This window comes from Perca fluviatilis, chromosome 11 (assembly GCF_010015445.1).
Source record: "Perca fluviatilis chromosome 11, GENO_Pfluv_1.0, whole genome shotgun sequence".
NCBI classification, from domain to species: domain Eukaryota; kingdom Metazoa; phylum Chordata; class Actinopteri; order Perciformes; family Percidae; genus Perca; species Perca fluviatilis.
Window position 1 is genome coordinate 15,615,596 of NC_053122.1, and position 60,741 is coordinate 15,676,336.

At 38.9% G+C, this 60,741-nt stretch overlaps 3 protein-coding genes across 7 annotated transcripts; 2 read left to right on the top strand and 1 right to left on the bottom strand.

Annotated features, from left to right (window-relative positions):
• Positions 1-801: 801 nt before the first annotated feature.
• On the bottom strand, positions 802-5,064 carry cldn1 (claudin 1). The gene is made up of 4 exons (XM_039816257.1): positions 4,701-5,064; positions 2,735-2,899; positions 2,413-2,497; positions 802-1,245 (listed from the first exon to the last, which is right to left on the bottom strand). Exons 1-4 carry the CDS (start codon positions 4,921-4,923, stop codon positions 1,083-1,085), a joined length of 636 nt encoding a protein of 211 aa, XP_039672191.1. The 5' UTR covers positions 4,924-5,064; the 3' UTR covers positions 802-1,082.
• Positions 5,065-6,458: 1,394 nt separating this feature from the next.
• zgc:153913 (carboxypeptidase N subunit 2) lies at positions 6,459-8,867 on the top strand. 2 transcript variants are annotated; one of them, XM_039816260.1, is made up of 2 exons: positions 6,459-6,738; positions 6,836-8,867. In XM_039816260.1, exon 2 carries the CDS (start codon positions 6,866-6,868, stop codon positions 8,429-8,431), a length of 1,566 nt encoding a protein of 521 aa, XP_039672194.1. In that variant the 5' UTR covers positions 6,459-6,738; positions 6,836-6,865; the 3' UTR covers positions 8,432-8,867. The 2 variants fall into 2 exon arrangements, with proteins under 2 accessions (XP_039672194.1, XP_039672192.1); XM_039816258.1 differs by having other exon boundaries at positions 6,462-6,738; positions 6,860-8,867.
• A 5,468-nt stretch (positions 8,868-14,335) lies between these two features.
• LOC120568632 (zinc finger protein GLIS1) lies at positions 14,336-59,099 on the top strand. 4 transcript variants are annotated; one of them, XM_039816261.1, is made up of 9 exons: positions 14,336-14,446; positions 35,965-37,112; positions 42,665-42,826; positions 48,020-48,133; positions 50,140-50,257; positions 51,870-52,020; positions 56,291-56,421; positions 56,529-56,627; positions 57,692-59,099. In XM_039816261.1, the coding sequence occupies exons 2-9, from the start codon at positions 36,210-36,212 to the stop codon at positions 57,832-57,834; spliced, it is 1,821 nt and encodes a 606-aa protein (XP_039672195.1). In that variant the 5' UTR covers positions 14,336-14,446; positions 35,965-36,209; the 3' UTR covers positions 57,835-59,099. The 4 variants fall into 4 exon arrangements, with proteins under 4 accessions (XP_039672195.1, XP_039672198.1, XP_039672196.1 ...); XM_039816264.1 differs by having other exon boundaries at positions 50,140-50,248; XM_039816262.1 differs by having other exon boundaries at positions 14,341-14,446; positions 35,970-37,112.
• Positions 59,100-60,741: the final 1,642 nt, after the last annotated feature.

A 60,741-nucleotide genomic window follows, 5' to 3' on the forward strand; every position in this document is an offset into this window, starting at 1 on the left:
AGGATTACCAGATGGTGGCGCTCTCTGCTGCAGAATCACCGCGCAGTGTGTGTTGTAAGTGGCACAATGGAGACAACTGTGTGTTCATAAAGTGGATAAAACAAAAGATAAAATCATGTTGTGTGCGTGTACTGGTGGGATGGGAATGTTAAAAATGCTCTATCATTCTTCCATATGGAGAATCACACAGTTTGAGGTGTTAGGTGTGTATACATGATTTGAAAACTGGATGCATAAACTCTCATGACAACACTGCGAAGAGGCATGTTGGGACAGGAGCCGGCTGTTTGAGGTATGCCTGTCAGGAGCCACTCCCTGGCCTTTGATTTAGTTTTGTCTTCCCTGAGGCAACACATTTCTGCAGCCATCACTGCTACATGTTGGGGGGGATGTGCTGTCTTGCATCACTTGCCTAGACACAGGACTACCTTAACTCAGGAACAGTAGCACATAAGCCATGATACCTCTTGTTTTTGTGTCCCTATTTACAGTAGAGCATAGTATTTCTGTTGTATGTCCTCTTATTGTCCAGCTTTTCATGTGAATGTAGGAATGACTGAGCCCTTTTTTTTCTTTTTCTTTTTTAAATAAGTCTATGTATTTTTGATCTGTTTTAAAAACATAACCTAGTAGGGATGAGTGGGCTTGTGTATGAGTCACACAGACAGTGTTGGGAATTTAGGTACCGAGAGATACTAACATATAATTGCTTTTGGGCTTTTATGGTATTGGAACACCAGCCTTGTGTTACACATTAAACAAAACAAAACCTGAATACTATTCAATAACATACAATGTTAGTAAAGTAATGAGGATTTTATTGTAAAAGATATGCAAGAATAAAGGCAAGATTTCAAACAGCAAATAACAAAAATAAAACTGTCACACCCTCAGCAGAGTTATACTCAATGGGTAAAAACTGTTGTCATGGAGTGTATTTACCAACAAATATAAACATATACCAAATATAACACCTGCAAATATACCGTACATGTTGCAATAAAATCCAAATGACATACAGAAGTAAATTCCCTGTAAAGACAGCAATTTTCCTTGAGTGGAGGCTGGATGGAGTGATTGTTCTAGACAAAGTTCTTGTCCGGCTGGCCAGCAGAGCGGGGCGCTGGGTACCGTGGAGATTTCCCTGAGCCCTTGCTGGAGCAGTTGCAGCAGAGGAAGCTTCCTCCTATAATGATGAGAGCGGCAGCTCCCCATCCGACAAACAGGGCACTCCCAAATTCATACCTGTGAATAATTCACACATCACATTGAAACTTATGTGGACAAATTTACAAGCATTGCAAGTCCTCAAGTCCAAATACAAGCTGATTATATTATAATCTGTCTGATTCACAGCAGAAACATTCAAACATCAAAATATGTGTCCAGTTAATTACATTAACATGAAAGAGTATGCTTACAAATGAAAGAAATAGTTAACATTTTGGAAAATCTGCTTACTGGCTTTTATTGCTGAGAGTTAGATATGAAGATTGATACCACTCTCAAGTCTGTACGGTAAATATGAAATTACCACCAGGAGACAGTTATCTTATCTTAGCATACAGACTAGGAACAGAGCCTTAGCCTTGAAGTGTAAAACAACAGTTATGTGCCAGACTTTTTCTTGGCAGACTTCTCTGCTGGTTGCCTGCCATCCTCACGGTAATGTCTCCAGGCTAGCCGTTTTCCCCTGTTTTCTAGTTGTTATGCTAAGTTAAGCTAATCGGCTGCAGGCTAGCTATAGCTTCATATTTACCGTGTATTTTTCCAAAATATCCAAGGATAAAAAGTAACTTTGTACATTTGGTCAAGTACTGTACAATTCTGAGGTACTTTATTATGACTTTGTTAGTGTTTCAGTATACTTTATAGGCCTACTACTCGACTACATTTCTGAGGCATTTTAATTCCACTAGGCCTACATTTATTTGACATATATAGTTACTACTTAGTTTGCAGATTAAGATTTTACAAACAAAATTTATGATCCATTTATAAAATATGATGCTGTGCTATAAATTAAAGTATCTATAACCCAGCAAGTGCTTTTCATTTTGATACTATAAGTACATTTTACAGATAATACTTTCATACTCTGTAACAGGGAAGGATTTTTACTTGTAAGTAAACATATTTTTACAGAGTGGTATTGGTACTTTTACTTAAGTTAAAAAAAAATATGAGTACGTCTTTCACCACTGAAAATATCTTTAAAATGTGTAATACTAAACGATAATTTGGGGAGGGCTGGCAGCCAACAAGTCCTCAAAACCATACAGACTCCTGGCAGGAGAACAACAGCAAAATTGTTTGTTAAGTGTCCGTCCTCCGTGTCATTATGCTGCCAGAGTGATACCTGATAACTGGTGTGAATTCCAAACTAAAAGGGGCAGAGAAGGAGGATCTCACTTTGAATTAGTCGGAGTGAACGGGTCGTAGAATTCCTGGGTTATTCTTTGACCATACCAAGATGTTCCCACCATAGCAAGCACACCTGAAAAACCATGAGCAGAATTTGTTTTTATGTAGTTGCCTTATACAGGTTAAAACGTGCAGGGCTGGGCTGTATTATCTTTATGATCCTACAAATTCACTACAAGCCAAATCATGTTGAAGAATTGTTGCAATATAGTGGTCAAAGCAAAACATACAACAACAAGCCAGATGATGTTCGAGCAGTGTGTGTCCTTGCATGTGTGTGTGTGTGTGTGAGAAGTGAATGGACTCTGACCAGCGATAATGAAGATAACTCCTCCAGCTAGAGCCACTTTGTCCTTCTGCTCCGGTTGTTCAGACATACAGGTGGTGCACCTCATGCCCACCATGTCCAACATGATAGAAATAAAGCACATCATGATGGCGCACAGCATCAGCCCTCGTGTGCCCTGTACGATCCCTGGAGACAAAGACATAGCACAGGATCGCTTGATTTTAGCAGGTTTTATTGAATTTCAGGGCTTGGTGAAGTTATTTATTTAATTGGCTCTGACCTTTGACCTTATAAAGTCAAGTAGAGTACCTCTATTTCGTATGTATCTCAAATAAAGCTTAAACAAAACCTCTCTTTGTTGGATCTCAGTGGTCTTCTTGTTTATAACAGACACAACACAGACAACATGAGTCACATCCAGCTGAGGTATGCTGGAAACATTCCTATCTGATGATGCTGGTATCAGCCTATTATGATATATAACCGTGGTCTTCAACGTTTTTAAGCCAAGGACCCCTTAACTTAAAGAGAGATGAATCAGGGACCCCCTGCTAGGCATGGGCTGGTATGAGATTCTGACGGTATGATAACCTTCAGCAAAAATATCATGGTTTCACAGTATTACGGTATTGCAATTACAACTATAAATGCATTAATTTTGAAATGTCTGGAAAAAAAACATTGTTTTTCTCCATTGAACACAATGTATTTTATTTTTAAACAAACTGCACACTGGCAGGGAGAGGAATTCCTAAACTGCACTTTCTTTCCTTTAAGACTAAAAAACAGCTCATATCTTAGCAACGGTATGACAGAACATTTTTGTGGTTTTGAAACTGTGACTTTTTCAAACCCTGGTATACCTTGAAACCGGTAACCAGCCCATGCCTACCCCCCAAAACATATATTGTATAAAATGAAGTTGCATAAGGAACTGGGCTTACAATAATGTAGGGAATACACATAGAATACTAAGCTATTAAAATAGCCTACTAATTGTTGGCATGATTTTATAAATCATGTTTTAATGTTTAACATACATGTGGCACAGTGAATCCTTAGGATTACCTGTATCTGTGGATGGCCTTAGTGACTACCTTACCTATAGGATAGTAAGCCTATCATCAGTGGGTATTTATATTTGCTAATTATGTTAGATTTTTCAAGACTTTTTAATTTTTGAAAAAACCACGCATTGACTCTGAGGACCCCCTAGGGGTCTTGGACCCCCTTTTGAAGATCTCTGATATAGAAATAAAAAATCCATTTACACAGATACATTTGTATTTGAGATCAAACACCGTCCATAATTTGTATTTCAGTTTGATTTCAAAGAAGTAGAAGTTTCTTTTTGATCAGCCAGGTGCTGGTATTTGACTGACGTGTCTCTGCACGCGAGGGAGCGATGAGGGCACTCTCTTAAACCTCTAGGGAGGTTTGAATGACCAACGAGACTTACACAATCCTGTTTCACAGCACATCAGCTCATGAATCTTAAACTTCTAAGATTGAGAAATCTCATAAATTCATGATTTCAATTTCATGAAGTCACTATCAGAGAAAAAAAAAAGAATGTAACTTTATTGTTTTATAAATGCACTATTCGTTGTCCGATGACACATTTTGTACCCATGCCCATATTTGTTTAGAAGAAATTGATTGAGGACACAATACACTTTAGGCCTAATTGTTGTATGATCACTATGCTGTGTCTGACATGGTATAATAGATAATATGATTGACGATGAGTTGTTGGTCTTTGCAAAGGAATCTTATAAAAGACGTTGCCGGGTTGGTTCGGTGGTAGAGCAGGCGCACATGTACTGAGAGGTTTATGCCTCGACGCAGAGGTCCAGGGTTCGAATCAGACCTGTGACCATGTCTTCCCCCTCTCTCTCCCCTTTCTCACCTAGCTGTCCTGTCAAAAATGAAAGGCCAAAAAATAATCTTAAAAAACAATTAAAACATGATATGTAAACAACATTACCTGGTAGCTGGAGAAGTGAATCATACACTTTACACTGAACTTGACCAGTGCTCTGTGATGCACAGGTCTTCCACAGTCCTTCATACAACGCCTGAGCTGTGATGATGTTGTCTCCTGCATACGATGAAGCTTTCCATTCCACCATGACTGTGGATGCTATCAAGCCAATGAAGCCCAGGAAGGCCAGTGTGAAGCCGAGAAGCTGTATGCCTGTGTTGGCCATCGTTTCACGTCAGAAACTAAAAATGGGAAATGATCAAAGTTAGAAAAGTTCCAAAATCCTTCTCGATGTAGTTCCTGGAGGTTTGGGGTGGTGGATCTGATGCCAAACAGTGCTGTCTACCTGTGCATCCTCAGGGAACACCCCAGAGGAGAGGGAGGATCAAGGAATGCTATCCCCTCCGACTGAGGTTAGGAAGAGCAGGACGACACCTAGTGGAGAACACAGTGAAACAACACAATTTTCATATTTTGTATTTACACTACAGCTGAGGTTGTGCCAGTTTCTGTACATCACAAGTGTGCTGTATTTTTAGAGCAAAATGTATGTGCTGTTATTATATAAATAACAACAACAACAACAATAATAATAATAACAATAATAATAATCATAATAATAATATTTTATCATCATCATCATATATCTATAATAATGTATTGTATTAGATGTATACACCCTTGACTTGACTTAAAGACAAGCTTCATTTGGAAACACTGCTGTTACACCATAAAAAAACATTGAAACCACCCAGTTCTCCTCTTTATGCCTCTCTGGTCCTGTGTTATTGTGCTGTACTGTATGTGAATGTTTTCTTTTTATTATTGTTTTTTTTTATGTGACTGTTTGTTAACTACTCTGCTCTGCTATTTTGACCATAGTATGGTTTTGACCAGCTCTCTCTTGTAAAAGAAGATGTGTCTCAAAAGACTTCTGGGTTAAAGCTATATTGCGTAGTTTCTGTCTCCCCCATGAGGAATTCTAAGTAATGACAACAATACTGTTGGCGTGTCCACATCATATAAGCCTCCCGTGATCACGCACGCCCACCCCTCCTCCACGCAATTGCTAGTAGCCAAGGAGGACACAGAGGATTAAAAAAAACATGATGGAATCTTCAGAAGAGGTAATTATCTTCACTCAAGTTTCTGCACGTAAAAGTCGCCAGACGACACAATCTTCTGAACATAGCCATACTGAGAAATACCGAGAGAGCTGTGGGGAGCTGATAGTTCATTAATATCAAAACATTACGCACTGGGACGGCTGTGGCTCAGTTGTAGACGATCGCCTGCCACTTAGAAGGTTGGTGGTTCGATCCCTGGCCCGGCAGTCCCATGTCAAAGTGCCATTGGGCAAGACACTGTGTCGGAGTGTAAATGTGTGTGAGTGTTTACCTGATGAGCAGGTGACACCTTGTACGGCAGCCTTGGCCACAGCGTATGAATGTTTGTGAATAGTGAATGGTTCCTGTACTATGTAAAAGTGCTTTGAGTAGTCGTTAAGACTAGAAAAGTGCTATATAAAAACAGTCCATTTAGCTTTAAATAAATAAATACAATTAAGTGAATATGATTTTTAGTAGTGGTATCAGTAGTTGTATTATTATTATTATTATTATTATTATTATTATTATTATTATTATTATTAGTAGTAGTAGTAGTAGTAGGGCTTATTTGTATTTGAAAAACAAATAACTGGAATGTGATGAAAGCACATTTCCTCTTGGATTTGTCTTGTATTAGCAAATATTGACTCATCTCTAACAGACTTGTGCTGAAACTAACAAAAATGCTTTCTATTCTACATGTTGCAGCCTATATTATAGCAACCAATAAAAGCCAACTATTTTCTGCACTGTGAGCTCATTTGCTGAATTCAAGAATTGTAAGCAAATGAAACCGTGGCAGGAACTGGCCGCTGACCAAAGGTTTTTGTCTTGCCTAATTCAGACTTGTTGTCGTTTGCACTGTGTGTTAGCTGGCTTGTAGATCCACAGGGAAATTTGTTTCAATGCTACGGGATCCCTGTAACACAGAGGTATGTTGGATTTCATTTATTTAAATGCAAAAGTACCCATTTTTCTCTCTGTGTCAACAAACTGCAACATCAACTTTGATTTCCTTTTAATTCATAGAAACCTTCTTCATGTTTTTGACAGTGAAAAATGGACAAAGAATCTGGCCTGATTCTATTCCTGGTGCTTCTTCTCTGTCACAAAGGCAACACACAGTCACACAGCTCTTGTCCATACACTTGCCAGTGTTTCACTTCAGTCCAGATACTGTGTGCTGATGAACGGATGGCATCTTTACCCATGAACACGTCCAGGCAGGTCAAGGACTTTATTGTAATTCAATCAGCTTTAGCATACCTGTTCCCCCGCACTTTAGAGGAGAGCCCCCAACTGGCCAAGCTTATCTTCCTAAATAATGCACTGCGAAGTGTTAACTCTCAGGCTTTTGAGCATCTGACTGAGCTGCAGGAGTTGGAAATCAGTGGGAACCCCTGGCTGGAACATTTATATTTGGGGACTTTTTCAAAGCAGGGAAACTTGACTAAACTACTGCTTAACTTCAACAAGTTCAAGACCGTGCTTCCTGGCATGTTTGATTCTCTCAAAAAGCTTGAAACACTGCAGATGAAGGGCAATATCATATCAGATCTGCCCCCATTTCTTCTGCTAAACCTCCGCAATCTGCGTGTCCTGGATTTGTCCCAAAATAAGCTCGAAGACGTAAAAAGGGAAACTTTTTCTGGTCCGATGAAACTGGAGATCCTGAAAATTAACAACAACCTCATCAGCAATCTTACATCTGACACGTTCCACAATATTTCTCAGCTGATAGAACTTCACTTGGAGGGGAATAAGATATCAGAACTTGTTGACAATATCTTCTTTGTGTTAACCGAACTGAAGGTGCTGAACCTCCGTGGAAACCTTCTCACAACCTTCAGTGATAACGTGTTTGGATTCGAGGCCTCAAATTTGAAGGAGCTGAACCTAAAGGGAAACAGATTGACTGAGCTGTCCTCTCTAAGCAGTTTGACGTCTCTTACCGACCTAATCTTGTGCTCTAACCAGCTCTCCGACCTTCCTGAGGACCTTTTTAGAAATGTTACAGCCCTGGAGAATGTGGACCTGTCTGAAAACCAGCTCACCCTGCTGCCCGCAATGATCTTCAATGATCTATTCAGAATCAAGGCCATCCACCTACAGAAGAACAACCTGAGCAAGGTGGACACCAATCTGTTTGAGGACCAGGTGCTCATTCAGCAGCTCTACCTGTCTGACAACGAGCTGGAAACTCTCCCACTGGGCCTTTTAGACCCTTTTGTCTTCCAGCACACAGTCAGACTGCACGGGAACCCCTGGAAATGTGACTGCCACATGTTGTACCTGCATGACTGGGTGTTGAGAAACAGCCAAGACGTAGAGATGGTTGAAAGCATGCTCTGCGCGAGCCCCAGCTTTTTGAGAAGACGGCCAGTCGTCTCCATCGACAAGGAACAGCTAGTGTGTCAGGTGTCTAAAGATGACACGCCTGATCTCAGCAGCTGCAGCCTACAATTGTCAAATGACACTGTGATCATCAATTGTAAAGTGGATAAATGCTCTCCACTCACTGTGAAGGTACAGTTTCAGGAGGATGACGACAACATTACGGAGCATGTTTTGAAAAATGAGCCTCAATGTAGGAATGAGACAATGATCGAGATCCCTGTTCAGTAGTTTTTTCTCTTAATCAGACTTTGTTCTCTGTGCAAATACATTCTCTACATTTGGTCTTTCTTCATACAAAGAGAGTCATATTATATGTTCCGACTGTCAAAGTCAATACTGTAAACAAACCTCGAACTCAGCTGCTGATAACCAGCAAACATGCATGCTGCTGAATGATAAGAGGGGTGGATGAACCCTTTTCTTGTAAAGTTCAAAGTTCACCCCATTACTTTTTAAGATCACTGCTAAAAGGATCAGTGAGTAGCATGTTAATTATCTGTTTACATGTTGGTTCTCCAGTAGATGCTTCTGGCTCCCTTGTTTCTGTACACTGTTTGAATATGTCCTTTTATGGCATATCATGTTTTTTGCAGTTTTAAAGAAGTCTTGCAACAGCTGCCAGTGTAAAATGTCAATACAATGTATTATTTGCTTCTTCAAATGATTAGTTTAATTAAAACATTTACAACACTTTGAAAAGACAGGAAACCCAGTCTGTTTGGCAGTGGTGGAGGACGTGTTTAGATCTTTCACTTAAAGGGACAGTTCATCCCAAAATCAAAAATACATATTTTCCCTCTTACCTCCAGTGCTACAGTATTGATCAGTCTAGATTGTTTTGGTGTGAGTTGCCCAGTGTTGGAGATATACACGTCTGCCTTCTCTCCAATATAATGGAACTAGATGACACTCTGCTTGTGGTGCTCAAAGCACCAAAAAATACATTTGAAAAACTTAACAGCAATGTCTCTTTCTAGAAATCACGACCCAGTTACTCAAGATAATTTACAGACTGGGTTGTGAGCAGTTTCATGTAGGAACTATTTTCTTTCCACCATATCCTTTCCATACCACAATATAAATATACTCAAAAGCAATTGAAAATGTTATGTGAGTAAAGTGTGGAAATATTATCAGTTAAATGTACTTAAAAGTAGAAGTAGAATAGCTCTTTTCCTTATTATATAATTATATATTATGCTATTAGATTATTATTACTGATGCATTAATGTGTATGCAGCATTTTAATGTTGTAGTTGGTCAAGTTGAAGCTAATTTCAACTATTTAATATGATGTTGGCTAGTTTATCCATCCATCCATCTTCGTCCGCTTATCCGGTGTCGGGTCGCGGGGGGAGCAGCTCCAGCAGGGGACCCCAAACTTCCCTTTCCCGAGCCACGTTAACCAGCTCCGACTGGGGGATCCCGAGGCGTTCCCAGGCCAGGGTGGAGATATAATCCCTCCACCTAGTCCTGGGTCTTCCCCGAGGCCTCCTCCCAGCTGGACGTGCCTGGAACACCTCCCTAGGGAGGCGCCCAGGGGGCATCCTTACTAGATAATTTTTACAAGATTTAAATTTTTATTGTATATAAAAAATATGTATTTGTATATACAATATATATTGTTCTTTTGCAAAGACAGAACATAAACAGATCACTGGTGTATTACCACAGACAATCAGAAGGTGGCACTGCTGTTATGAAAATAAATTAACGGTGCCACTGGAGATATTTTGATAAACTCAAAACATTTACAAAATAAGAATTGGACAGTCATATATAACAAAACTAATGAGTGGCCATGAGCCACGAGAAAACCTCAAAGTCAGAATAAAGGATTATGCACCACCACTATGCCATACACAGATTATACTGATTATTCTTGTATGTCCTCAGTGCTGTGTAATTTTGGTTGGACTGCAGCATGTGGGACAGCAAATGAACTGAATGTCTTGTCTCAGGTGCCTCATGTAAAGATAGATAAGAAGTTTCATAACAATCAAGTTTAGCAAGACGTTGATAGCCTCTACACACTCATGGTACACCCACACTGGTGTTTTAGGGAGGGGCAACTTTCACCTTTATCATTATTGATGCAATGAGTTTGATAATCTCATTTAATCCTATAGCTGTGCCTGAGCAGCGGTCTAATCAGCCAGAATAGCTGACACCTGAGTTGGTGTGCATGACCTTTGATGCCAGTATTGTCAGCTGAGTTGTCATCTTATCTCACACAAAACTCTCTTGGTTTTTGACTTGTCAAAAATAATAAATCTTAAAACACCCAAGTAACACATTTTGCCAACTTTGTGACAAAAATCTGGCGAATGCAGCTGAACTATCTTCTACATACAAACACGGGAAATAAGAAGTAAATAAGCAATAACTGTGCACGGAGATGGCTAATCACAGTGAGCAACAGAGGAGGGGGAACTCGCTGAGGATGTCCAGTGTAAAGTACAGGTATTAAACAACACACCTTTTTCACAGCACACATTTTGTCTTGTCATCTAAGGAAAAGCACACATGGATGTAATAACACAAATTAAGTGTCCCAATAAGAAAGCACACCCCAACCAGGTCCCTGGAACCGGCACACCTACCTTTAATGCAATCGTTATTTATGTTATTAATTACACCTGTGCTGTTCCTGTAGTGACAGTTAGAGTTCTTCAACCTGTTTTGGCTTGTGACTCTCCAAAATGAAGCAATATCTGCTTGTGACCACTCGTCACAGGTTGAATGTCTTTCATCAAACCGTGAAAGTTCCCTACTCGTATTATTTTATCTGAATGTTTTTAGAGGTTATTAGAGGCCTGAAGTTTTTTTTCTTTCTTATTTCACAGCTTGTTAATTACGCTGCGACCCCTCAGAATTACCCAAAGGTTGGAAACCACAGTGATAAAGTCAAAATGTATGCAAATAAATAACATAAAAATATAAATGAATTAAAAACACTGGATGAAGCCCATGTAAAATGTGGCTCTCAAATTGGTCTCTGCATCATCAGCACACTATTTACAGTTAAATGTTTAACATTTATTGAATTAAATTAGATTTTCACTTGAACTGTTGTGCTAAATAATGATACATGGATGCTATTGTCACTGTGGTATCAAATGCCTTTCTTATAGTAGACATTTTGAGATGTCACAGGTGGAAAAGCACAGGTGGAAATAATAAAATCAATGATGGCTGTATTCCATAGCTGCTCCAATTTCAGGGTCCTGGTGTTGTGCATGCTGCCTCACTGTCACATTGGCACACTTGAATAGAAAGGAGCCATGGTTAATGTTATTAGCAACACCTGTGCTTTTCCTGCTATGAAAAGTCAAAATGTTTGCTGTGAAAAAAAGGTGTACTCATATTTCTGAACAACTTTATTGCACCTGAGAAGGAAAAGAGACCAGGAAAGGATGTCAAGCAAAAGAGACCAAAACCAGCTGTTTTCTGTATCTAGTTAGGAGATAAAACCCCTACAATGTACCAATTTTTCATGCAGAATATGTTCTTTTGTGAATTGTTTTCGCTCATATGGTTCTGTTTTGAGCGCCGTCCCAGAGGACTTGTTTGCAGCTCTGTGTATCATCTCAGGAATCAGAACTACAACTCTAACTTGCAGTTTCACTGTGTAATCAGATACACAGATAAAAGGTTTCTGTGCCTCCTTTTTGTATTTATGTCAATCTTAACAGACCCAGATGTTTAAACAGGCTGTCATACAGTTTCTCCAAGTTTTGATGTGATTGTACAAATGTGGGAGGGACAAGGAGTTTACTTCACCTTATGAATGTGATGAGGGTAATATTTAGCTTTCATTTTTACCACAGTGTGCATTATACAGAGCTGACAGAGATACCATAGGAAATTCTGCGAGCGAAAAAACAGAATATGGTCAGTATTACTGCACTACAGAAATTATAGGGATACCACTGGAAATAATAATTGCAATACATTATATTATATTGGTTTGGCTGATGGGTTTGTCTAAAGTGTCTTACAATCTTTTTGCATACATTTTGAAGTTCATTGTCTTGTTCAATATCCAACACAACTATCATAATCATCCACACGACACCCAAATTTACCTGTCATCAAGCAACGACACTCCCATAGATTCCCTCTGTAAGGGAATTAAACAAGTAAATGATTGCATGAGCCCGGACTTTCTCCAGATAAATGCATATAAAACTAAGATAATTGCCTTTGTTGCAAAAGAAGGAAGGCTGAAACTAAGCGCTCTGAAAACCAAAAACCAAGTCAGAAATCTAACAGCCACGTCAAATCAATTACAAAGTCTGCATTCTACCAACTAAGAACCATAGCAGGAATCAGAGGATTCATGCCCAGGCAAGACTTAGAGAACCTAATCCAAGCTTTCATTTCCAGCAGGTTGGATTACTGTAACGGTCTTTTCTCAGGTCTCCAAACAAAGACAGAGAAAACTGAACACATCACACCAGTTCTCAGGTCTCTTCCAGCGTGTCAGAGAGTGCAGCTTAAAGTACTCATGCTGTTTGTCTATAAATCTCTCAATGGCTTAGGACCAAAATACATCTCTGACTGTCTTTTACCATATGAACCCCCTTGGTGTCTCAGGTCCTCAGGTAAAAGGCTGCTTACTGTTGCCAGAGTACAAACTAAACCTAGAGAAGCAACAAACTTCCAGGAGATTTTAGACTTGCACAAACTTTGCAACACACCGGCCCTATTTTTGTCAATAACCTAGCTTGGAAATTGGTAACTTAGCCTTCCAAGTGAATCTTTCCACCCACCTCGCCGCATTATTTTGAATATTTGTGGCTGCATGCATACAAAAACGTATCAAAATGAACAAAAGACAAATTATCAGTAGTAGCCCATAGAGGTCCAGAAGGTGGTGGTGGGGGGCGACCCTTCTGCCATTTTCCCAAATTCCAAATGAGTCACTGAGTATATATATAATTGCATTATCTTCCTAGAGCAATAACATTAAGGGCATCGCTTAGTGGGGTCCTCAATACAGGTAGTATTGGAAATGACATACTAAATATAATAGAAGTTGCTCTTGACTTGAATTTATAACTAAGTAATTGAACTTTTTATGTCTGAAGGGGATGTGTTATCATTTACTAATGCTTTATAGAGCAGTTATAAGCTATTGGTCACAAAAACTTTTCGGTTGCCAGGTTGTGATACTTCTTTCAAAATTTTATGTCGAGTTTAAAAGTAAAAAAAAAAAAAATGTAGTTCTATTTTATTACTTTTTCCACTTTCTCTTAAGCCATCACATTCGCAGTTATAAAGGTAGTTAATAAATAAAAGGTAATAAACCATTCAATTTACAGTTATAAATGTTAATTAAGGGTCAAGATGCACAATAAACCAACAGCGAATGTTAGCACATCATCTATGTTTAATGTTAATAAGTCATTAATAAAAGATTCAATAATAAGGGGGGGGGGGGGGAGCATTCAAATTAGCTCTACCTTTACCAGCTGCAATTTTAAAGTGATGTACACATTAATGCATCAATCATTTATTTAATAAATAATTTAATATTCTGCATAATTAGTACTTTTGGTACGTATGTATATGTTGATACGGTTGATACCAATGTACTACTAAGTACGATTTTGAATACAGGACTTTTACTTTAACAGCATATTTCTACACTTTGGTTTTGCTACTTTTACTTATGTAAGATCTGAGTACTTTTTCCACCTCTGTTAATGGCTTACAACAGATCTATGCAGCATTAGTAAATTATAATTAACCAGATTATTGACAAATAATTACAATCAAAAGTTTTTGGCTCAATGTGGTTATATTAATCAACCATTTATAAAAGGTGACTTACTGGAAGGTGGTCTCAAAAATCGTATTGGAATATTATTTGAAACTATCAGAGCAAAACCGCAGATGAAAGTAATGCTTAAAAGTATAGGGATGATGTCAAAGTATTGAGCTTTGTAGACATTCAGCTAAAACAATGTATTCGGTCATTTATTGTTGAAAAAGCACCACTAAGTTACACAGCAACTTTCATTAAGTGAATTAGCTGCTTCACATCTTCTGTTTATTAGGACTAGAAACATTTTTTTGCCCGTGCGTGCGTGCGTTTGTGCGCGCGCATAGCAGATGGAGAGCGTGAGCTCGCGGTGAAGAGAGCGCTGCTGTGACAGTGGGAAGCACAATCCGCGTACAGCCAGCGCGAGGCAAAGACCTACTAACAAGCTGTGAATAATGACTGGACGCAAAACGGTAAGAACAGCCCTCACAATGTCACCTTACTGTTCTTGTAATGTGTTTTGAATGTATAAAGTTTTAGAAACCGTGTTGCCATGGAGACAATGAAGATGGCACTAGATTGCTGTTGTATTTTAGTTTGTTGTAAACGTTTTAATGCGGATTTCGTGTTCCCACGGTTCAGTTTGATCACCTCAAAATCAGCTTTTATCTATTTTGACAATGAGCATGATGGGAAAAACAACAACAAGAAGTATTAAGATGTATACATCACTGTAAATGTTGGCAGTTGTCTGTAAACTCCTAAAGTAACTCCAGCTGGCACATGAACCATTGTTTGGTGGATTTGCAACAGCTTTTCAACCACTAGCATGCCAAGAGTTTATGATAGGCTAAATGAGGAAAAACCTTCCAAAATGGAGGAAATAGCTCTTGACTCTTGTTAAAAAAAATTTTAATAATCAGGTTTAGTTGTACCTCTGTATCGTGGATTACACAATAACTTGTTTTGATTGTGCAACAAGGATTTGAGGAAGGCAATTAATAGATTTGCCGCTCTATACTGTAGTGAACTCTTACCCAAATGTGATATTTTCCCCCTCTTATTACTTATGGGACTCTTCCATTCCACTCCTCTGCAGAGCACTGATTTATGTAATGTTGATGGAATGAAAAGTGCTGTGCAGGGGTTTTAGGGAATTTGGATTTGTGCTGAGTCACATAATTTCATCATATACCTCATTTAATCGTATATATGTGGCATTTAAAGGGGGTAATAAACAAGATTTGTACTGTTCCATAAAGCACTAAATGACTTAAATATGCCTTTGAGAGGTTGATCAGGTTGTTGATCAATGCTCAGCAATTATTTAACCAGATGCTCAGATTGTTTGTTCAAGTGCTCAGCTACGAGCAGGAGACAGCAGCGAGCCAAGATTTGATTCGCCCCAAAAATATTTGTTTGCCCTGGCAGTGTATCTCCACCTTGATTTCACACCAGGGGGAGAAAATAACAAAAGCATTTCAATTTTACTGTATTGTTTTCCTATGCTGACTTTTCAAAATGTAAACATCTGTTTCATAATGAAGTGAATTTATGAACCCCAAAACAGAGTCCATTGATCCTACAAGAGAGTTGCGAGGTTACTTGTCATTCATTGGTGACTAAATTAATTGAGTCAATTTGTCGCTGCACGTATGTGGCAAAAAAACAAAACAACATTGGGTGAGATGAGGACATATTGCCAGGGAAAGCACAGTTTTATAAGGCACACACATTTTGATGCAACACTTTTGTCCAGTTCATTCTTGACCTTAGAAACAGTCGTTGAATCTGCTGAAGACTGTGTGATGCCAACAAATGCTCCCAAACAAGCGAGTAAGTGAACCTCAAGTTTAGATGAATCTTCATGACCTTGGAAATAGTAGTTTGAAAAACTACCTTAACCACTTATAAGCTTTTTCTGGACCTTTCAACCACACAATCATCATCAGCAAATTAATTGTGACAACTCCGGAAAACCTGGAAGTGGACCTTGAGTTAAGATTATTTAGGTACTATTTTAAGATCCTGATCTCTTCCCTCAGTGACTGTGTTGGACCTGTAATCAGATCACTAATGGCCCATCCCCTGTTTTTAAGCACCTAGAAAGTAAGTAAGTAAGTAAGTAAGTGAGTAAAGTTTATTTATAGAGCGCTTTTCACACCACATTGAAATACATTGGATGAGGATAAAACATTTAAAAAGTCAAAGATAAATTAAGCCCAATCAACTAAAAGCTTGTTTAAATAACAGTGTCTTGAGTTGTCTTTTAAAAGAATCAACAGAATCAGCCACACTGAGGAGCAAGGGCAAGGCGTTCCAGAGTCTGGGGGCTACAGCCTCGAAGGACAGGTCTCCCCGTGTTTTATAGCAAGTCTTTGGGACCATTAAGAGACTTTGGCCTGCTGATCGAAGGGCACGGCCTGAGGAGTATGAGCGTAACAAGTCAGCAATGTATTCTGGGGCCTAACCATTTAAAGCTCTAAAAATTAAAACCAATATTTTAAATTCAATACGAAATTTAATAGGTAACCAATGTAGGGAGGACAAAATGGGATTGATGTGTGTCCTTCTGCCAGATCCTGTTAAAAGCCTTGCTGCAGCATTTTGAACCATTTGAAGACGATTTACAGCAGATTTGTTTAGAAAAATAAAAAGAGAGTTACAATAATCTAAACGTGAAGAGATAAAAGCATGAATAACCATCTCAAGGTCAGAGTCTGTTAAAATTGTCCTCAATTTTGCAATATTTCTTAGATGATAGAAACAATTTCTGACCAGAAGTCTCGAATGGCAGTCCAAAGACATTGAGTGGTCTAACCAGACACCAAGATTTCTAATGCTCGACTGGACAGTGGAGCTCAGAGAACCAAGATGTTGGATGATTGATGAAATGTTGTTGTCAGGGGCTACAATCAGGGTTTCAGTCTTTTTCGCGTTTAATTGGAGGCAATTACTAGCAAGCCACGATTTTACACAGGAAATACAGTCCAATAAATCCATTAGTTTGTGTAATTCAGAGTCATTGAACGAGCAATACAGCTGTATGTCATCTGCATAAAAATGGTATGACACATTGTTAAAGTTGTTCAAAATTTTTCCAAGAGGGGTAATGTACAGTAAGAATAAAAGTGGACCTAGGACAGAGCCCTGAGGAACACCATTTAAGAATGGAGTGGTTTCAGACAGTATACCATTTACATATACAGAAAAAGTTCTATCACTCAAGTAAGAGGAAAACCATTTTAAAACGGGCCCAACCACACCAAACTCTTTTTCCAATCTATGTAACAGTATTTTATGGTCCACTGTATCGAAAGCTGATGATAAATCCAATAAAACCAATACTAAAGGCAGTATCTTCCCGAGTCAGTAGCCATCTGAACATCATTTGACACTCTGAGGAGAGCAGTCTTCATCAAATGCATCTTTCTGAAACCTGATTGATTGTTATCCAGGAGTTCATTGTTAGTTAGAAAAGCTGTCAGCTGCTCAGATACTACTTTCTCCAAGACTTTTGAAAGAAAAGGCAGTTTTGATATCGGCCTATAATTAGAATGCTCCGCTGGATCCAAATTGGGCTTTTTTAAAATGGGGCTTATCACTGCCTGTTTATAATAGTTTGGGACGATCCCAGTGGAAAGTGATAGGTTAATAATTTTAACAACAAAAGAAGCAACAAGATCTATCACTTTAAAAAACAAGGATGTTGGTAATATATCCAATGGGCATGAGGATGGTTTCATCGTTTTAAGTAAGACCATGACACCATCTAATGAGACAGTAGAAAAGTTAGCCCAGTAGCAATTTGGGGTAGCTACCACAATTGGGCTCTCATCAGATGTTTTTACACTAATTTTAATTTCATTCACCTTATTAACAAAATATTTTAAGAAGTTGTTGCAGTCCTCAGTGGTGAAAACAGGCACCAAAGGAGTAGAGGGTGAAACAATATTCTGAATAATATCTGATACAGCTTTTGGATTTCTCTTTGAGGATTTACAAGATCAAAAAAATATTTAGATCTGGCCTGCTTCATCATTTCGTTTAGCGAGACAATAAGCTCCTTTAAATGCAGTCTGTGCACTTCCAAATTAGTGGATTTCCACAATCGCTCTACCTTGTGGCATATTCTCCTAAAGGAAGCAATCTCCTCATTTAGCCAGGGACAAGGATTTTTAGGAGAGGTCGTTTTGTGCTTTACAGGAGCCACTATGTCCAGAACAGACTGGCAATGGTCATTAAAGTGATTAGCAAGGAATTCTGCATCAGTTCAATCCTCAATAAATTTGGGCTGAAATAATTCAGAACATTTTTCAATAACATTTTGATTTATAATACGCCTTTTGGGCACCACTGTAAGAGCATCACTGACCACATTACAAGACACATTAAAGTATACACAGCAATGGTCAGTCACATGAACATCCATAACATTCAGGCAATTTATGTCTAGGCCAAAGGAGAAAACAAGATCTAAAGTGTGTCCGTTTTTGTGTGTAAAATCTTTGCGGTAGCACAAGAAATTAGAGAAAAACACCTAAATATTAGAACAAAAATGTTTTCATACTTGTCTGCCTCCACTTAAAGCAACACTATGTAACTTTTCCCGCTTCGGTCCCCCTACAGGTTGTCTCATTGGAACTACAGCTTGCGCTAAAAGTTACATAGTGTTGCTTTAAAGGAACAATTCAATAATTAGGGAACTAATATCTGCTTTCTTGCTGAAAGTAAACTTTAGATGAGAAGCTTAATACCACTCTCATATCTGTCCAGTGAATATTAAGCTACAGCCAACAGACAGGTTAGTTTAGCTTAACATAAAGACTGGAAACAGGGGGAAACAGCTAGCCTGGGTCTGTCTAAAGCAGCTCCTGTTGTCATAAGGGAATCACATTTGTATTACTATTTATTGATGAACAGTTTACATGTCTTCTGTTTAGGGTCTCGACTGGTTGTCTGGCTAAATCAGTCTGAATGCAAGACACCAGGAGTTTGCTGAGCCTTTTTGTCCTTAAATAAATTTTACAGACTCTGTGGAAAGTAACTAAGTACGATTACTCAAGTTCTTTACTTAAGTAGTTTTGAGGTACTTGTACTTTATACTTATACTGCTTTTCAAAAGGAAATACTGTAGGCTACTTTTGACTTAACTACATTTTCTTTGACAGACATAGTTAGCCTATTAGGTACTATTTTACACACAAAAAAACATATGATATGCTTTTATGATATGATGCAGTAATATAATACTAATCTACCTACGGGTACAAAAATGTATTTAAATGCTCCTGCATGGATTTGTTAGTGATAAAAACAGAATAATACAATATGCTATAATAATAACACACTTTAAAGGTCCCATGACATGGTGCTCTTTGGATGCTTTTATATAGGCCTTAGTTGTCCCCTAATACTGTATCTGAAGTCTCTTTCCCAAAATTCAGCCTTGGTGCAGAATTACAGCCACTAGAGCCAGTCCCACAATGAGCTTTCCTTAGGATGTGCCATTTCTGTGTCTGTAGCTATTGAGGAGGAGAGAGAGGGGGCAAGGTGGAGTGTGGGGGTGTGGCCTTGACCAACTGCCACTTTGCTCGTTTGAAAGCCATGATGTCTCTCTCTCTCATGGGTGGGCCAAATTCTCTGGTCGGGCAAAGCAGAGAAAGGGGAGGTATATAGCTTATGACCTCATAAGGAGAAGATTCCAGATTGGCCCATCTGAGCTTTCATTTTCTCAAAGGCAGAGCAGGATACCCAGGGATCGGTTTACACCTATCACCATTTCTAGCCACTGGGGGACCATAGGCAGGCTGGGGGAACTCATATTAATGTTGAAAAACCTCATAAAGTGAAATTTTCATACCATGGGACCTTTAAAAGGGGCCAAAATGAGTATTTTTACTTTTCACAGTTTAAGTACATTTTGTTGCAAATTCAGAATGTAGAAGAAACTAATTAAGTTCATGAAAGTAGAGAAAAGTTGGATTACTGGAGCACTTTTGTTTATGTAATCTTGTTACACCCTGTTCTTACTACTTGCATAAAACCAGCTGATGAAAACACCTGTTAAGACAAATTTTCTTTTGTTGACTTTTAGTAAATTTTATTGAAATGTGAGCAACATTTGGATGAATGCACTTTATTACTGCAATTCCCTCTGGTGACCAGTAGAGTTCATTTAAAGTCACAGCTTACTTACTAATACCCCTTTAATACTGATGTTTACAAAGATGACCTAATGTATTTAATTAAGGGCTCAAAGTCAAGAGACTCCAATCATATGGGACTTATTAATGTTAGGCAAGAAACACATTTACTTTCTCTTACATAAATATTTGTTACCATGAAAAAAAAACTGCCTGGAGTCTGAATTTGTCACATCCGATCTCATGGTAGTTTGAACTGCTGTTTTATGACAGCGGTGCCTTTGTTCATACTGATGAAATGGTTCGCCACTTGTTTTTCTCAGCTGCCCAGCCCCTACATACCTTTCACGAACATTAACAGTGATTGTCCTACAAGCAAAGCTCATTTTGGTTTGGTTCAGAAATATTATTCCTGGCTGAGAGGTGCGTGCTCTTTTGCAACACCCAAGGGTGACAGAGCTAGGTAATAGGACCCGCTGTAAGTAACAGAGTTAACTGTTTCAACATTGTTTCTGGTGTGTGTTAACTGCAGGCTAATGTCTTTTTAAATTAAATTTACTTGGTAAATTATTTCATGTCCCAGAACTTTTCTTCTTAGCACAGTCCAGTAAATTAGTGGGATTATAAAAGTTGCATTTAATGCACAGAGGGTAGTTTATCTTTACATGATGATTATAAACTCCAGACTCTTGTTCGGGGTTATTCTCACAATACATGAAGTAGCCTCTTTGATTTCATTCCATATTTAGTCGCAGGCAAACCCTTTCGTTTTCCTGGTTGAATGATTTGTTGGACAGTGGTGGAAGAAGTATTCAGGACCTTTAATTAAAGTTGCAATTCCACAATGTAAAAATATTACATTACAAGTTAAAGTCTTGCATTTAAACCAATAATGTTCTTTAAACCTACATTGTGTAATTTTTTGAGTTGATTCTTAGCAAAAACCCCTTTGTTCTTTCACAAATATGTGCTCATTCATGTGTAATTACTTCCACCAAATAATCAAAGTATTCTCGTAAGTGTAGAATCTGCCAGTTAGAATCATTCAGAATACATACTAGCGAGTCGCTCGAATGATGGCAGCCATGTTGCGCCTCCATCTTTAAAATACATTAGCCAAAGAGGGACATACCTCCGACTTTCGCCCTTTTACACTCAGTGGCACCCTGCACCGTGACGAATGCCAGGGGGAGATTACTCGCCAGGGAAGCGGAAAAGAGAATTAAAACGACAACACGACAGGCAAAGCAAAAAGACCAAAGTTAATATTGGAGTGGCTAGAACAACTGCGTGTAAGTGATGGAGATACTAAGAGCTAATTTCGGGTTCGGCCACCGTAGCAGTTAAAACACAATCGGAATGGGAGGGGCTAGAAAGTAATATTCAGTTGGTTGTCATATACAATTTCACTGCTAGATGGGAGAAATTCTTACACAATGTAGCTTTAACTGCAAATTAACCAGTAACTACAACATCACATAAATGTTGCAGTTCTCCGGGAGAAAAAATAGCTAATGTTAGTTAGCTTAAGAAGACACTTTTTTGCTTCGAAGGGGATGGTACCTGGTCAATAACAGGCTTTCAGGATCTCAGGCATCTTTCGGAGAGGATTATCAAACTTGAAAGCAGCAGGAAAACAAGGTAGCTAATCTTGACTGACAACTGACAACTGACAACGTAAACAAATGGGGAATTGAGCAGTTTAATGTTAACAGCAAACTGAGGAACGTTATATGCCCTGTAGGATTATCATGTGTGTTAAACTACGTGTGGAATGTGAAAAATAGCACATTATGTCAAATTGTGTAATTTTCTGGTTTAGGATCTGTGCAAAGTATTTGTTGCCCCATGTGTTGGTGTCCTGATTAATGTAAGTCCAATATTCTCTCTCCTGTTTGCTCTGTTTTTAAATATTTGTCTCTTTATTTGCTAAATGCCCCACTTTATTCACCAGCTGGTCTTCATCTATCTGCTGTTTGGTGTTGGGCAGGTGTACAGTGGGTTTATCAGAGCTTTTTTTTCTGAAAACAGCTGCCTGCTGCTGAAAACTGTGTTGATGAGAGCAGTGAGAGTGAACCAATATAGTAAAGATGTGGGCCGCACAACCGAAATAATTATACAAAATAGACAAACTCTTTTTAAACTGTAGAGTTGGTGGTCATTCTCTGTGGGTTTGCAACTACAAGCGACCCCTTCAATGTTCACTGGTACTGGCTGACTTGAACCCAAAAGCACAACAATGAGACAGAGTTTGTAAAGAAAGTTTTGTTTTTTAACAAATCCGAGGAGGGGCAGACAGAACCCAGGTCCAAAAAACAGAGTCAGAACAGGCAAATCAGGAAAATAAACTAAGTAACACTGGAGACCTTGGCAGTAAAACAAAAGGCAATTTGACAGGGACTAAGTGAGAGTGGACTGGTATATATGGTGAGGGACTAAGTGAGAGTGGACTGGTATATATGGTGAGGGACTAGGTCAGAGTGGACTGGTATATATGGTGAAGGACTAAGTGAGAGTGGACTGGTATATATGGTGAGGGAATAAGGTGAGAGTGGACTGGTATATATGGTGAAGGACTAAGTGAGAGTGGACTGGTATATATGGTGAGGGAATAAGGTGAGAGTGGACTGGTATATATGGTGAAGGACTAAGTGAGAGTGGACTGGTATATGGTGAGGGACTAAGTGAGAGTGGACTGGTATATGGTGAAGGAATAAGTGAGAATGGACTGGTATATATGGTGAAAGACTAAGTGAGAGTGGACTGGTATATATGGTGAAGGAATAAGTGAGAATGGACTGGTATATATGGTGAAGGAATAAGTGAGAATGGACTGGTATATATGGTGAAGGACTAAGTGAGAGTGGACTGGTATATATGGTGAGGGAATAACAGTCCTTCCAGAAAAACGCGGAGTTTTTTTGTGATTGTTGCGGGCAAAAATCCTTGATTATGCGGCACGTTTTCTTAAAAAATGCGATGCAATATGCGGGATATTTATGCAATTTTATGCGATGAAATTGCAGGAACTTGCAAAAAATGCGGGAAAGTGCGGCATATTTGAAAAAATGCGGCCCCCGCATGAATATGCGGACTTTGGTTGATTATGCATTGAATTATGCGATCGCATAATCACGTTTTTCTGGAGGAACTGGAATAAGTGAGAATGGACTGGTATATATGGTGAAGGACTAAGTGAGAGTGGACTGGTATAATGGTGAAGGACTAATTAGGGAATGGGCTGCAGGTGAGGAGGGGAAACCAGGTGTGCATAATGAGCTGATAGCCAGGCCTGAGGAAGAGGCAAGATCTGAAATGACAGGAGAGTTAGTGATAAAGCATAACCAGATGAAAACAAACTAAGAGTTGGTAAACATTTGTTTTACATTTTAATATAACAAACATTGATTAACACAGCTTTAAGAAGGAGATGCACCTGTGCGTTCTTAGACAGTTTGATAACCTCTTCATTCTACTTTATGAAGACCTGTTTTTTGTTCCAGAAAAGTTGAGAAAAGAAAAGAGATAAAGACACACAGCTTTTAAAAAGGATAATACATTAAAGTTAAGTCGTTTTTTTTCCCATGAGGTCTTAAGTGGGAGGTCAGAGTTGCAGTTTGATTAAATCAGTGCAGCAGCAGCAAACTATATTACAGCATACATATTGGTAAATAAACTCAACAAACAAGAGGATGAAACAAAATGAGAATATTATTATGGTAAACTTAAAAGTATATGTCTTACAGAGCATGTAGTCACAGCCAGTAGCAACATAATGTAGGCTACTGTTTTTGCATGAGTTAGTGTTGAGACGCGTACACTAAAGAGAGGGCCATGTAGAGGGAGTTGTTGCAATAAAGTTTAAATATTATTACTGGGAACAACCTAAAACTAACATACAAGCATAAATAATAGAGCAGTTAAATTAAAGAGATCTGTCAAGATTAATGACGCCTTGCAGAATCGGCAAAGCAGATGTAGCCTACACATAGCTTTCCTCGTTTCATCTGCTCCCAGAGGAAAAAGGAATTTACATTTCAAAGTTTTAGTACAAAAAATAAGAGGAGGGTTTCAAAGGATTCAGATGTCCTGTTGGAAACACAGGGAGAAATGTTTAATAGGAACTAAAATGTAAAATGTTTTCAGTGTTGCTCGGACCGAAAACTGTTGTTTTAGCAGGAATACATGTTGTAAAGTTACAACCCTAACCTGGAACAAGTGTATTTTTACAGTGTTCATTCATATTTGAGTGATTTAATAAGCTTTTTATCATTTAACGTACTCTCTTGGCTTCATTCCCTCCCTCCGATTCCAAATGTATTTGCAATATCACTCCAAAACTTTCAAGGTCTTTTTTTTAGAATCTACTGTTGTGTGCTAACAGTGGTATGGCACAAAAATCAGGGCCTTTTCAATACATCCATTGTCTCACCTGTAAAAATAACTAAATCAGGAAGCAAGGAAACGCATGCATCAGTACTGGTTATTAGGTTATTCAGTAGTGTTTGTAACGCAATTTAAGAAAGTATTCTTTTCAACATACTGTACTTATGTTTGTATGACAAAGGTGAAATACCATTGCACTCTGACCTCTACACTGAAGCTGCCAGTATGCTTCTTCAGAACAGGTTGTCGGATGGTCGAATAGCTTCAGAAATCTCCTTTCAGTATAAAAAAATTGAAAATGACTGCTTGAAATTACTTTTAGTAGCCACTTTATGAGCGTACCTTGTCTGACATCCTCAATAACGTGAGCAGCTGTTCTCAAACTCTGTTCGCTTTGGGAAAAAAAAAAACTTCAACCTAGCAAGCTACATGCTGAAAATAGCAAGTGCCTTCCCGAGACCATTTTGCAGAGGCATTGTCGCAGTGTCCGGAGCTTAAGACAATTGCAATTGGTTTAAAGAAATGCCATCAACCCAGATTGTTTTTTTTCCCCCTATCCCAGAATGTATCTGTGGTGTATAGCCAGACCTTACTCCACAGCGCTGTGGAGTAAGGTCTGGCAGTGCGAGATTACTCTCTGTGTGGCTGTTTCTCAAACTGAAGGCAATGCTCCTTCATTCATCAGCAAGCTAACTATGAAAGTATTTTGGGTAGTTAGCCACGTTACATACCAATATTAAACCACTATGAAACACTACTGGCAATTTTGTCAAGGGCTGCTTTTCCTCTGATTGTTTTCTCTTTGATGATGTTTGTTGTTGTTGTTTTTGTTGCTGATTTTTCTTTTATGGTAGCTGTATTTTACTTAGTTTTTTAATGACACAATTGCTTCAAAGTTCACCGTTCACCTGAGAACTAGTGGACTAAACCATGTGCACCTTTTAGAGGGGGGAGGCTTCTGAGCTCTAATATTATTTTGGGTACATGAAATAGTCCGTCAAACTATTCATTCAGCCAACAATAACTTAGTTCCACTATTCCCCTCACTACTACACTCCTGTCTGCTAGTTGTGTAAAATGAATTCTCCCATGACATCATATGGAGTGCTGCATGAAGAGCTGGAAAGTATTGCTTAATATAGTCCTGCCTGATCTGAGCGTAGCTTGATAAAAATCTACTAGATGCAAAACATAATCTATTTTCATAAGATTCCACAGACCAGATACCACCCAAAATTTGTTTTAAAAGACACGTAGGAGTCAGTTAGTAGTACCCACCACACCAGACTCAACCCATTGCAGAAGAGTTTTAACAGACGTGTTGTCAAGCTGCTCCTATTTCAAGACGTTGGCAGGCTGTTGGGTCCAACTTCGAGTCCATAGGCGCTGCTGCTGTTGGCCCTGCTGTATCTGGTTCACGGACTCTGCTCACACTGTCTTGTGGTTTGGACTGAGCGACTGTCATTTCACTGGAATTTCCTGCCATCTGCGCTCAGTCAAAGTTTCTCACAGATGCACACCTGCTAGTAAATCTTTACGTCTGCCAGGAGGAGAGCACGGAGGGATAGGTGAGCACTGATGAAGAAAGAGGGAGAGATCCACTCCAACCTTTTGGCTTCAGTTTAGAAATAATGAAAAAAAAACTCACTTGTTTGTGTAGGAAATGTGATTTTGTTTGAAGACAGCACTATTGCTGAGACTGAGACAGAACTATGAGAGAGCCTGTGTTAACACCAACCTAAGAAAATAACAAACATTCACATAGACTGGCACTCATAAGTAATTTCCTGCACTTTCGGACTCATGGTTATATTTATTTGTTACGAGTACTTAAGAATTATTTTAAAGAAAAGTTTGATATTTTGGAAAATATGTTTATTCGCTGTCTTGCCAAGAGTTAGATGGTTAGCTTAGCTATGCATAAATACTTGAAACAGAGAGCAACAACTAGCCTGACAACTAGCACAGATTTAGTATTCCTGCATGTATTATGTACATTAGTGGCTGCTGCAGAGGCTGATTCTGGTTATTATGACAATGGCCTGTGGCACATTTGTTTATAATAGGTCTACCAGAAACTAAACTAAACCAGAATCTGAAGCTGTTTGGGGCGCTTTTACCACGGGACAACAGGCAGTTGACTATTTTGCCTAATGGTAGTCTGTTCTTGGTGTTTCGGGTGTTTCCCGTAAACCAGAGTATATTCCACCGATGTTTCTGACCGTGAGTTGCTGTGACTTAGGTACGTGACGCAGCTATGTCATGACAGTTGTATTGCTCAGGACTCAAGGAAGCGCAATGTGAGTGTGAAGTTGATGAGATGAGCGATTCTCGAGAAAGCTGCAAGCAGCAATAGAACAGGCCAAGCAACTGGCCCATTCCGAACAGGCATGTTTTGAACGGTCAGTGCACTAGTGTGAAAAATTTAAGAAAGAACATCCTGTAAAAATAAACAATAAGAAAAACTCTGCTGTAATGTGGGATACACTAGATTTCACATTTCTGAAAGCGTTATTTAGAGTATTAACACTCTTACCATAGAAGAAGAGCCCCAGGAGGATCACTGTGTCTAAAGTTACCAGTAATTCAAGCCTCTTGCAAAGATGACATGCATGATTTCTGATCCAATAACACATTCTTATTTTGTGCAACATGAGACTGTGTTATTCACCTGCTGGTTTTACTTTGACCCAAACTGCCTCTCAAAATCTGGCAAGTGCCAAAGAATTTTTTCTGGCAACAATCGAAAAAAACAAAGTAGCCTGCAGTATTATAGAATTGGGAGTGTTCACACATCAATGATACAAATGATCACATTTATCAAAAAACACTGAGTTTTACAAAGTCTTCAGCACAGTGGAGCCATACTGATCACGTACATGACTTGAGGTCAAGCAGGGTTAAAACACTTATAGGATGTGTGCATGCTTCAGGACATTGTTGATATATTGAGGTGGACGATACCACAAAGTATCCCACACATAGACTAATTTGTGGCGATGCGCCCACACAATCAACACCGGCCACCACGTTTTTTTTTTAAACGCTATTTAAAACACAAAGCATATTCGCTCAGCTGCATTTCCTTTCCCTGCTCTCCCTCCGTCACTCACTCTCTCACATAGGCTACACACACACACACACACACAGCCCCTCCCCTCCGTGCACACGGCGTCTGTCTCCATGAAAACGAGAGAAGACGGCTGGCGAAATTCACAAGTTCACAAAAGGTGAACACTCGTGAACACCTTTACACAATCACATATTAAAAACTGCTATAAAAATATTTTATATTCTGAATACAATGTTGTCTGTGTGTTAATATTGGAGTCCAGACCCGACTCTTAGCAAACAAGCGTTTCCGCCTGCTTTAGAAAGTTAACTAGTCTAGGTAAAATGCAGTTGGGTTGTCAAGGTCAAAACACTATATAGCAGCTGTGAATCAAATAAACTTATTATAAATAATGGTATGTCATTTCTTTACTCTTACACTGAATGTTTGCTGCTTCAATCCAGATGAGTATTGAAAAGTATTTTCCGTGACTGAAAAAAGCACGTGTTGAGGATAAGGACCAGCCTGAAATCAGTCTGAAACAGAGCTGAACAGTCTGACCAGTGTAATTAGTTATGTTATTAATTTGTTTACAATATTTTCAGGCTTCAATCAGTGCTGCTCAAGCAGAAAGACAGGGTCAGGGAGAGAAAGAGATAGATTTGTTAGGCATTGAAGAAAAAGTAGGAGAGGAGGATAGCATCCAACAGCGTGTCCTCCTTTGTTTTTGATACTTGATTGTTAAGAAAATAAGTATTTTACCCCCCTCCCTCGATGTCCCTCGATTGGATCTTGATTTGTGGCTTATTGTTCAGAGGGAATTACTCAGAAGCAAATACCTTTTGCCTTCCCCTCCTGCATCATGTCTGTCTCTTCCAGCTGGAGTATCAATATAACCAGGGATGGAAGAGTAATCCCCTGCTCTATTTGGGTTTTACATTCCTCACTTCATTTTCAAGCTGTTTTTCCACAGTCATCAGTGGTTTTGTCACCTGGACTTTGCAAAAAGCCTCAAAATTTAGACATGACTTAGTGGCATTGGCATCAACATTGAAATAGTATTGCGGCAGCTTCTGAAAACTCACTTGGATGGTGCAGAGATTTTTGCTTGATATGTCTTGGAATTTCTGGAAAACTTGTCATCGGCACCTTTTTCTGTAGACTTGGCTGCAGGAATCAGACTGGCACACCAAGTCGTCATGTCCAGAAACGAGGTAACAACTTGCAGGCCCCTCATGAGTGACATTGATGTCTTCAGACTCCTGGAACACCTGGACGTTGGAGTGACCTTACTGTCCACAGGTGTTTGACTTCCTGTTTGCACTCGAGGTCAACGTTAAGTTCTCGTTCAAGCTTTTATGTGAAACTCAGCTTCACAGGTCATTCAGTCTTCATATATATATATATATATATTGAGTTTGTTCTCAGCATTATTCACATGAATGACTTTGTACTCAGTCCAGTTTTTTTTTTTTGGGGGGGGGGGGTATCGTTCACCTCTAATGAACAGTCTGTTTCATTGTGCAGCTCTGCAGCTTTGAGGGGTCAGGTCAGCAGCTTCAGGTTGGGCCTCCAGTATAAATAAATGTTTCAGGAGGCTCTACCTCATGATCCTCTTCTCAGCTGAAGCGGTTTGACAGCTTGTGTTGCTGTGAAATCTTTATAGTGGTCAAAGACGCAACAAAAACAGAACATTTTGCTCAGCTGTTATGCATATTACATAGAAAGTACAGCATGTTTTGGAAGAACAAACTCCTCTCCATATCCTATAATAGTTTGACCTAAATTGACCCCCTATTGTTTGAACATAAAATCAAGCTGTTCATCCCAGAGCGGGCAGGACTGTGCTCCCAACTCATGTGTTTGATTTGAAAAGATGACGTTTATCTTTTCTTTGCATTACTTCTTTGACCAACTTTCTTTTTGAGTCATGCCATATACACTAATGTATTCAGAGTTGTGTCTTCTGTATGGAGATAAGGATAAGGTAAGCTAAATGTGCAGGAATTTCCAAACAGTTGCTATAAAAAAAGATTGTCTGTGTAAAAAGCCTCAGCTGTAGTGGTGGATGAAAGAAAAAAAGCATTGCTGTTTACGAGGGTCAAGAAGCCTGAAGGTTTGTGTGGTTTCACACTTAATGTGTAACTGAATTAGGTGATGAAAACTCTCTGGGACACAGCTACAGATATATAGTATAGTGTGTTTGTGTGTAGATTATTGTATTTTGACATTACATTCCATTACAATGCATTGGTTTGTCCAAATCAACAGTAAGTACAACCTCATCACACACTCATTGAGGCCAGTACTGAGTGTAAAAGAACTAGAAAATATATTGGACGGTATTTTTTTTAAGATATACAATTTGAATAGGTATCTCTTAGATGTCTTGGTCCCCATAACCAGGTTTAACAATTTAAAAGAATAAACTTGAGTGCTCTTAGCTATACAAACTACATTAGGGTAACTCCTTGTTACTTAATGGTTTGCCAATACCAACATATCTGTAATAAGCTAAAATTGGCTGATTTTATTTGCCATACCAGTATGTCAGTTGGGCTTAAATCAGAATGAAAGTTTATGTCTGCATTTTGTAGACAGACTTATGATGATTGTTTTTCAAATGCAGTTTGGAGACTTCAGGTGGGTAGTGAGAAAATGTTAGTGCTTATCTGCATATATTAATGACTTGATGTTAGTAAAGCTGTTGCTTGGTATTTGAGGATATTGAGAGTGTTATAAAGAGTGTGGAGGTAACAGGGGAAGCAGCGGTTGCCCTAAAGCTTTGAGAAGTGGAATTTTATCTGCAAGGTTTGTTTACCTGAAATGTTTGAAAAATTGTGTCTGGGGAAAATGAGTAAGTAATACTCGTCTGTCTCTGAAAAACTACTTTTGCTTTTAATCTCCACCTGCACAGTAGCCTACAGTCCCTCCAGAAAAACGCGATTATGCGATCGCATAATTCAATGCATAATCAGCCAAAGTCATTTTTTCAAATATGCCGCACTTTCGCCGCATAAATTGCCGATTTCCGCGCAAAATATGCGGTGCTTGCATGATTTCATAATCCCCGCATTTTTGTTGCAAAAAAGTCACATATATCTTAGCAGAAAGTTGAAAAAATGTTGCGTTTACTTCACACAAGAGCAGCCATTTTCCCCTGTTGCCATGGGAACGTTATGAAGTGACGTAATTACGCGACGTGAACATCATCGAAAAGCAGGTGTTGGAGGTTGAATTTGACATGTACTTTGAGTCTTTTAAGTTGGTATCCAATAAGAAAGCTATCTTAATATCTGATATTATCTGAAATCTCTTTGTTTAAGTGCTCCTGCTGTCTATATTATTAACGATTTTTAAAAGTCTGTCTCTTTTGTATCTTTTATTTCCCTCTGTTTAGACTATTACTTTTAGTTTTACTTTAATATTATATTATTTGTATATATTTTTGTATCTTATTTGTTTACTTATTGCAATGACTGAATATTCAATTCAATTTCAATTCAATTTTATTTATAGTATCAAATCATAACAAAAGTTATCTCGACACACTTTACAGATAGAGTAGGTCTAGACCACACTCTATAATTTCCAAAACCCCAACAATTACAGTAATTCCATCAAGAGCAAGCATTGGCAGTGGCTATCGCGACAGTGGCGAGGAAAAACTCCCTTTTAGGAAGAAACCTCGGCAGACCCAGACTCTTGGTAGGCGGTGTCTGACGGGCCGGTTGGGGATGTGATGAACAGTGCCAATAATAGTCACATTAAAGGTCACAGTGACTTCGAATATCTGTAAACTATTTTAGGAAATTAAGTTTAAAAAAAGCAGGGTGTTGGGGGAATCACTTTTTCTTCTCTTTTTCATCAAACCGCAGTTTTTGCAAGTTCCCACAATTTTTGCAAGTTCCTGCAATTTCATCGCATAAAATTGCATAAATATCCCGCATATTCCATCGCATTTTTTAAGAAAACGTGCCGCATAATCAAGGAATTTTGCCCGCAACAATCACAAAAAAAAAGCGTTTTTCTGGAAGGACTGACAGTAGAAACATTTAGTGTTTCTATAAGTTTCAAATGTGTGAATATGTGTAAGAATGTAAAGCAGGCGGCTGTGCTAACTCAATTTCCTTTGGATAAATAAAGATTAATGACCAGAAAGAAGATAGTAAATTGAGATTTATTAGCACACTTATAGACCACAAAATCGGTTTCACAGGATTAACCTGTTTTGATAATGGAGACCCTGAGGCACAAATCGTTTAGAGAAGCGTAAACTCTCACCCTCCAGACAACTTTTTCTGTTACAGGGAACTTACTCTCATGTCGTTACTAAAAACACAAGCAACAGTTGTGAAACTAGTTACGTAATTCACGTTTTCTTTAATGGTCAGCCAGCCACATTTATGAGAGTTTGTTCTCTTGCAAACATATTGTCCTAACCTAATACATACTGCACCTGTGAGTATTTCGACCCACAAAATTTGTCCCCATGTATTTCTTTAAATCCAGGAACTAAGATTTACAACACTTGTTTTCCCTCTCAAACACATTAAATCTAATATGATTTAGATAGAAATGTAATAAAAAGCAACATCAGGATTGAAAATCAGTACCTAGGAACACATGATGCTAATTCCATATGTCTTAGTGGTTATGTTATTAGAAGTGATGAGAAGTTTCATAATAAATAAAATTACAGTTACTCCCTGCTCAAAAGAAATGACAAAACCATCTTTACATGCACGAATGCATGTATATAAAGCCATATCTGATTACATACTATAAGTAAAGGTGGTGTGTATACCATCACCTACCTGGCAGAATAGATTACCAAATCTTTGCAAAGATTCTTTAATGTTTATTTGTATAGGAACAGGCATATGACTTGGGCCAACATACAACAGCATTTATAGCCTAAGCTAATTTGCAATGCCCTTCCCTAGATATAAAAATGCACAAAACTCATTTTTTTTTGTTGTTTAATTTCTAGGTGCAAAATCCAGAGGTACATCTGATAACTGTTCTCTGATATATTTGCCAGTATTGATGCAAGTTCAGCTCTCGGTGTTAATCATAGACAGTAATGGACACGGAATCTGTGATGTCACCCATTGGTTTGTGGACTGCCGTTTTAAAGCCAGGAGTTTGCATTTTGGCCGTCGCCATCTTGGTATTTTGGAGCTGGAAGTGACCATATTTGAACAAAAGGGGAGGATGACGCATCTAAGCCAGTGTTGTGTATGGTTTCATGGCGCTGAAACTAAACGCTAAAGTCGCCAATTTTCAACCCTTCTGAGGCGTGTCATCCAGCGGCGTTTTGAAAATCGTCAGACTTTCTCTTAAGTAACCAGCTAGCGCTAGCTAGTTAGCTTGGTTTGCAGAATGCGGTACAAGACACTTCTAGGTGACCAGTGTTCTAATTTATGTAATGTACGGCCACGTACCCAGTGCCATGGATACGCATTGTTAATCCTCTGTCCTGATTGACAGGTTGGCGTGTTGCCACGTCCTTCTTATGCTGTATTGACGAAGACTTGAAACTAGCGATTAAGGCCATAAACTAATAAGGAAATAAATCAAGTGAGAAATAGGGTAATTTCCCCAAAGACTTAAATATAGAAAGACTACTTTTTTGGAGACTGTGGAGTCGCCCCCTGCTGGTAATTAGATAGAATGCAGGTTTAGGGCACCGTATTGGCTTCACTTTTTAGGCACGGAAGTTGCCGCTTGGTGCCTGCCTATCCACTCCAACACCTTGTGTAATACCATCAAGGGTAATTTAGGAAAGATAGGATCAGGAAACTGGATTTTGTTGTGTTCACATCTCTCTCTTCAATAAGGATCTTTTTCCCGTGTTTAACTTGAACCAAAAAGCACAAAATAAGTTTATAATTCAAGAACCAAAGTGCTTATTGTTGAGACAAGTACACATTTGCTTGTCCTAAAATGCCACAGCTGTGTTTAGCTAACCTCAGCAAGTGAGTCTTTAAAAGACACCACATGAGATGAGCCTGCTATTTTATAAGGTTTGCTGGCTCAGTTGAGGCTTTGTGGGACATTTTTCTTAGTTTTACTGTCTAACTCTTCTTTCTGGATCAGGACCAGAGTGGTTTGTGAACAGACACTGCTAAAATAAAATCCCCTTTATGCTATATTTGCTGCTGTATTTCACTTGGATTCAGACGGATTTATGGCAGAGTGGATGTTTACACAAGTCTTGGTTTGTTGCTGAAATGCACCAGTTAAAGATCATTATCATTAATCAAATGATTGATTGTTGTGAATTTAATGTTTTGTTTGCATCTGAAATCCCACTGTATGGCCCCAAAACTCTAATATTGGTTTTAGTTCTCAGATCAACAGGTACTATGTTGCAATTTTGCAAAGTTTCAAACATACCAAACCACTTATGCTACACTAGAATCAATAATACTGTTCAAGTTGTTGACACACGGACACATCGCAACCTCTCTAATTAAGATTCAACCACAGTTCCCATGACTGCTCTGTTACATGACTCTGGTGGGGGGGAACTCCAGCAATTTACGGGAAGAATCATAAAACTGTAAACCAGACTATACCAGGAAACCTTCGGCATGAACCTACACTTAGTGACTCCTTTGTCAGCTAATATAACTACAGAAGTGAACTTACTCATCATCTTAGCTGTGTCTGGTTTCTGGCTCATATAATATCCATCCCATTGAATCTTTCCGATGACTAATTACACGTGGCGGGGATCCTGTAAATTAGATCATCAATATCTGGCGGATGGCAGAAAACACTGGAAATAAGGTCTTTTCTAATAAACACTCAAGGACTATTGCACAGTAGAGCTACTGTATATGTGACAGGGGTGGGGGAACTTCTGTTTGACCCACTATTTTCCAGTCTCCCTGTCCTGCAGGACTAGCTAGCAGAGAGATGTGGTCCATTACTCGTCCTCTGTTAACAAGCATCTGGACCAGGTTCCAGGCAATCGGCTGCTACACAACGCCTGGCTGTTTGCTACAAGGGTGGCCTTAATGCCTGAAGGGATGAATCAGCCCCGACTGTTACAGCAGCTCAAAGGAAACCAAATATACACTCACTGTAGCGACAGACTCAGAGCTGTTTGATTGAAACCTGCTGACAAGAAGGTCGGACACGCTGTTTGTTTTGGTTTTACTTCATCTGGGACCTTCTCTGCTGGTGATCTTGGTCCATTTGTTGTTAATGATTGAACACAAAGTTGCCGATGGCTGGAAATGAGGGACTAACTTTCAGAGTGTGACACATTTTTTGGTGTTATGTTTCAACCCTTCGAATGGCATGGCAAGTTGTCACAGCAGATGAGTCATAGCTTTGCAACATTGCAATGAGCAAATCCTGAGTGAGTTTAGCTAATATTAGTTCACAACAGTGGTGGAATGTGTTATGTGCATTTACTCAAGTACTGTACATTAGCCTTTTGTGGCTAGTATTATATCTAAAATGTACTTAAAGTATCAAAAGCAAAAATGTAGAGGAGTAAAAAGTACATTTCCCTCTGAATTGCAGTGCAGTAGTAGCATAAAATGGTAGAGTGCAAGTACCTCAAATTTTTACTTATACTTGATAAATTTACTTAGTAACATTCCACCACTGTCCAGAAGGAGCTGTGTGAAGTCTGATAAAGTGATTTCACTTAAGTCAGCTATGATAAGCTTATATAAAAAACATATTTGGGAACGCTTTTGCTTGTGACCTCTTACAAAGAAGTAGTGTCTAGTTGGGACATCATGTACCATTTCAGATGTCTAGTTTTTAGCACTTTTACCAAAGAGACATTTCCCCTACAAACTTCTCAGACAGGTTCATTTAAATAACTGTTCAATTCTCTCAAAATATATACAGAAAAGAGAAAAATCCAAAAATGAATACAGATTTATCTTGTTACCCTCGGGAGGGACCCAACCCCTTGATTAAAGTATCTTACTGTATGTCAAGAAGTTAAAACTTACACATTAGCTAATTAACTAATACATTATCAGCAATCTAATATGACATATCAGCCACAGGAGACATTCTTTTTACTTTTGATACTTTAAGAACATCTTGCTGATAATACCTCTGTCTTTTTACATAAATAGGATTTTGAATCCAGAACTTTTAGTATTTTTTACATTTTTATATTGGTACATTTACTTAAGTAAAGATGGGTATTTCTTCCCCCGCTGGTTCTTAATGCTAGCCTGGATGCCAGCCGAACGTAGCCCCGCCCACAACATTTGAGGTCGGGAAGTTCGTATTCTGACTAGAATCTGAGTATGACGATGTCAGGCTATCTTAATGCTGTTATGTGATATGTTTCAGAAAGTGTTTTGTATTTGTGTTGTTTGTCTTTCAAGATGACTCATGTGGGTTTGGTTTCTTTCTCCAACAGCGCAGCATGAGAGATGACTGACCACGCAGCAGCTTGGAACAAATGACAGAAGATTACACATGCTGGGGTTGAAATGAGAAGATGCCAGCAGCTGAAAATGAACCTAATTTGATTACATTTGAGAATTGAAAGATGCTGGAGATTGGTTTCCCTCCAATGGATTCCTAAAGTTGCTCCAAGAGAATCGGCCTCAACGATTTTACTGAAAGGATCTCTTGGTGGAAGTCAGCGAGCGGGGGGCCAGGATGTGGCCCCCTGACCTCGGGCCTCCAGACGTCCAGCTGACTCTTCCTGGTTTTGGAAGTGTGTTTGAGGATGCGGAGGACCTTCAGGCGCCACCGTCTTCTGGTGGCTTCTGTAAGACCTCGATACATTCAGGTGGTCAGGGTGTGTGCTGTCTTCCAAGGTCTTCCCTGTCCCTGTCCTCGCTGGGCCGGGACCTCACCTCCCTGCTCAGCTGTAAGACCGCTGGATCCCACATAGAAAAGCCTATGGAGGACTTTGCCACCACAGCGCACACAGATCCTAAAAACAACACCCAAAGGTATAGCTGTTACCCCCAGCCCTCCCTCCCTTTATCCTATGTGCTCACTAGCTGTGCCACTTCGCCCCCTTTTGGCTCGCCACCCTCCTCTCTTTCCTCTTCCTCCTCTTCATCAGCTTCATTTTTTACCTCTTCCTTGCCTCTTTCTGATGCACCTGGTGGCAACAAGACTCCTAATCTACAACGAAAGATACAGGAGGAGTATCGCTCAATAAAACAAGAGCCTGCAGATGATTTCTCGCCATGTAAGAGGGAACCGTTTCAAGTTAACAACCAGCAAGGGGAGCTGTTTTATGTGGGCCAGCCCCTCCAAGGTCAGGACAGCACCTCACTTCATTTCCCAAGGCTTAATGGACCCATAGGCCACAACCCCACAGTGGACCAACAGGACCAGCCATGCCACTGGATCGACTGTAGTGCCACTTACAGCAGTCAGGAGGAGCTGGTGAGGCACATCGAGAAGGTGCACATCGACCAACGTAAAGGGGAAGAGTTTTCCTGTTTCTGGACCGGCTGTGTGCGACGCCACAAACCCTTCAACGCTCGCTACAAGCTGCTCATCCACATGAGGGTCCACTCTGGAGAAAAACCCAATAAATGCATGGTGAGTTTGTTTCTGCCCTGTGGAGTATACCTGGCCACTAGGGGTGTTATAGAGCAATGTGTTTGGAGTAATCAAACTGCTAGTCTATATCCACGACCTTCCACCTCCGGGATTGCTCCGTTGTCGACAAAACTTTTGCCGTATGTCCTTCTTTTTGGCCGGATGTCTGTTACCTTACTCTTTCTATGTGTTGGAATTTTAAACTCCGGTCAATTTATGAGGACTGTGGTTAACTGTGGTTAACTGCTCCTCAGATATCAGCAGAGTAAATCCAGACAGCTAGCTAGACCATCTGTCGAATCTGAGTTTTCTTTTGCTTGACTAAAACAACTTTGAACGTACACGTTACACCAAAACAAGTTCATTCCCGAGGCTATTTTGCAGCGCCACCAGGTCCCCGTGCGGCTTCAGAATGCTGTGTGGTCTAGCCAGACCCTCCTCTGCAGCGCTGTTGAGGAAGGTCTGGCAATGCGAGACTATCAAACTGCCAACCTCTGCAAACGCAGCTTCACCAACACTGCTGAAATCTTTTTTTTTCGTCAATCAAAACTTTAAATGGGCCGTTTAGAGGTTAACAGGTCTTGAAAGGCATTAACATGTTTACATACGTCTCGACTTCACTCTGCAGCCGATGATCAAGAGTCTGTTAGACAGAGAGATGATCCAACGGTTTCCTCTCCTTATGACAGGTTTTCCCTTACTCATGCATGCCAGATGAAGAAACATGGCAGCGTTGAATGAATGGAAGATGTGTCTGTAGAACTGAGCATCCAAAATCCTGCTGATCGCCCTGTAATTATTGTGACAAATGCAATTAATTTATAGTTATTAAGTAGTGAAATATTAAACTGACAAATCATTAATTCCTGTAAAAACTCTGTTCTCATAGAGAAACTTGTTCCTGCCTTTTGAAGTCTCTTGTATTCTGAAACATGAACACATAGAATTTTAATCCCTCAATCCTGGTTAATTTGGTGACTCTTGTGGTTACCCTGGTAACAGCAAGTGCGGTTTGAGACTACAAGTCCCAGAATTGTTGGGGCAACAAACACTTCTTTTTCCTACTTTGTCAGATATATAACAGAAGAGCAGCTCGTGTGAACAACAAACTAATATTGTCTTTATAAGGAAGTCATATGTCATGTCATCAGTCAATCGGATTTATTACAGAGCTGAAATGATCAATTAATTAATTAAATGAGTCGACTGACTAATTGTCATTTTTCAAGCTAAAAAAACAAATATTCTCTTAAATGTGAGGATTTGCTGCTTTTCTTTGTCATATGTGACAGTAAATTGACAAAGCAGATTGAAGATATAATGTGGGCTCTGAGAAATTGTGAACGCCACACTTCCACAGTTTTCCACACAACATCAGGACAGTAGTAAGTTGGTTACCTTGCTGAGGAGTTGCTGTAACTCTTCATCTAATGGGTCAATGTGGCTGCTCTTTTTTCTTTCATTACTTCGTACTACTTTAAAACTGATCAAAAATCCCCCCAAAATAACTTGTTTTGTAAAGACATTTTGCAGTTTGCACTAACTGCAGTGACAACACTACATTGCATTTCCTGTGAACTGTGTGTTCCCTCTTTGAGCATTTCTTGCCTTTTCATGTGTCTGAGCAACTTGTCTTGTAGAGTAAAAAGTGCAGGCTGTTTATAAAGACGATGGATAATAAACTCAAAAATGACAGAATACAACAAAAGAAGCACATGCATTTTGAAAAATTCAAGACGCGCATTAAAGATAAAGACAAAACCAGACCTGGTCAGGTCCAAAAAGAGACAGACTGTGATGTTTCTGCATTGACCATCACAACAGTAGCGTTTGAGCTCCAGCAGAGCATCACTTCTGTCATGAGTCATTTTCTGAAACACAACTTTTGCTGCTTGAACACGTCTGTCCCATGATGACCTTCAGTTTGGCGCCAAATCCCCGTCCCCGAGAGTGAGTAACTCTCTCCGTTATTCCCAAGCGACTCTTTCGCTGTCATCAACCTGAGACTCCGATTAATAATTCATTCAGAAATCTTTACTCAGGGACACGCTCCCTACTTAAGTGAATTAGTTCATTAAAATGACCTAATATGCTGCCATCTTGTAAATACATTACTGTGGAGAGTCGCCTGCAAAGAGATTAATAAAATTAAATCAACACCAAAAAACCCACACATGAATAATGTAATTTTATTTTCATTCAGCACTCATGCCAAAACATGTAAATTAAGTCATACCTAGTGCAGCAATGGAAAAATGAATCCCTCACATGAATGTAGTCAGTGTGTGTTAATGAATTCAGCCTCATTTACCAGCTTGTTATGTCAAGTCTCGGATCAGACAGGTGTTACTCAGGCTGTAAACACAAGTTCCCAAAGCATTTTTAAATCTACCATGGTAGAGTCATCCTGTATATCCTGTATTTTTATATATATATATATATATATATATATACTCTGTGCCATAGACCTCCACTGTTGTCAGAATATCCATGAGCCATGGTGCTGCACTGGCTGATAGGTTTTCTTTATTACAATGAACTAAAGTTTCTTATGAGTCAGTCCCCACATACATCACCAAGACTGTCCTCCCAAGAAAAATGACAGCATCAGTTGTCTCAGTAAGTGCTCCGAAATGACGATGAATGTTTAAATGTTCAAGTCCTCCAGCAGCCATAGTTATTATGGCAGGCGCAAATGAGGAAGTCAGGTGACATTGTTATAGAGCGAAACAGGTTGAGGTGGTTGGATGGGCCAACAAAATGTTGGCCTTTTTGTTTCTCGTTTTCAACAGACTGTCCATGTTGAGTTTCTTAGAGCATGTCCACGATCGTCCCCTAACCTTAGCCAAGTGTTTACTATTGTCTCCATGAAGAAGAAGCTCTCATAACCTTAACAAAGCACTAATTTTAACCCAAACCATGGTTTTTCCCTAAACCTAACCAAACCATAACCATGGTGTTGTCACATCATAAAGTGATTTATTTTTTACCAGTGATTTGTAAGGGTTTTGGAAGACGCAGACAAATGATGTCGTCCTGCCGAACATCTATGTATCATTCTAAAGGGCGGTTACAAACAACGTATTTTGATGTTTAATTTGGCCGACCTTCTGCCGAAAATACCTACAATACTCACTGAAGCAGTAAATGAGTTTTAATCTGCAGCTGAAGATGGTCCCCAAAAAATGCAGTATCCATCCTGTCTGAGTAAAAAAAACTAGTGCCCAGCTGTTTTAGGAAATCACTGGGCCTTTTATTTAAAAAAAATAAAAATAAGACATCTTCGTAGAACCCAATGGGCTTGGAGCTCAGAGCCACAGACAGTAAGTCAGAAAGTTTTGACAGATGGACTAACACATTGTTGTCTTTGTCTTTTTATGGGATTTGTTGTTTACTATCTCAGCCTTTAATCCTGTGTACACACAGTAATAAATCAAAAAATGAAAATGGGAAGCATGACAAATGACAGTACAGATTTTAAGAATTAAACTAAATGTAAAGGCAAGATAAACCTAAACCTCTTTAAATGTCTGACTCTGGCAGAGTAAAGATTAATGTACAGTTTCCTTGAGTTTCTTAGAATTTGTTTATATTAACAATAAAGGAAAGTTTTTCTTTTAGTAATAGAGACACTATACTGTACGTGCACATGCTGTTATGACATTGTCACTAAAGTACATAAACTGTTTCAATTTAGGCCAATATATTCATATATATATATATATATATATATATATATATATATATATATATATATATATATATATATATATATATATATATATATATATATATATATATGTATATATGGGGCTGGGGTTACATTAGTTTTATTTATTTATTTTTTGTAAAACCTTTTAACTACAGTAGCCATAGGGTAAACTGACAAGCAAGATTAAGGAGCTTGAAGTCTTTCCTCCTTTCAAACAACTTAAACTTATGTGTTTAGGTTTGTCTGCTCTGCTCATAAAGCTGCAACATTTTCAGCATGTTGCTGTATGTCCTCCGTTTCCTCAGTTATCTCTGTGCTTATACTGAAGATGTGTATTCTTATGTGTTTGAGCGTTTTAATATTTCAGTCAGTGGTCTTTATTTTTATGGGTTTCATTTCTTTCTTTCTTTCTTTCTTTCTCTTTCTTTTTTTGTCAAGGCAATTTCAAGCTTTGGGTTAATTAATCACCATGATGTAGTGTTTTTATAAACACACTTATTAAACTAAACGAGGTGACTGACATTTACTGTCTCATTAGCAAGACCTAATAAAACCCCTGGAATGAATTTTGGGTAGAGAAACTGTTTTTTTCCCCTCTGGATTAGTTTAAAAAGTATGAAAGGTTTTATTCTTGTAATTTAGTTTCACAATCAGACCTGGATCTCATTTGAAGACTCGTTAGCAAAACGGTATAAATCCTTTTCAGAAACAAAGCTGTACCTGAATTAAATTGTTTTAATGTCTCTAAAGTATATAGGGCATTCATCTTATTTAAATGTCATGTTATTCTTTGTCGTAATATTCATTTCGAACATGTTAAGAGGCTAAAAGCACGTTTAAAACTTGCCCTGTTTCAGCCTCCTGGGTGCTAACACTAGCAGGAGGATAACACAGTGTAGGCAACACCGACTGTTTTTGGTTTTTCTCGCTACTGACAGCACTCCAAATTTACAAACAATGTGTTGAAATTGACCGGAATTCTCCTTTAAGTCTGAGAGTTGAGATTGAATGTGACACAGTAAAGTTATAAAGCTTTAGTTTACTGCCTGCAGTGTGAAGCCTGCTAATATTTGCTTCTTGTCTGGCTCGAGCCCAAAAGAAACGTTTTTAGCGGAACCTACCACGGTCTTTTATGGGTGGGTGCGTGCGTGCCTGCATGTGTGTGTCTGTGGTTTTGTTCCAATTTCTATTTGGGAGAAGGCCATTACCTGAAGTTTATATTAATAACCTAAAATGTATGAATTTAAATTGTGATATATTACCTCTTTACTAGTTATTTCTGTTGGATCAGACTTCAACATCATTCTGTTCTATTATGTTTTATGAGTTAGTTACAAGCTAACATACTTTTATAGGTGCAGAAGAGATTTGTTTTTGATTTGTATAAGAAGACAAAAGATCTGATGTTTTAATTCCTCTTGGTTTCCAGAAGTGAGATAAAATTAATTTAAATGACTTCAAAATCCAATAAAATTCAAACTGCCTTGCATTTTGCAATGTTATATTTTGTCCCTGGTTGAATTGTTCTGCAGTCTATCATTAAATACTAAATATGCATTAAAGATAGTTGTCAATACAGAGTAAAATGTGCCAAAAGTTGGGTGAGCGTTCCTATGGAAGCCCAATATTCATATCGTGTTGACCTATAAAAGCCCTGCTAACCGGTGGCGGTGGGGTTATAAATGTACTGGGCCTCATGATACCACTTCATAGCACTGACCTAACTTACCTTTAAGCTGCCTCCTACTCAAGAAAACCTTTTAATATTAGATGTCACTCTCTTCAAATGATGGCTGTGTCAGGTTGTAGTAAGCCCGTTTGTTTATATTTTCCTTGTCAGTTTGAGGGCTGCTCCAAGGCGTTTTCACGTCTAGAGAACCTGAAGATCCACCTGAGGAGCCACACAGGAGAGAAACCGTACATCTGCCAGCATCCCGGCTGCCTCAAGGCCTTCAGCAACTCCAGTGACCGGGCCAAACACCAGCGCACACATCTGGACACGGTAAGTAACACACAGCCACACACACTACACGTCTTTAAGACAGCACTTTACATTTTAAAAGCATCTTTTTTTACCATGCACATTTATGTATAATATGAAGCCAGTGAACAACTATCAGTTATAGTATTGCACAAAGCATCCTTAGTCAGCAGGAGCACACAGTAAAACATACAGAGAGCTTAGTTAAGACTACTGTGATAAATGTATCACTTAATTGACATCTTTGATGCACAACGAAAAGAAATTCAATAAACCATGAAACACTGCGAATGAGTCAATATCAAGTCGTTTCACCATGCATAGTTTTTTTTCCTCTTTGTGGTGTGTTGAAAAAGAGTTTAAAAAGCTCAGTTAAACAGCAACATTTCATGTTACCGTATTTCATGTTACAGTAACCAAAAACTGTTTCATTAGAAATCAAGCAGGATTCTAGCAGAATTTTAATTTTTAAAAAACAAAAAAACATAGCTTTTGACGACAACTATGAAGCTATGATTCATGCCAACTGCATGGATGAGTGAATATCAAAATCAAAGAGCTTTACATTCCACAGTGGAGCATTTAAGGAATGAAATTGAGAGTCTCAGCTCAACATTTTCTGCTTTAGAAAACAGACAGCAGAATTCCCCATCTAATAACCTTAAATTATGAAACTGACAAGAAAATGTATCAGGGGTTGGTCATAAATGAAGGCTTCTGCGGTAAAAGAAGTTGTGAAATCCACCACTGATGCAACCTGAGAGAAAACAGAAAATGCTCTTCTTCCTTGAAATCCAAACTTTTAAACTAAATTTTTAGGTACTTGTAGTTCCATTTCATGGTGTTTTATACTTCTATGTCACTGCATTTCAAAGACAAATATTGAAACTTTTACTCCACTACATTTATCTTACAGCAGTAGTAATGAGTCACTTTGAAGATTTTGTGTCAGCGGTCGAGTTGCATTGTGGGCAATGTAGGCACCAGGTGTTGACAAATGGAATGTGGAATAAAAAGGATGATGTCTCTGGTTCTGTTGCATCAATTTGGTTACTTGGGTGCAGTGCTAAATCGGTGTATTGCTCTTTTAAGTAAAGGATCTGAATCCTTTCCATCACTTTTTGCATGAAGTCACTGGGAACATTTACATAAAACTCATGAATGACAATAAGCCGTCACTTTAACATGTAGATGAAGCAACGTACGTATCCCATGTCAGAAATGAGCTGTAGAGTATAAAACCTGACTCCTGTAGGCTTTACACAGATTTATTTGTGATCTATATCATTTGTTGGTAAAAAAGGGTTTCACTTTAATTTAAAGTGCCACTGCTCCCCTCTTTCCTCCTCTTTGTGCATACAGTACAGAACATTCTTTCGGATTGTGAAACTACATACCTGCTGTGGATTTATTCTAAAAACCACAGTTATTTTTACTCCTGCTGACAAGCGATGAGGACTTACCAATAATCCAGCAAATCAGATCTCTTATTACACGGTTGAGATGGAGCTGTGCGTTGCACTCCAGTGTTGTTACAACAAGAGGAGAAAGTTATATTTCTCCTTTTTGTGGTTTCACGCTGGCTAATAGCGGCTTTGCAGTTGCGTCACAAATCAAGGATCAGACCTATCTGGCGCCATCCCGGAGCCCCAGATGTGTCCCAGAACTGTCTCAATGTAAATACTTGCTGAATATAGTATAACAACCAGCCAAGAAAAGACTGGTGTCAATACAAGTTATTTAAGTTTGACTAAATATCTTGTATTGTGTTACTAATGTTATAAAAAACAATCATGCTATGAAAGATTTGTTTCCAAAATGAGGTCAGTCTCATGCAGACTGCTCTCAACTCAAATTTGCAGCTTACATAACCTGACAATCTTGCTTGCTTTTTTAATTTTTAATCAGTATATTTGTCACCTTTAAAAACTGTATTGATTTTCGGTATAACATGAAAAGTATAGCGTTATAACATGAAAAGTATCACGTTATAAGAATAAATTATCACTTTTGACGTGAAACTTTTCACGTTATAATGTGATAGATATAACTTGATAAGTTTGTATGTTGAAATAACGTGAAAATATCTTGTTATTACGTGAAAAACATCTCGTGATTACAATAAACTTTCAAAGCCCATGTTGCAGGTTAACCACCAGTGTTGATTAATGGGTACATAAAGCACTCAAAATAACGTATGTATATCATTGTTAAAAATGTCTCCAAATCGTGTTAAAGGCCAGTTTTTGTCGTTTTTGGTATTAGTGGTTTTTTTAATGCAATTTGGTGGGGAGACGTCCCTCAGCCTAGTACTAGAACATTGGTGACTGACAGGGATGAGGAAGAAGGGTTTTTACTGTCAGTGAATAGCACAGAGTGAAAGTAAATGTTTTCTTTATATCTAGTGACAGTGATCATGTCGTTAGTTCAGATAAGTACTGGTTAACTTATCTAGATCTAGAAAATAGAAGGCATCATGGGTGGGTTTTTGTTATGTTACAAACAAAGCTAACTGGCTATAGTTAGCCTGTACGTATGCTAGCGGAATTAGCTAACGTTGCGTAGCCAGCCAACAGCTTCGGCAGTAGTTTCGGCAAGCTAACCACGACAGCTAACACATTCATGTGTCTCCATTTCAAACATCACTGAAGATTTAGCAGCAGAGGTTGATTGTGGGCGACAATACTGTCGTGGTTAGCTCGCCGAAACTACTGCCGATTGCAAAGTTTCACTTTCCCTCCAATATTATTATACACATAATAAAGACACATGGATTCGGGCGAGACCAAAAGCCATATTTTGCAAGACCGGTCGCACAGACCGTGACCATAGACAGTGAACCGAGACGGGGCTTTTGTCTGTCATCTCCCCAACGTGACGTAATGCAATGCATTGTGGGGGAAAGGAGAATCATTGCAAACCGCTGTAAAATTTTATATATGTCAATGTGTAAAATAGTACAACTTTTTCGTATTTTATTGCGTTTTGTGATATCCATTGTATTTGATGTTGTTGGGTAACAGTTTAAATGTTTATTACCAACAAGCAAATTGCGCAAATTCATTAGAAAATAAACCCTGCAAGATGGGCTTTAAGGTAATACAGATTTTTTTTTCAGCACTACGCTTCCGTAGTGAATTAATAAGTGACCAATCGAAACAACAAATGAAACATTTACTTTAGTTTTTTTCTGTTTGACTTTGACTCCTTTATCACTTAAAGCATTTCAGTCATAACATCTTGAATTGCAACATTACACAGGAAAGCTTTGTTTAATCTGTCCTGTCGACTTATGTTTTTCAGTAGGCTATTTGTATCATTTTGACACACGCAATTGCACACTGACGGGTATATTCATCAATTTATGTCCTAATTTTTAAGCAGCTGACATAACAACCACTATGCATGCAATCACTAAGCATACAAGGACAGTTAGAGTTTAACACTTCATTATCCTTTTCACCACCCAGGGAATATTGTTTAGAAACAGTTTCATAACAGCAGGATATTGCCAGCATGTAATGTCAGGCTCTAAGGAGGAGCACTTGCTCTGATGCCAGATCTGTGTTAGAGTAATTGCACATCTGAAATGTATTTCTGTCTTTAGATAAATAAAAACAAACACTTTGGGATTAAAAAAAACAACTAAAAAAACAAACGGACAATAAAAAAACATTTAAAAAAAGTGCACTATCACTACTATATTAGTACCAACATGCCATTCTGATCATAAATTAGTCCTGACCCTTTGTTTCTTGAACACATATTCCTCACAGACTCAACATTGGGTTAGTTGGTTCTCGGTACCACTACATACAGTAGGTCATTATTTTTTCCTTGCGATGTTCAGAGTCTGGTACGTAAACCTACAAGATTCAACTAAATAAAGTACACATGTAGTGTGGCCGGTTAAGCTCAGTTGGTAGAGCGGGCGCACATGCACTTCAAGCAGAAGATCCAGAGTTCGAATCTGACCTGTGATGGTTTTCCTGCATGTCTTCCCCCCTCTCTCTCCCCTTTCATATCTCAGCTTTCCTATCCGATAAAGGCTTAAATGCCCCCCCCCCCCCAAAAAAAAGAAATAATAATAATGTACATGTGTTTTCATGAAAACTTAATTCAATCCACCTGGTGAAACACTCCGTAATGACAAAGGGGAAAAAAACCTGTAATGAATTAGATTCATGGAAATGAGTTCATTTACTCACTTAAACGTACAACTCTGATGAGATTGTGAAATACAGGCAACACGGTCTCCAAGAGCAGAAACTTCAAAGCATCTTCCGTGATATTTATTATAGTGTCTTTTATTTTGAAATGACCTTTGAACCTTTGCCCTGAAGGGTTTACTCCATAGAAAATTACCTGCTAAAATAAATGGTCTTTTTTATTTATATACTGATTGCGGGTAGATGATAATCTAAAGGTTACCTTATAAAAAAGTTAATGTATGGCTGAACAGGAGGACGTCTATCTGCGCTGTTCCTCTTAACTCTTCTCTCTCTTCCTCTCCTTAAGCCTGCAGACGAAAGGTAAATATACTCCATTTTCAGTTGAGGAGTGCGTTATGTAAAATGTTGACATAATCTCCGTGTCCTTCCTCTCTCTGTTTGTACAGATGTCATGTTAAATTACCTCACCTATAACACACAGGACTACTGTAAACAGCATCACACCTGTAAACCATCCGGATGTGACTCAACTAAACTTGTACTATTATTAGTAAACACAATTAGATTTTGTGTTTGACATCATATCCATAAACCATTCCATGTGTTGAATGTTGTAACCTGATTTACAAAGTCCCGAATTTGTGTGAGTCTTGATAGAAAGTATATTTAAGTAATAGAGGGTTCGGTCTGTACCAATATGTCCAGTGGTAGAAAGTAAGTAAAGTACTTTTACTCAAGTACTGTACTGAAGTACAATATTTAGGTAAGTTAAGTTAACTACTTAACTTCCATTTTATGCTACTTTATACTTTTTACTCCACTTTATTTATTTGACGCATTGTTGTTGTGGTGGCATGTTTTTCAAGTATCCACAGAAAGTGTCATGTTTTGGATATGTTATATGTCTGATTATATTTCTGAAACATGAAAACACACTTCAGAGTACTCCACAGTATTGCCTTCTCCATTCCCTCATAGTTTTCTCTCCTTGTTTTTTTTCCCTCACTTCTCTTTTCCTCTTCTTGTCATGGTTCGTTCACAGAAGCCGTACGCCTGTCAGATCCCAGGATGCACCAAACGTTACACCGATCCCAGCTCGCTACGAAAGCACGTCAAAGCTCATTCAGCCAAAGGCCTTCAGGAGAGGGAGGTCAAGGTAACAAACGCAGTTATGTTCTTAGATGTTGGACATTTAGTTGAGGGCAGAATACTGATCACTAACATCTTTAACAAAACCTCCCTGTGTTTCTAAAACTAGTTTAGATCAGATGTGGCAAGGGTATTAATAAGAGTCTAGCAAAAGGGGTTTATATAATCTGTTTTCCTTTTTATTATTACTTTTAGTGGTATTTGTTATGCTGTCATTGGACAGGGACAGTGGAGAATGATGTATAACAAAGGTACACCGCTGGACTCAAACCACTGGCATTGCGGTTACATGGTCAGGATCCTTAACCACTATGACACCACGAAGCCCCCATAAACTATTTCTTCATTACTTGACGTCATGTCATCTTGCTCCTTGACCTCAGATTGACAATGACATTCTATTAAGTTTCATTGAAATTTTATATTGTACGGAAATTAGATCCATTTCCATCCAGTGGTTCACCCTAAATTAGTGAGCTGATGTTTACTAATCTTGGTTTCAGTGCAGTTTTAGGATGATGCTAATATTGTTTCAGAAGTTTTTCTGCCATGACAAGTATAATTCGACATAAAAACCACAATTCATGACTCTGTATGAAAGTGGTCCAATTTAAAGATATATATACACAGTATATTCAAAAGATGGGTATAAAATATGGTCAACTTTAGTGTTATTTCCCCAAACGGATATTATAGGTGCAGAAGCAGCGTTACTCACTGAGAGAGGAGAATTTTATTCAATAATTAGATAAATGTAATATAAGATAGAACTTTATTTAGTAAGAAAGAGTGCAAATATCAAACGGAACAAAAGTATAAACAACGTTAACAGTAAGGATCATAAGGGGCTCATATCTCAGGTTGATTGGATGAGGATGACAGCACACACAGAGTGGGAAAATATTATACTCAGACCTGCTAATTATCGAAGGGCAGTATGAAAGAATAGAATTAAGTTTAATTAAAAGAAGTGAAATGGTTCTTGCCTTTCGAAGAACCTCTTTAACAAAGAGGAATTTCTCAAGGGTCAGAGGTTCTAGGTAGGACTTTGTGGTTCCAGGTAGCACCCGGTCTCTGCATGTTTCTGAGAGAAAGACATGGAGAGTAACAGGAGGAGAGAGCAAGCATGTTTATGACTCAGTAGGATGAAATACAACAAAACAAAGTATTACACACACTCCCTGGAAGTCAGAATAGGGATCCTATTGTTCAATGTTATCTGGGTTTGTTTTCTATGGACCTGAGTGACACTGGGGCTTTGTGTGTATTCCCATGCCTTGTTTGGTTTAAAAAGAAACACGTGTGCTTGTAAGTTGTGACACGGCTAACACGCCTTGCACTGCAGTAAACCCTGTGGGGCTAAAGAGGACTTTGATATGTTAAACATGCACTTCATAAGCTGCTCACGGTTATACATTTCTTTCAGCTGATGCGTCACAGCTATTGAAGTTTGTATCTTCATAAACACTGGTTTGGGTGCATGTTTTCCGCTGATTATTCATACCTCTCTTGTGGTTCCTGGGTGTCCTTCGCGAGCCATAAGTTGTTTTGGAAAGTCCTGGGGGATCCTCTGTTAACTCTGGATAATAAAGTAAATTGTCTTGCCTTAACTTTGTTAGAACATCTTGGAATAAGATTGCCTAACAAGATTTCTGGATTTTGTACCTCAAGAAGCTGGATCACAAGACAAAACTAGAACCAGGCATCTGGTTCAATCATCATCTCTGTGAAAAATGAACAGTAGAAACTGCCTGCAGAAATCTTACTGTTTTCAATTGATCTACTGTATATAATCAAAAGAGAAGTGAATCATTTCAAAGCTTAGCTCCATGGGAGCTGTGTTGCTCAACAGCAAAACACAATTGGAAGATAAGTCAACTGCAGCATTAACATAATTACTCTCATCCCTACATGCAGGCAGGAATCAGCACATGCTCACCAACGTAAAAACATGATACTAAATGTACCACGATATACTTCTATATGAACATCTGTATTTGGTCTGTTTGACAGGTTCAGGTGCACACAATGCTGGAATCTGACATATTGAGCGATTGTCTGGCAAGGAAGCATCTCCACCAAGGAAACGGCTCACCTTTACCCAGCTTAGATGACTTCACAGGTAGAAACGGTAGAAAAATCAAATGGAAATCTGTGTTTAGTCTCCAACACCTATCTGGAAATTAGTAAAAACAAAGAAAAGGGTAATTGCCCAAACACCTGGGCTGTTAAGCTGTCTCTTTTATTTTCTCCCATGGCCTCATTTGCTCCTTTTCCTCTCCCATTCCTTCGATGATACCTCATCATGCCAGTGTTTACCTTGTCCAATTACCGGGCACTGACTGCGGGCAAGTTGGCCCTCTCCCCGCCCGTCCCTCAGCTTCTCCAAACCGGTTTTCCAGCCAAGCTCTTTTTCTTTCCCTTTCAATGGCTGAACCGGGATCAAGAAGCTGTCAGGTACACTGAGGCTCAGTTGGCAAAAGAGAGGGGAGAGTGTCCAGGGGAGCTGTCCATGTCTATTACTTCAGATTACTTGCAGTTTTACCCAGAAGACTTTGAGGGAAAAGCCTCAAACGGCACTCTACCAGCTATGTTTTTTCAGGGTGAAACAAGCATGTCAGTGTGTAATTTTAAAATGTCCCAAGAGGACTTTCTCCTTATCACAAATGGCCAAATGTTACTTTCCGACTATATATACCTTTGTATGTACATTACTGTATGTATGCTGGATTTATGGTGACATACTGTATGCTATCATCAGCTGCCCTTAAACTCAAAGCCAAGTGTTGAAAGCCCTGCTTGTATTTGTGTTACAGATTTAAATGATAAAAATGTTTTCAGTATTAAAAAAATAGGTTAGAAATGTGTCTCTGGAAAGTTTGTATCTTGATTATTTGCAGGGAGCGACAGCTGTAGTCAGCTTGGATTTGAACTGTTACAAAAGACTTGACTTTTACTGTGAGAAAAATATTAAAATATCCATAGAAACATGTCAAACTACTCTTACTGTACAGGATTATCTACATGTCCATGTGTGTGCACAGTTAGTTTCTTAGCCGTTAGCTTTGACGAAAGCTTCTGTGTTTGATTTAGTGCTGAAATGATTAGTTCATTAATGGATTAGTGATAAACAGAAAATCAATTGACATATTCCAGTCATTTGTAAAAATTCCTTTTATTAGTAACAAGCTCCAGGTTTTTAGATTTGTTAGTTAGTTTGTTTGTTTTGGACTGTTGGAAAGACAAAACTTGACATTTGGAAAAATTTGATCAACATACTTTATGTTATAGACTAAATAGATAAATTGAGAATGCAATAATCATTAGGTGTAGCCTTAGCTTGGAGGCAAGGATATTAATTAGAGTCCAGCAAAACGGGTTTATATAAACTGTTTTCCTTTTTATTATTACTTTTAGTGGTATTTTTTATGCTGTCATTGGACAGGGACAGTGGAGAATGAGGTACAAGAAAGGTACACCGCGAACAACATAGCAACAAACTAGCAGCTATGTATTTAGCCATATTAGTGTTAGTGTAAGTGATGGGGATATGGGGAGCATGAAGACAGACAGAATATGCTGCATTGGCAGTTTGGGAAGTTTCTATGTCCGTTCTGATAATCTTTTTTTCTAAACTATGTTGCTGTTGTAAACCTAAGCTAACTGTAGCTGCACAAAACTCCACAAAGAAGCAACCGATTTTCAGTGAAGTAATCCTTTATGAATCTATGTCTCTCTTTCAGGTGTGTACTCAAACAGCAGCTCTGTCTACAATAGGCCAAATTCTGAGTTTCTCCCTCCATCAGCAGACACCTGCTCCAGGTATCGAAGCTTGGAGGGAAACGCCAACTGCCCAATATCTTCAATTACAGGCAAAGGGAGCATTCGAGAGGGGTGAGTGGAAGATAAATGCAAGTAGATCAATGACGTTAAATATGCTGCAGCCCTAAAGTCAATTATTTGTTTATTAAATAAACAGTAAATACACAAGCTTCCTCAGCAGTGCTCCTTGAAACTTTGTACAACTTGTTAATAAAGGTTACATGCCTTGCTCATTGGCAGCTCAACAGTAGTTGTTTAATTTTCCCATTTTGAGTTCCTGTTTAATGCTCTTGTTTTATTTCTTCATAGAGTAAAGTTAAGAAAAATGATGCAGCTGTTAAACAATAAATGTCAAAAATATATGTTTTATGTTCTCTCTGTCATGCATTTTGAAATTAAATTGCTTTATTTCTTGGAAAACCGAGTATTTTACGACTACTGAACTAGTGATGTACCCAGAGGCAAACTTAAATGATCAGTTCATCCAAATCACTCATCCAATCTCCCTCTTACCCCTGGTGGTGTCTGGCAAGGATTTGAGTTATCTCCTGCAGGGACTTCTGCTGCCAGCCCAGTACAATGGAACTGAATGGGATTCCGTTTACATTTGGCAGTTTTCATCCGAAGCTATTTTCTATGAAAGATAAAAATAGTGAAAACTGACCAGATCTTCTGCTCCTCTGTGCATTTTCGGGCATTCACCCCAAAGTCTTTTATTGGTTTGACGGATCTGCTATGTACTAAAGCATTTTTTAATGGTTCAAGCCTTCTAAGCTGTTCCCGCCTGCGCTGTGCTAAACCTCGAATACATGGATGCCATCAAAACCCTGTTGTGATGTGACCTTTCTTTGCCTCTCTGGGACTCAGCACGTGCCCAAGAACAGGGAGAGTGATGTGAGCTTGTGCATTTTTAAATAAACCAGAGACGTTATCACCAGAGATGGAGTTATGGCTTTGTGGTTACACTGATTGGGTAGTTGGAGGCCGCAGAATGTATGTGTACTGTAAACTGAGACAAATGTTGTCTAGCCCAGTATAAAAGTAGATGTGAGACTAAAAAGATACAGCTGAAGGCAGCAGTTTCTGGACAATATGGCCTCAAATCATTGGACATTGAAGAATTGCCCATAAACTAACTTTTATTGGCACAACAGTAACAACAACGGCAGTCTATCTAATAAAAGAGAATTGATACGGGCCAAAATAACATTTTTTGGTGGTTAAATAAGTGATATAAAATCTTCAAATACAATGCACTTGGTTTCACATGAAATTGTCCAGTATTTCCACAAAGTGTTCAAGTGGGCTTTAGGTCTTGGCAGATGAGTTAAGATGGGTTGTTCTCTCTGAACACGAATGCAAACCTATAACGTTGAGCCTGAAGGTTTGTTATTGACCTTGGAAACAATAGTTTGACAAAAGATTCTTAGCAGAAGGTCCACTTACTGGAAAATGGGACTTTTATTTTTAAAGCTTTCACCTGATTATTAAAACTTTCAGCCACATCTCATGAAAAAAACTGTTTTATGTTAGTTATGTAATGTTACTATTAGTAGTATTAGTATGGTATATTGTTTTCTGAAAAAGTGCTCAAACAGGCCATGAAAATTATTGAAAGTGGGTGGATTAAGGTCTTTTGTAAATTCTGGTTAAAAATGTTGGCTGAGGATGTTTTTGAAAATGCTGTTTTTTTTTTTTTAAATGAATATAAAACGCATAACGATGATAAAAAAAACACATTCATTGAAAAAGACAGTTTTTAAAGGGTTTCCCATGGATTTATATGGAGACAATCATGTTAAGGTTTTTAACTAACCAGTGTCAATTTAAAGTCCTTTAAGTTAAAAAAAATTAAGTGCAAATACACATATTGTACCTACATTTGTCCAGTGTTTCCATGTGTTGTTTTCAAATGTGTAGGTCTTTAGCAGAGGTGTTGAGATGGGTTTTTCTTTTCTGAACACAAATCCGCCTTATTGCAGAATCTCTCAGTCTCCATCTCCTCAAAGTCTGCAGCCAGAGCTTCCATGAAGCTCTGCACAATCTGTCCATTGACGTCTCTTTATAGACACTGAGGATGTCATAGAATCCCACTGGTGCCCGCAGTACATGACGGCCTGCCAAAGCCAATACCAGACAAGCACTTGTTTTTCCCCCAAATGACTTAGCGAGACATTAAACACGTGAAAGTAAATTATCTGTGCTTCACAGCATCAGGCTCTGACCTCATAGCCAGGCGCGTGTTTACTCTGGCTGAGACGAGCCATTTCGACTTCTTTTAATTATTTAATACTTGAGGGATTCAGAGGCCTGCGCTAAGGCTTGTCCATCAGCGAATATTTGTGATGTGCAGTGTTTGTGTGTTTTGTGGTCGGGGAGAGCTGGATTGGCTTTTTGCAGCAGTGTCTCCATTAGAAACAGGCACACTAACCGGGATGGCTCTCACACAGAAACACTATTATACAATTTTAAGGAAAGAGAAGTAATGAAGTTTACTTTGCAGAAGCTCCGACTGACATCGGATCCAAATAGACGCTTTAACTGAAATGTTTTGACACGTCCACACATTTTTGTATTTACTGTATCTCTAACATGCAGTAAGTGTACTCTAGTTTCTCTAAGTACTTGATTGGTAGCGCTTAGATCACATTAAATCTCCTTCTGTGTTACATATATTTAACATGATCCTCTCTGTGATCCAGTAAATCTATGTCACAGCATCTTTCCTCTGCCAAAACTGAAAATGGATTAGTTTAGTGGGCACATGCTGGCACCTTTTGGTAAACCGACTCATTCCCTCTGATGCTGCTATTAGAAAAGCAGCCGTGGGTTGAATGCTGAATGCAGTATAATGTGCATATAAACATAAGAGCTTAAATTCTGCAAGCAGGATTCTTCTCATTCCAGATATAAGGAGGGCAGCTGGCTGCAGTTAGTTAGAAAGAAAAGAAAAATGATGAAGGGGTTTAGCCGGTAAAATACGATCAGAGAAACAGGCGCAGGCTCTCTGTTAAGCTCATGCATCTGAGAAGTTTTGGGTACACCGGCCACAAAACGACAGATCGACCCAGCAGGGCCGCGCACGGCACGGCTCAGACATCCCAGCTATGTTGTTGCAGAGTCGCAAGAATGTAAGCTGTGCAACAGCCGCGGTTGTTTATGGTTAAGGTCAGCTCTGATGGTTCTGGGGCCACCGAGAGGGAATCCAGAGAAGTGTTGAATTCTTGGGGCTCGTAGTCATCGCAGCTCATTCATTTTAACAGTCGTAGCCTACTATATCAAAGCCCACTTTGTTTACATAATCCTATACAAAGCCTGGTCTTTATTACCTTGGTAAGCCGCAGCCATCTGTAAGTTATATCAGTTTGGGTTTCAAAAAGTCCTTCTGATTAATTTTGGCTTTTATTGTGTTTCTCCACTGAATGCAAAGACTGTTAAATTAAATGTAATAGCATTTGACATGGGAAATTGGTAATAAAGAGACCTGGGGATGATAAATGATAGATATGTAAAGAAATCTCCAAACATTTCCTTTTTTTATTGCTGGTCAGATGCGAATATAGAAGGCGCTTTTGGCCAGCAGCCATCAGTATCTCTGACCAGACCTGGCTTGTTTATGAAGCCTACTAAAACCCTTCCAGCAGAATCCAAGGCCATTTGGCTCTCTGGGGACCAATACGCTACAGTACATCATCCAGGAGAGTTCCTCAGGCCACATGAAATGCTGAGAGCGAGCTCTTTGAAGGAGCTGTGTGTGTGTGTGTGTGTGTGGGGGGGTTAAATACCATATTGGGGGTTTTCAGCTGCATATCTCCTTGGGGAGATATTCGGCTGCCTTTTCTTTCTTCTTGTCGACTTGGCTCAACTGACTCATTCGTTTCCATGTTGAGTCAGTGTGTTTGTGCACAGTCAGCACATTCTTGCAGCGTAGCGATGGATACAACAGCCTCACACAAAGCCTGCCTACATTACCTGCCCCCCCCCACCTCAAGGTGGAAACGCTTCCTTGTATAAACTGCAGTGTTTGTACAAGAGGTTTAAGTATTTACGTGTTTGTGTCTGATAACACAGCTGCTGCCACGCTGCCAGATAATGGTTATCAGCATAAATTTGAACGTTAATGAAACCTAGTTTTTTTATAACTAAACCAACAGTAGATTGTTTTTAAAGTGAGTCCAAGGCTGCGATGGCGTTGGGGCTTGAACGTTTGAAGCAACAACATTTATGAATAAAACATACATTAATCAAGTTGAAATGTTCATGGTTGTGTATATAATTTTTCACACACATAAATGTTCATGTTGGGGAGTAATTGGGTTACCTGATGTTGTGTCGCCAACAGGAACAGACCCACATCGTTGTTCATGTCCGCTGACGTCAGCCCCGTGAGCTCCTCGTCAGACAGAGGGGACGTCCAGCTGCAGGGTTACCACAAAACCTACAACCACCAACAAGTATTCTCCCAGCAGCAAGGTACTGACAGACTCCACCGAGCAACATCAACATCAGCAGCCTCAACACATCAGAATGACGTATAGTTCTTGGTGCTGTTCTTGATGTTTCCTCTGTGCTTCTCCAAGGATGTCTGTACGGAGAAGGAAAGGTTGTTCAACCGGTCAGCGAAGAAGGTTTCGAACCTGCCAGTTACTTCACAACCTCCTGCACGTCACACTCTACAGGTAAGACTGCAGAGTAAAGGCGTCCATATGCCCCAATCAGAGTGCTTCTTGGATGGTTGGACAGCGTCTGAAACCTCTCCCCTCTCCTCCCACCACACCTTTCGTTGTGATTGGCCAGATGTGCGTTGGTGAGAAAGTAAGCTGGATTTAAACTTCTCTCTATAAGAGCGTTTCCATCCATCTGTATTTATGCATATTTTCAGGGTGCACATGAAAAACCCTGAGTGGAAACGCTGAAAATAAAAAAAATAAAAAATCTAAATATCGCAAAAAGCTTTTTATACCTGGCTGAGGTGGAAAAGTTGGTGTATGGATAAAAGCATAATGCGAGAGTGCAATGGTAACAGACTTGGAGAATAAATCATGACGTACATCAAGCAGGTGACTTGAACGCCCACGGAAGAGACAAAAATGGTGGCAGACTAAAACATCAGATCTTTGGAGTGATGAGGAAACTGTAACGTGACTCAAAATAATACATGAAACAAACATGAACACAATATTTCCATCATGTTATCTATATTTCATTCCCATCATTGACTGGCGGTCTTTTGCTTTCAGCATCTCATTGCACCCTCTTCTTCTGCATCTGGCTCCCTTTTTTTTTTAAATTCTTGACTCAACTATTGCTGTCACTTTGTGAACAACCGAGTGCAACACTATGAACGTCCTCCAGGAGAAACTGTCTGAATATGTGCTGCGTTATCCCCATATTTAAACGATTATCGAGTCTCCACCCTCTCTATAAGGACACATAGATAACACATTGTACAAACTTATTATTTTTTCCAGCTGGCCTGTAAAACTCATCTCATGGTACATTTGTTTTCTGAACTGAACTTCTGTATAGGTCTGGTCTGGGGGATTCCTCTCTTATCTGTTTACTTTCCTTTAGGAGGATTTGGCATTAATGACAACACAATGTAAGGTAGCTAACTGGCAATGAGCTCTTTTTAAAATGATATAAAAGGTTGATTCTTAAAATAATCACAGGCCCACTCTCCTTCACATGAAAAGAAAGGAGCTGCTGTGAAAAAGTACATTTTCGGTTTTCCTCCCCTCAGGGTTCGACTTGTTGCAGGACCTGCAGGGCCAGGCCGGGGCCGGCTACTCCATGTCTCCCTGCTCAGACGACAGCTTCCTTTTCCAGGCGGGAGGCGTCGACCGCTGCCTCAACCAGATCTACTCCATCTACCTGGACTCATGATGGGCCGCCCAGAACCAAACAAAACTGAATCAGTAATCACTTTGTTTTCCTGAGGACAAAATGCAGCTTGTACAATGTGTGGCGGCAGACAATCACAACAACAATATACTGTTTATTCAAGGCTGAAGTTGAATTGTTCTTCTTGACAGAAAATATGTCAGTGGGAGTTTTAATGGTACAAACAAGATGTAGAATTGACTAGAGGCAGAGCTGCGGGCAAAGAGGAAATCTGTTCGGATTATAAATGTGAATAGCGAGGGAGTTTTTTTTTTATTCAGAGATGGACACAGCATTTGTGAGCTGGATAGAATGAGCTATGAGCTTTTATTTGCTGGTTTGATCTGTTGGAAAGCCATGTAGCCAGCTCTCTGGCTCTAGTGAGGTTAAATTCTGCCTCCAGGAAATGTCAAAACAACAAGAGAAGTTGGTAAACCATGCAAAGAGGCTAAAACTGGGCTGACGTGGAATGGTATCATGGCCAGAAAGATGATAAGTGTATTTCCCCAAACAGGGGCGTAGCACAAAATTCTGGGCCCTGTAGAAAGGCATTTTCTATGGGCCCCTCCCCGCATCCACAGCTAATCATTCTAGCATCTTTTTGGGCCCTCCTCACATGAGGGCCCTGGGTACTTAGTCCCCTTTTTCCCCCCCAGTCCGACGCCCCTGTCCCCAAAAATCAAACTATTGAAGGTTGTAGCATGTAACCAAAGTGTCACTGAGAAACCTCCAACTGCTTGTTAATTTACATTTTGCTGCAAAGAAGGGAACTGCAGGAGAACCTGTAGCAATGCTGCCACCCAGTGTCTGAATGACTGTATATAAATGTACTTTACCGTCTGTGGTACAGATCAGTGTGGATGACTCCTGGGACTTAAAACTGACACACAAAAACATCAAAAAATGCACTAAAATGTATCGTCTATGATTTGTCTGTCATAGACTGAGTGGTGCCAACAAATCGGTTCAATGTATGTAATCTAACAACGAACAAGACAATATCGTAATCTCCTTTTTTTATATTGTCTCTTCTGTTCCTTCTGTTTGTTGTATCGGTGTTATATTCAGTGAGAGGGAGGTGTGCATTGTTTACAATAAGTTCTCTGCACTCTACTACGCTGTCTCATCACAGAGAAAATGACCAACCAAATGTTTACACTGATTTTGTAGCAATTCAGAGATTTTCTTATTCGTGTTATTGAACAGTGTATATAGACTGTATAAAAATGCACCTGTCTTTTATATCTAAATAAATAAATTGGTTTGTATATGTTTGTGTTTGTTCATTTTAAGGCTTCAACTAATGCTTATTTTTATTATTGATGATATTTTTTTGATTATTGAGTTATGGAATGTCAGAAAACAGCACGAGATGACATCTTTAAATATCTTGTTTTGGCAGAATATCGATGAAATGAAATCCTCACATTTGAGAAGCTCAAATCAGTGAATGTTTTGGGGCTTTTTGTGTGAAATGTGACTGAAACAATGAAGCAATTATCAAAATAATTCTCTGTCAATTAACTTTTTATTCAGCGTATTTCAGCTTGTGTTGTTGGAAAGTTTGTGGATCTACAGTATGTTGAGTATGTTTTTTGTTTCAATTTTTGGGGCATTTCTGCCTTTATTAGAGAGGAAAGCTGAGAGAGAGGAGGGAAGACATGCAGGAAAACCATCACAGCTTAGACTTGAACCCTAGACCTTCTGCGTTGAGGAATAAACCTCTGCATATGTGCGCCGGCTCTACCAACTGAGCTCACCGGCCATAATGTTGAGTATGTTTTGAACTTGTTGAGTGCTGGTTAACACTGCCATCTATTGGTCATACATTTAAATAACAGAGTAGAGGGACAGCTGAAGTCAAAATATGCAAATAAAAAATATACTGTAGTGAAAGGAGAAAGTTTACTTAGCAATTCCATTAGAGAGCTGATGAGACAATGTGTGAGAATAAATACATACATACTTAGTTTAAATTCCTTTTGATGTAACATATATTGATTAAAAAATGACAATTGGCTTCGACACTTAACTTAATATGAAAGATAAATATTAGAATTAAAACAATCTACCCGTGTAATATATAACCAGTGAAGTGCTAACTATCAAAGGAAGTGTAGAAAGAACGTATTAACTGATTAAATAAAGAACTTCTTAATGAGCAATTGATCAATTCAATTAAACTTGGAACCAATCAAAGTAATGTAAACAAATTGAGTTGAAATAGCCGTTGATAATGCTATATTTGCAAATGACACCACAGGGATCAGAGAAGAAAAATAATGAACTCATCTTAATCAGCAATTAATGGTTGCCATGGTGATAGTACCTGCTGAGTGACCCCTGGGTTAACGGACCGATTTAAGTCCCACAAAACTCCAAATTAGTGTATATCGGTAGTGGCAAGTACATTTACTCAAGTACTGTACTTAAGTACAATTTTGAAGTAGGCCTACTTGTACTTTACTTGAGTATTTCTATGTTTTTTTGTTGTTGTTTTTTCCTACCACCACCTTCGGAGGACAACTTTATTTTTATTATAGAGCGATATTTTTTATATACACAGTAGCCTATGTTACATTCAGATTTAGAATTACATTCAGTGCATTAACGGTTGCCCCACCATGACGATTCACCCTGTTTTAGTGAGACCCTGGATCCATATAAGGGCAGGGCGGATTTAAAGCACCACGTACGAAGTGTAACACATAACACATAAAACGCGACAAGGTGACAAACAGAACAACAGAAGGAAGTGAGACGGGACAACAACAGAACTGACAAGACGGGACTGGACAGGATAGTTGACAAACACCAGAATGTATCATTAAAGGGGTGATAGAATGCAAAACCGATTTTACCTTGTTATAGTTGAATAACGACAGTTCGGTGGGTAAATAGGACATACAT

Bases quoted from the DNA above. Each gene is read 5' to 3' on its own strand.
- cldn1 (XM_039816257.1), bottom strand. From the start codon at position 4,923: ATGGCCAACACAGGCATACAGCTTCTCGGCTTCACACTGGCCTTCCTG. The intron at 2,498-2,734 runs GTCAGAGTCCAT...ATGGTTTTTCAG, and splicing joins AGTTATCTTCATTATCGCTG to GTGTGCTTGCTATGGTGGGA. The intron at 1,246-2,412 runs GTGAGATCCTCC...AATTATTCACAG, and splicing joins TTCACTCCGACTAATTCAAA to GTATGAATTTGGGAGTGCCC.
- zgc:153913 (XM_039816260.1), top strand. From the start codon at position 6,866: ATGGACAAAGAATCTGGCCTGATTCTATTCCTGGTGCTTCTTCTCTGT.
- LOC120568632 (XM_039816261.1), top strand. From the start codon at position 36,210: ATGTGGCCCCCTGACCTCGGGCCTCCAGACGTCCAGCTGACTCTTCCT. The intron at 42,827-48,019 runs GTAAGTAACACA...GTTCGTTCACAG, and splicing joins AGCGCACACATCTGGACACG to AAGCCGTACGCCTGTCAGAT. The intron at 48,134-50,139 runs GTAACAAACGCA...TCTGTTTGACAG, and splicing joins TTCAGGAGAGGGAGGTCAAG to GTTCAGGTGCACACAATGCT.